Source organism: Pseudopipra pipra, chromosome Z (assembly GCF_036250125.1).
Source record: "Pseudopipra pipra isolate bDixPip1 chromosome Z, bDixPip1.hap1, whole genome shotgun sequence".
Taxonomy (NCBI): domain Eukaryota; kingdom Metazoa; phylum Chordata; class Aves; order Passeriformes; family Pipridae; genus Pseudopipra; species Pseudopipra pipra.
Window position 1 is genome coordinate 54,392,345 of NC_087581.1, and position 72,089 is coordinate 54,464,433.

Consider the following 72,089-nt stretch of genomic DNA (forward strand, 5'->3'; position numbering starts at 1 on the left):
GCTAGAAAATAATAGTATTTTATTTTCATCATGTTTTGTTCAGTTGAAACATGGGATTCATTCTTTACCAGTGTGAAATCTCAGTGGGAAAATACCTATAATCAGCATCCTTTTTGAAGCAACCATGCTGTTTTATGTAAGGAAAACTACTGAGAGCTTTGAACATCATTTTCTTAGAGTGGTTTTTAATTTTAATGGCATTCCCATGAAGTCACTGTAGCTTAATAATTTAGGATCTGAGAAGTTTTGTTCTCCAGTTTGTAGGACCCTTCTGCATGTAGATTGAGTAGCTGTTAGGCTAACTGTGTGGCTAAGTCCTTCCATCCATGGCCTTGCTGCTTCTCTTGTAAAGATGCATCTTGCTTTCAGACTACATATGAAGGAAATTTTCCCAAGTTCTTGACGAAGTGGAGTTTTATCAGGCACCTCTCCCAATACTAGGATTATGTTAGTCTTTATCATCAATCTGCTAGGATAATAGTCTTCCTTGGGCATGATGGTAATGTATTTTATAGTGCCTACAGATTAATTTAAGACCAAAATACTAGTTAATAAAAACCTGCCCAGTTCTGAAAATCTGTTGCTCCTAAGTTTTTTGGCATTGTAATAAGAGAACTGATCTGATAAAATTCATTTGAAGTAAATCTTATCAGGTCTTGAGCCAGAGGCTGGGAAGGGAAATGACCAAGGTGATGGAGAGGGGTACACAGAACCATGGAATGGATTGGGTTGGAAGGGGCTGTGTAAAGATCATCTAGTTCCAACTCCCCTGTTCCTGCGCCTCACTACTTGAAGTTAAGAATTTCTACCCAACATCTAATCTAATTCTCTCCTCTTGTAGTTAAAAAACATTTCCCCTTGTCCTGTCACTGTCTGCCCATGTATAAAGTATCTATCCCTCTGTTTTATAAGCCCTCTAAGGACTGGAGGGCTTCAATGAGGTCTTCCCAGAGCCTTCTCATCTCTGTGCTGAACAGCCCCAGCTCTCAGCCTGTCTTCACTGGAGAGGTGCTTCAGCCCCCTAATCATCTTTGTAGCCCTCCTCTGAACTTGCTCCAACAGTTTCACATCTTTCCTGTACTGTGGACCCCAGAGCTGGATGCACCACTCCAGGTGGGATCTGATGAGAGCAAACTACCACATGGACAGAATCCCCTCCCTCGACCTGCTGGCCACTCCTGTTATGATCCAGCCCAGGATGCAGTTGACCTTCTGGGCTGCCAGCACGTGTCCAGCTTTTCATCCACAAGAACCTGCAAGTCCTTCTCTGCAGGACTGCTGTCAGTGAGACACACTCTGTGTGTCCTCATGTCTGTGATTGCTGCAACCCAGGTGCAGCATCTTGCACTTGGACTTGTTTGAACTTCATGAAGTTCTTGTGGGCCCGGTTCGAAAGGTTATCCAGGTCTCCCTGAATGGCATCCCATCCTTCTGTTGTGTCAGCTGCACTGCTCAGCTTCATGTCATCTTCAGATGTGCTGAGGGTGCATGCGGTCCCACTGTCTGCATCATTGGCACTGGTCACAAGACAGAGCCCTGAGGGACACCACTCATCACCAGCCTCTGCCTGAACACAGAGGCATTGACCACACTGCTCTGGCCTCATCCATTCAGTCAATCCTTTGTCCACCACATAGTCTATCCTTCAAATCCCTTTTCCTCCAGTTTGGAGATAAGGATGAGGAAGTGCATGTGTGCCAACAGAATCTCTGGTAAAGTGAAAGAAACTGTTTTTGCAGTGAGGAGTTTGCTTCCTCTGAACACGGTTCCTGAGGAAGCAGATCTACAGGTACCAGTAACTACTGTTTTCGAACTTTCAGTATTTTGCTGCTACCCATTCCATGGTGATGATACAGAAATCATTTAGAGCAGTTTGATTAACACTGTGTGATTTCTGGCATGAAATGAGTTCAGTGTATTGAGGACTGGAATTGTACTTCCCCAGCTGGATTTGGCATCTATGTTAAACGAAGCCTTTTGTGAAAAACGATTGTAACAACAGTGGTTTAGTTTAAATGAGCTCCTGATGTCATGGCGAAACAACTACAATTTTCAATATTTTTCATCTAAGCTACAGGTTGATAAAAGAGGAGTTTCATTCTGAGCTTTAAGTAAGGGGCAGGGTAGGCAGCTTTGCTTCTGTCCTGGCCATTACTCAAAAGCACATTTATGAACATTTTACACTATAAAAATTAATCATCAGACTTAAATCTGCTGGTGTAAATGAACAGGAGAATCCTTTATGGGGAGCAATAACTGGACATCTTAATTTGGACTTACAGGGCTATGTCCCCTTGTCTTGGGACCTTTTAATGACCATTACTGCATATTGTGTACTGCTTTTCCTTCTTGAAAGACGTTTTAGTTCTGGAGGAAGGATTCTGTTCAGCAGCCTGTGCCACTGCAGTTTCTTATAATCACTTACATCTCTTCACAGTTTATAGTCTGCCAGTTATCAGTTATTTGATGCAAAGAAGAAAGTATACCTGTAGTAGTTGGTAACATTTTCCCCTAGATGGATTTGTTCTCAGTGTCTTTGCTTTGTGGTAGAGTGATCTACTAGTATGTTGCTTTGACTTGGTAGTTCCTGGGAAGTTGTTTCCATTTTTACTTCCTTGTTGACATGTTAGACAAATTGTTCCTCTTCTCATTTTTATCTTAGTGTATGTTCTGAGTGACTTTGTCACTTTATCACTGTTTATTTGACCCTTCTACTTTTTTTTTTTTGCATATGATTGAAACAGCATGCATACTCCCAGACCAGAAATTTTTAAGTTAATTCTGATGCAGATGAAGCTTTCCCCTAGCAAACTACACACTGAATTGCAAAGTGTGTGAGTGTTTCTGGTTCCTCCTTTTCATCTGTCATGGCTTACAATTAGCATTTCATTTTTAAACAAACTAGCAATAACAAATCTAAAAGGATTTGACCATGCTTTTTGGAAGGTGTTTAGTCTTTTTGTCATTTTAAGGCCATAGCTGATGGCTGTTAGCCAAGGTGCATAGTATCCAACAGCTATACTCTGTGATATTGCTGGTTGTTAACCCGGTTTTTGGTCACAGGCTCTCCGGTAGATAAACTGGTGCTGAATACTGCTTTTCTTAGGCTTTAAAGACAAGTTCAGGGTATCATATTTGTTCATCTAGAAAATGGTAATCAAGACGAAGTTGTTTTCTCAGGGGAAAAAATCAGCAGAAGTAACAATAGGAGTAATGATTGTAGTACTGGTACTGTGATATTTTTCTTATCCTTTGTACTTGGCAAAATAGCAGTAACACTGAACTTCCCAAATTTTTTATAAAAAAGATCCATGTGGTGTGACAAAAAAATCAAGGCAGAAAATGGCCTTGGTTGTTTGTTCATTAGGACTGTTGCTGTAATGTGTAAGTAAACTATAAGAAAATATTAGCAACGGCTTGTCTTACTGCATGAAATTTTTTGGTGATGAGCGCTGAAGATTCCCTGTTACTTCTCAGAGCTTGTCATGTTTAAATCTTGTTCTGATTATGCAGTTGTCTTGCCTGGAACCTTTCTTGTTGTACAATGAATTGTGAAGCTTTCTTTGTGTTAGTGGTAATAGTGAGCTGATTTTCACAATACTTATGAATGGTAATGCAAACACACTTTTAAAAAAAAAGTACTGATCCAAAAGAATCTCAACTAACAAACCATATTTGTCTATATAAAGTTAATTACAAATAAGTCCTTAAGGCTTATGTGCTCCATTTATTCTGGAATGCATTTTGTAGTTTACTCTGTTCCAGAACAGTAGATGTTATCAAATAGCTGGGAGTGGTCAGCAAACCTGTACCAGGAGCAGGTATTAAAGTTGTGTACAACTGCACCTTTCCCAGCTTTCCTTGGTTCCAGTTTAGATATAAAAAGGATATCAATAAAAAAAATTCTGTGAAAAAAATTACTCTTTTAAATAAAATGAACAGATTCACAGAAGGACACATTTTTATTCTTCAGAGAACTTCAGTAAAATTTGACTCAAGTTTGTTTAAAGATGTTCATAAAAGAGGCAATTGAGAAATTACTCATTTTGACTATACCTGCTTTGACAATAAAACTGGATAAAGAACAAAAATGCAGATATTCAATCAAACCTACACTTTGTTATTTAAGTGAGAGCTCTTTTGAACTGTGTGTTTTGTAGCTGCGTTCTGGATCTGTCACAGAATTAGTGGCTTGCTAGCTGCTGTCTTGATGAACTGTTTTAGATACCTGACTTCGCAGGAGTAGTGGCAGAGTAACCCAGTACTGTGGTAGTAACATATTACTGAATTTCATTTGTTTCTAAAGTATGTTAGTTATATTTTCTACAGGTATTCCTCTGTTCAGCAACTTTAGCTGTGACAATATTGTTGCTGTTTTAGATTGTTACTTGATCAGATGATTTATTTAAATATTAAATGTGTACATGTAATTTCTGGAAGGAATTATCAAGGCTGTATATGTGTAATGAATAAGTGCTATGTATTTTGTAGCTGGTGGAAGTGTTGGGAAAAGTCTGATTGTCTCAAGTAGAGCCAGAAGGGGTGAATAAAATACCTAAAAATCCCTATTTCTGATTGATATTTTTGTAGACTACTCTGTGTAAGTACTTTAGACAACAAACATCAGGGGCTTGGTGGGTGAATTAAATCTTTAATACGTGTATGCTACTGAATACCTAGTGAAGTCAAGAAAAGCAAATTTAACCCTGATTTCCTTTGCTTGCTTTAATAGTTGTTACTCAACCGAGCCCATCAGTTGCCCAGCCTAGTACTTCAGAGAGTGAAGAGAGAGCTGCTGAACTGCCGAAACCAAAGAAGAACAGATGTTTCATGTGCAGGAAGAAGGTTGGCCTTACAGGTATGAGAACACTTTGTCAATTTTGGACAAATCTGGATGATTAGTTACATCTTGCTAGATTAAACTTGATAAATTATGTGTTCTACTAAATTTATTTGCAGCCATTCATTTTTCTTGCTCTGTATGTCAATGTAGATGAACATACCCCCTTTGTGGTAACTATGCTTTTAATTAACAACTTTAACCTAATTAAAAGCAAATCTTCCTAGTGATGTTGCTTTTTTTTCTGTGTACAGGATTTGACTGCCGATGTGGAAACTTATTTTGTGGACTTCACCGTTATTCTGACAAGCATAACTGCCCATATGACTACAAAGCAGAAGCTGCAGCAAAAATCAGAAAAGAAAATCCAGTTGTCGTGGCTGAAAAAATTCAGAGAATATAAATTAACCTGCTTGTGAAAAGACTGACTGACTTTTTGTGGGGCTTTTTTTTTTCAATACATCCTAAAAAACATGAAAGAGCAGGTGCATGGCCATTTTCCTTTGTTCTTCAAAATTTTACTTCTAGTCCTGTCTGTCTAAATGATATTTCGAAACGTTTGGGTGTTTGTTACAGGCAGAATTGGATAGATACAGCCCTTGAAAATATACATGCCCTTCCCAGAATATAGTTGGATGATCAGAAAGCTGCACAGGAATACACATGCACAGAGGACAGACTCTAGTTCACGCGTGCCAAACAGATGTGTGCTGTCTGCATGTATGCAGCAGATCTGCCTTTTGAGATGTGCTTGAGGTATTTAATGTTTGGCTAATGTTACTGGCCTGTTTTGGAGAAGGATACATCAAAACGGTGGCAGTCTACTTCTATCATTTAAAATCTCATTCTACTTTTAGTTTCCACACTCCATTTTAGTTTTCCAGCAGAATGTGAGCTGTATAGAAGGGTCCACCATCCCAGAAAGATGAGTCTTGGTGCCATATTTAAGTCACTTAACAATTGCACTGAGAAAAATGGAAAAAATCGGATACATAGAAGAAGAAAATTGTTTTGGAAAAGATTACATCGACTTTGAAATCTTGAAAAGATGTTCCCAAATGAAATGTCCTGTTAAGAGCTTATGAACTAGCCTGCAACAGAGTTGTCTGCTTTTCCTTGCATAGCTAAAAATGTGTAGCACAGTATTGTAAGATTGGTTTACAGAATAAGGTTACATACGTTTCTAGACATACCACAGCAGCTCTATCAAGCAACACGGGTCTAAATAAGTTGCTGAAGTATTAGAGCAGTTTATTATTCATATACTACTTCTGTTCTGTGTGTTCCGAGTTCAAAAGAATATTAGGAGTTAATTTTTCTAGTTTTAAATGTAATAACAGTTGCACCATTCTGCATGGAAAACCATACCCAACATGGCTGCTGTAGTGGTAGCTGGAACCACTCTTGGAGGGCTGCTTTATCATTTTTAATTGTACTTGGGTATAGGACTGTAGTGTTCTTGGGTGTATTGCATGGGCTGCATTATCTATGGCATTGTACAATAACAACTCTAGAAAAGGCAGTATTCTTCACTGATGCTTGTCTGGTAATATATATCACTTCTGTGTTATAATGGAAGGGGGTTTTGTGATGTATGAAACTTGTGTTTTTATATAAACAAATACGGTTTTAGACTAGTGTTGTGGTAATGCCTGTTCCCATCTGTAAATAGTTACGTATGTACACAAGGCGCTACTCCTGACCTGATTTTTATTGCCAGTGTTCAGTCTTAGTTTTTACTTCACTATTAAAAGTGTCAGGTTTTTGCTTCTAACTTTGTTCTTCTGAGTTATTAGATATGCAAACATGTACAGATAGTTCTTATTTATGTATTGCACATAAGCTACCCAGCATCTATGCTATATTGTATTATGTAAATAATAAAAATAATGTACAGAAGGAAATACTTCCTTTTGTGATAGTTCATTGGTTTTAATTATTGCTGTAGTGAGGATATGACCTTGTAGAAGTTGAGGTGCAAAGTTTATACTGAGTTCTTACAGATGTTGTCTTTATGCTTTAGCCTGCCTACATCCTTATTTCTTATTTGGATTTACCAACTTCTTTTGAGACAGCTTTCATGAGCAACTGGAGTACAGGTAACTACTTGATGGCCTGACAAAAATGCCAGCGAACAACAGTGTGCTTAAAGGGAGCAAAGGACAGTACTAGCAATGAACTTCAGACTTATTTCCAGTGGATCTGTTATGATAGAGCCGGTACGCTGACTACATCATTCTGTCCACATCTCACCAGCAGACCTGGGCAGAGTTACTGTCAGTGTCAGCAGCCAAATACAAACGGTAAATATGCCCAATTTATCCTTCCCAATGGGGAAGAAAAAGGACATAGTACGCAGCATGTGTTGCCATGGAGGAAGACATCTTCACTGCTGGATGTTGCACAAAAATTGCTTGTATCAGAAATGGATAATGTGTATGCCACCAGTCAGCTGATAAGTCAACATAAGTTAATACTCCAGCCACTGTGTGTACCTCCAATAAGGAAACACAGGCGTGCTCTGGGACTTCATTTTCCTGGATGAATTTTAGGATGTCATCATGGAACTGCTTTAAAGCACTAAAGTTATTTTTCTACCTTTTGTATTAAAGCAATATCAGCAACTCCACTACAACATAGAATGTTTTTTCTCTTTTTTATCCTTTTTTATTCTTCCCTTCTGAACTTGAGAACTTCCTTCTGTAACTGGATATTTGAGGAGACCTGTGTATTTTGATACTGTCTTGGCTAGAGTGGTTTAGGACAGGCAATAGTACTGATATTGTTAGGTAATGATGATGATGGTCTCAATCTCATGGTCTGCATTCTTCTGTACAAATCTGTACTTGTGAACTCTTGTTTAAATATTTAATCTTGGTACATCTGTACAGGAAAGTATGAAATGAAAAATCCCTTTTTCTAAAATTGTGAATGGTATCATGTAAATTACACTTAAGAGGGGTATGAGCCTGTTTTCAAAACTAAGTCTGCAAGCTCCCTGGAGCTTTGTTCTTTTGATAGTGTATACAGTGTTTATAATCATTCAGGAACTCTAATTCTGTTGATGCTCACAGAACAAAGGAGGGGAAGATTGTTTAAAAGAGCTGGTGTTGACAAAGTGTGTGGAATGGGGCAGGGGGGATGTTTAAACTTACGTGGTGCATCTTCCAAGAGAGAAACATAATCACATATCATTGATCTCATTTAACATTTGGCTGTTAGACTGAGATCGTCTTAACTCATACGTAAACACACTGTTTTGGGAAGAGTCTTCCTCTGTTCCAAACAACTTTACCAGATGATCAGGACGATTTTACGTAAAAACAAATGAATAAGTGAAAACAGGTGATGAAAAATGAATAATCTTCAATCTGAAACACTGTGTTATGGCTGTGCAATACTGTGTTCCACAGGATTCTGAACAACTGTTACTGTTGACCTCAAATTTGGAATCTAAAGATGACCTTCTTGTGGTGGTTCCAACCTGTTGCTGCAGAGCTCATGAGCTCCCAGATGACCTGGTTGGTTGTGATGCTTAAGGATGCCATGGGGTCAAGAAGCCCTGACTAACTTCATGGTACTTAGCCCTTTGGAACCATGCTTCTGATCATTGTTTACTCTGTTTTGGAAGGTAATTGTTCACGGGTGTAAGGGAGTGTCTTAGGTGCTTGTATGTCATGTCTATCAGTCACTGAAAGGGTACTTCAAGGATTTTGACTCATGTCTGGTGTCTGTAATGAGTCAAAACACAAAACGCATGTCAGTTTCTGGGTGTTCCTAAGCTGTTCTACAATATCATCTGATGTGTATGCTTGAAGGAGGAAATGTACAGCAAAAAGCAAATTAGATTGTTTTAGGTACCTGGGTGTGTTAAGCAGCTATGATTCAGTCACAGAAGGAAATTTGTTTTCTATATAGCTGTGTGCTTTTTATGTGTGTTTCATTAGTTTCTCAGCCAGCCAGAAATAACAGTTTCTCACAAATGACCTATTACTGACTCCCTCAATCATTTTTTGTTGTTAAACACCTAGGATATTTGCTGGATTGCACTCTGATTTGGGAGGGTTCTGGCAGTACACGTGAAAGTACCTGGATGACATTGAAATTAATAAATGACAAACCTGAACAGTTAAAAAACTTGAGCTGGAAAAATAGTGAGAGTGGCTGTGTGTGGAAATATTAAAGCATAATCCAGGAGCAGAATCTGTAGTGAGAGTTAGTTATCACCACAGTTTTAAATGCCATTTTACAGACCTGAGTTATCCTTTAATCTACTGTAAACACTTAACAGAAAGTACTTCAGCCTTTAAATTGCCTATTTTAGAAGTAATTTAGTGATGGCCAAAGAAGCAAGGTTGGAGTTTGAGGGGTTTTTTTCACTGAAGGAAATACAGAGACCATTTCTGCTTGAAAAGTCTCATCAGCCTAATAACACAGAACCAAGGACGAGATTTCTGATGGTATGAAGAACTGAATTCTGTAGGATGCAAATCAGCAGAATATCAGGACGCTGTGATTTAAATTAAATTAAAATAAAGGTAAAGATGGCAACACTGAAATGCAAGAATCAACACCCAAAATGGTAACGAAAAACACTGCCTTGACTGTTAATTTATGTAGGTAAGATCTTTACCATTAAAAAAAAAAAGTTGATAATTGAAATTATTAGTGTCATAGCTTCCTGAAGAATCTGTGTCTCACTCACCTTTTTTACTAGATGGTAAGATGAAGATGACAAATTCTTTTTTCAATGCCAATTCATTTCAGTGTATGTTTCTCATGTCAGCTCATTGTAGCAATGTGGGAGGTTGGGTTTGTCAGGTGAGTCTTTCTTTGGCTCAAACCTGCTAAGTAAGATATCTATATCATTATTAACCCCCCTTGTAGTGCTAGCTCTTTTCTGCCTGTATCTACAACCAGCTCACAATGTTTATTCCCAAGCAGCACTAAGCCTGCTTATCACAATCTAAGGTTTATTAATTATGGAGAGAAAACAAAAAATAAATGGGATAAATATATCTGCTCTTGTACCTGAGTACAAGCATGCAGGGTTGGACTTTGATGATCATCGCAGGTCCCTTCCTGCTCAGAATATTCTGTGATTCTCTGATTCTCTATTGTGTCATGAGTCCTGGCTCAAGGCAGGTTAAGCCTGACCATGGGCTCCTGAGAGGGTTGTAGAGTGAAGTGCCTCCCTCTCTGTAGGCATTTTACAGATTACCCATAGCCTGAACCTTCCTGCTCCTCCTCCTTCCAGGTTGGCTGCCTGTAATGCTAAACAAATACCATTGCTGTGTGATACTATTTTTGACCCATACACAAGTGACAACATCTCTCAGCTATGTTACGATGACTGTAGAGCAAGTTCTTACTTTGTTTTGTTTTGCATAATGGTTATGTTGGGGTTTTTTTAATATATATAGGGGGTTGTATTGTATCAAGGAATTTTGTAGGTGAAATATAAAATGCCTTCATCTTTTTCATTTTTCTTCCTGGTTAACAGTGTGTAACCACAAAGGATTCAACTGAACACAAGGCTGATACATAGTATTTACGGTGATCTCTGTTTAAGACCAGCCCGAATATCAGTGTAACATTACTTTCTCTATTGAGACAGAGTCATGTTTGCTACATGAACCACAAAAGCTGGCATGCCTCATGAAAAATGTTGAAATCCAAGGAAAGAGTTAGAATCACAGACTGCATAATAGTGAAATGTATTTGCCTGATTGGACTCAAGACACCTTAGCTGCCCACTGAATCGTTTGCTAAGCTACTGCAAAATGTGTCTGCATCTGAATTGGTTTTACTACCAATCATACCCATAGCCAGCCATCCTCACCATGGTTTGAGTAGGGAAAAATCAACAGTTTTAAACTGCTTTGTTTGGGGCTTTTACCAGGATTTTGAGATCGTTTTGGTAGGGCTGTGAGCACTGTTGATGGTAAGGTATTTTTAGCCTTATCTTGATCTGTGTGTTTCTAGATTCTTCCTATAGCGCCTTCTGATGGTATATTAATGAAATCAATATAAATGGAGGCAACATGACCTAAGCAGGATAAACTGAAGTCATGATTCACTACAGGGCCCTGCTCACTGCAGAACTTTTATGGCAGCTTCATGTTTCCACTGTGATCACGTCTTAGAGCACAGTGCTAGTAACAACAAGGTCACAGGTTTGATTCCTGTGTGGGCCATTCTCTTAAGAGAAGGACTTGATGATCCTTGTGGGTCTCTTCCAACTCAGAATATTTTGTGATTCTGTAAAAAGCCTTATCAGTCCCTTTATCCAGTGTCTGATAGGTGCCATTAGATGCTAACTGGGCCCATTTAGAGATGTGTGTTTGGACTTCCCTTTATTAGTTGGTTTTATTTTCAGATTTCATTGATAGTGGTCTTGACATGTAGTTAATGTATTTCGGTGTCTGAAAAGCATTTTGGTGGTGATGTTTTTTCAGCTTGTTGGTGTACTCTTGTGAAAGAGGTATTAGAAGCACAAAGTGTTTGCCAAGGTACTGGGTAGCAAACATGTAGGTGAAGAAATGCTCCCTATAGTTCAGATCTTTCACCTTTGGAGACCTACAGTGCCTGCCTTTTTGCCTGATTAGTTTCCAATATAGGAAGGCAGAATAAAGTCCCACTGTGAGTCTTCACTTGGTATTATCATTGAGATTGTAGCACAGATCTGAGGAAAATAAAAGCAATTTAATTTGCTGTTCCTCATTCCTGTTTATGTACTCTTTACCATAGTGTACATTTTATGTTGTTTGAAACCCACCCAATCGATATCACTTCTTGATGAGCATTTTCCTTGAGCAGCCAGCATTTTTAGATTGGACTGAAGTTTCCTTTGGTAGGTTTGTGAGATGTTGGAGACATGGAGACTATACCCTGAGTTCCCAAGGAAACCTATGAAACAGTTTGTGCACGGGTCTGTTTGACTTGGATAATGCTTCTAGGAGACCAGGTCAGACTAGGTTTAAACAAGATTAGGCTAAAGTAGATTTTTCTTAGTTGTATTTTAAGTAGCATGGGATTTATGAGGGGAAAGTAGATTTATGACCCTGGAAAAGTCTTGATTCAGTCTGGTTTAATCTTCAAAGTGAGACTGAACTAGTTCCTTTGATTGCTATACTGGAGTCATCTGATGGATAATACCCATATGGATTTGTGTATTTCTACTAGAAGCTCAAGATCTGACAGGCCTTGTGTGACCAAAGTGTTGGATGTTTTGTTGCCAGTTCAGTCACCACAGCAGCTCGTGGAAAACCACCAGATTTAGTGCAAGGATGATGCACAGACAGGCAGGAGAGGTGAGACCACCACACATATATTTGCACACACTTCTAGGGAACTGCTGTTTCAGTCTCAGTGCTAAAACAATTTGGCTGGTAGCTTCAAGCTTGTAGCAGTGATGAAAAGGATAACATTTGCCATTGTGGCTTCAAGGTTTGCTAGCTGAATCTGAGCCAGTCACCTGCAGGTTGCAGAAATAGGTTTAGACTTGATGTAATGTGATGGCACTAGTAATTACATGTCAGTAAATGAAGGATCAACAGCGGTAATAGTTCACTGGCTAATACATAATACATTTGGAAAATGTATTATGTTAGGAAATGGCCTTGAGGTTCAAGTTTATTTACTCATCATTTCACGTAAGCAGAGGTAGTTGTGTTTGTCATCTGCTGAGGCTGAATCACAGTTCAGCATGGAGTCATTTCTTAGTGTTGACCAGCCTTCAGTAAATAGAGACATTTAACACTCAGTCTGCAAACAGCTGCTGGAGACCAAAGGTTATATCAATGAATAGCATTAGGACTTTTACAGCCTCTTCCTCTTTGTTTCCCAGAGCCCTTCGTGGTGGTGGGTAAGAGTTGCTGTCCCAATGCACAGAGGTGAGGATGTAGTGCAGAAGGGGTCAGTGAGGACAGACATGGTCCTGCAGTTCTGACTCCAGCTGTTTCACGTTAGCAGACTGCTGCCACTAGCTGCTTGACTGTCCTAGAGCCCTAGTTTTGGCCCCCTGCTCCACCCTAACACATGGAATTTCTTCCTGATTTGTTTTTGGTCCAGTGATCTGAGTTAAAAAAGCCACATTTTAGAGAGCAATGCCACAGATCTCAAAGAGGGTGAGCATTACCAGGAGCAGAGATACAACATCTGGGGATGCTCCAAGTGCAGACATCTGTCAGCAAGAGGAGCACAACGTCTGAGTTCTAAACTGTCCCCTGGCTGTGTAAAGCAGCAGTGCCAGGTTGTGGACCCAGCTCTCCCTGCTTCTACAGGAGTGTCTCTGCTACATACCTGCTTCCCCCAAGCTCTGAAGTGGCAACAGTTTCTCCCCTTTCAAAAGGAGGGCCAGGGGATGTTCAGCAGCCCCTTGGCCGGGGCCTGAACAGGCACTACCCGAGGCACAGCTCCACCATATCATGCTGGTGGACAAAACCAGATAAAGCCTAGAGTGACCATTTCTGTTTTTACTTTACAACAAACACTGCTCCAAAATATCTGTGAACTCCAGTATGCTTCTCTGTAGGCTAAAATCCACCCACCACCACACTTGGTTCTCATCAGGCTATTAAAATTCTTCAGTTGCTGACACTTCAGCACAGGAAACAACTGTGTCACACCCATGCCAAACAAGAAAAGCGGCAGTAGGCAAGAATACCTTTACACTACTGCTGCCAGACCTCAGGAACACCCTCTGTAACTTAAGTCCTGCAGAAACTTTGGTTGGCCTTTGCTTTTCTCTTTTATTTCATCCCCCTCTCGTGGTAGCATTTTAACAGTCTGAAACAAACTGATTTTGTTAAAGCAGTTCAAATAATTTGAAAAGCTGCTCTGTGTGTGTGTTGTTTTTCAACTAACTGTGGTAAAAGGTTATGCCAAGAGCATATCTTTGCAGACCTTATTAGTACTAAAGAAAGTACGTTAATATATGCACAGCCTGCAGTGTAAGTAGTATGCTATTTTGGGCTGCAAATCTAGAGCTAGTTTTAAAAAAGCTGGCACAAGAATCCCACTATTGACTGCAAGTCCTAAGCAAGTCCACTTTTCTTTCAGCTAGATACACCCTCTTATACCTTTTTTAGGGAATGTTTTACTAGCATCAGTTAGGTTACTGACTTGTGTTTATTTTTTTAACTAAGCACAATTTAGTTAGGTAAAGTACAGACACAGAGATCTTATGAAATCTCTGTTTTTTCCCAAGCCTGGTCACTGTGTTTTTTAAAAAGTCTGTAGTTCAAACATGCCTGTTTTCTGTTCTAGATGAGAGCTGGATCTGAAAATCCCTGCCCCTCACACTCCCATCTCAGTTGTCTGAGTGCTGCTTGCAGAGAAGCAAAGCCTTGTGTTCAGAGATCAGATACATACTTTTGAATTTCCAAACCTCTTGTGTGTGCAGGGTTACAGTCATGAGCACACTTTATAGCTTTTTTTCTTTCTACTTCAAGGAAAGAGCCATTCTCAGCCCACAAAGGTAGTAACAACCAGCTCAAGAGACTGATTCAGCTTGTATAACACTCTTCTCCGTGCCTCAGCTCCCTACTGACACGTCTGAAAGGGATTCACAAAAATCAGGTGTAGAGGAAGGATGGCCCCAACAGCCCAAGAGGATCTCATGCTGCGGGTTGAGCCCCGACAATGCCATGCCCATGCAAGCCATAGTACCACCTGCCATCCCTCTCAACAGTCCTGTTTGGGCAACCTGTGTCCCTCCAGCAACCCTGGGCTGGCTGGCAAGGCTGTGGGGGTTGTAGCCATTACATGCTGCAGTGCCAACCCCAGCCCATGCTGGCCCAGCAACACCTCCTCCAGCCATAGCAAACCTCTCCCTTTCAGTGACTCTAAATAACAGCTTTTTTTTCCTCCTTCCCAGGTATTTACAAGGAATTTCAATATAAATAAACTACATTTAGAAGAATATTACAATAAAATAAACTAACTGATGTGTTAAGGCTCCCCTTTCCCAAGGCTACAAATTAAGGACAAAACTACCCCATTTGTTCAGTTAAAAAAATTGTCAGACATTGGCTAGTCCCAGAATAAGACTTCAGGAACAAGTAAATATTTTGGGCAGGCATGTTTGTTTTATTTGTGCTGATAGTGCCAAACTGCAGCACCACAAAATTGGATCACTCTGGCCATATCCTGCTGAGCACGAGAGCTCAGAGGGACTTCCAGTAGCTCAAAAGGCTATCTGAAGGGCAGGGCATGGTGCCCCAGTGGCTGTCTATGCCACGCCACCACTGTGCTGCTGGATGTGGAGCTTCAGCAGTGTGTGGATGTGGTCAGCTGCCAGGCCTTGCCAAGTGCACCCTGAAGGGGGTGAGTATTTACGCCTGTCATATCGCCTGTGCTGGTCCCCAGGATGCTGAAACAAGTGACTATCAGATGGAGAAAATGTTTGAAGTCAGCAGGCAGAGCTGAGCCTGCAAGAGGACACGACAGCATCCCCTCCATCAGCACTGCTTCAGCATGAGCAGTCTCATACCCCCACACTTGCTGCAAGTGCCAGGGAAGACTGAATGTTACCAAGAGATGCTGACATTGCTTTTACTTGTGCTCAAAGGCAAGGCAAAAATGTGCCATCAAAGCTTCCACAAAGCCTTGCAAGCTGCCATGAAGACAGAATGTCTGCAATATGTGATCATTCTTTATAGGGCCTCCATGCAAATTTTTTCCATATTTGATCTGACTTGGGAGATTTTTACAGCAAAGATTTTCCTGGCTGCCCATTGAAACTGCAAGGAAAACACTACTAAAAAAATATTATTTCTTGTCAGCGTAGAGAGGGAGTACTTCTTTTCCCCTGTTTTATGATTTTATAGAGATTTGCAACCAGGAATTTTATGTCATGTTTAGGTGGTTTGACATGCAAACAGCAATAAATAGGAGTATTTGTTCTGTTTTTATGATGATATGATAAATTGTGAAAATAGGAGTCTCAAAGTCCAGTATACACTTTTTTTAACCTCCAGTGTCATGTTGAGGCCACTATTACTTCAAGATTCTCACCTTCTGCGCAGTGAATGGACCAAGGGAAATGCAGAGAGGAGTGTGGGAGCTATTTATGTCAGTGAAATCACTTTCATACTTAATTTTGTCTAATTATTAGTACAGATTTTTGTGAGCAGTGGAATAATCTACTTATCAAATACTACTTGGAAATACATTTTTTATGAAGGTAATGTTTAGAGATTTAGCAAACTGGATTAGTCACAATCTCAGTAAATGCAAAACACAGCTCAGTGCACTTAACACTAATACCACAGTTAACACTTCATAAGCCTGCCCAAATTATAAGAACACCTAAAGCAATTATTTAGATGACATTAGTAATCAAGGTGCAATATTGTTTGCTGAACAGGAAATCTCCTTTATAAAAATCATTGCAAGCTGTTGAGACTGGAAGCAGTTGGTTAAATTATGCCTGCAGAAAGGTTTAACTCTCCCAAAGCAGCAGGGCAGAAATATGATGCAATCTTTCACTGCCTATCAGAGCAAGATGCTTAGACCTTTGCAATCAGTCAGCATTGGCTTCCTTTGCTCCAGAGAGGGACAGAGCTGACAGGTGAATCCTTGAGGCCAAGGGAGATACGCATTGTTGTACCCCCTATCTTATCAGGGAAGCAACAGTGTCCAGCTGGTCTCTCCTGGGCTCTGCCAAAGACATAAAAAGCAGTGGGGCCATTCTGTTAGCCTTGCCCTCTGGAGTAAAAGCTTGAGTAAGTCTTGCCAAAAGACTGTTGTGGTTATTATGAAGTAACTCTTGGTAATGTCTAATACCTTGGTTTTATGCCACAAAAGAAGGGCAAATGAAATTTTCATGGTCTTTGCATCTATGAGAATATTCAGGTTGCATGGGTTTATCTTGAGGTTAGAAAACAAGTTCCAAGTGCTTTACCTTGCTGTTAGTAATATTGTGCAGTTCATTCCATCCACCCCACATTTGTCACCAAAGTATCTGGATGTTTATTGGGAAAATTTAGAAAACAAAATATAATTTTGCTGACTGTTCATGTGAATAACAGGAGTATGAATAGTGATCCAAAGGGATATTTTGCACTTTGTGCATCCATTTGCAGTCAAGCTACTTTAAATTTGCTGAAGTTAGAGCTCAAGTATGTCTGTGGTTTGCTGCAGATTTTTAAACTTCTCCCAGAACATAAAGTTCTGGTAGCGCTTACAGAACGCACACCGGCAGGAACTCAAAAAACATCTCTGAAAGGAGCTCTGAAAGGTGATACTGCTGCCGGTTCCTCTCACGTCCCTATTAGGAGGGTAAAATACCATGTCTTATTGTATTCATTTTCTTTCAGAAAGGATCTATTTTTGAGGTTTTACATACATAAGGGCAAGTGGGTTGAAATGAAACACACTTCTCTTTCTTCTCTCCCCTCTTTCTGTGCCCTGTCATAGAGTTATTGCTCTCCTCTTCATAGTTGCTCTCAAGGCACACACCACAGTTGTACAGGAAGGAAGAAAAGGTGGACACTTGATGCGGTAAATCAGTCTTGGATCAAGAGAAGGGTGTCAGCTGCATGGTATGTCTTCTAAAGTCTGACCAACCCTGAATTTGACACCGTCCTTCAGCAATGCCCAGCTCAGCATGTCTATCAACCTTGGTATGGAGAAACAGGATATATTCATGGCTGCAGGCAAATGCAAAGCTATTTGGCACTTGAAAAATTTTCTGCTGCTTCAGGTCTATGAAACCATGTGTTTTGGGGACAGGCAGGGCTGGCTGTTCTTCCTGTGAAACCAGCCCAGTCTGCTTCACATGTAATTTGCCATTCAACTCTAATCTTTCTCTGTTGAACCAAATTACAAAATAAATACATGAAAATACCCATTTCATAAGTCTAAACCAAAAATATGAGAGGCATAAAACATCCTTACTCTTCCTTGAAACCAATTTTTAAGGATAGTGATGCTAATGGAAAAGGTGACATTATACTGTTCACTACAGCTTGCCATCTGGGAAGCAGGTATGTGTTTAGGCAGCCAGCAAAACAAACAGAGGAAATGACTTTGCCAACCAATACAAAATGAACAGGTAGGACTCAGTCACTGGATGTTACAGAGAGAAAAAATGTTAATGTAGCAGAAAGGAATTGGACAAACTAAGGAGCTAAACCAAACTTCTCTGCTGCAGCGTTGCCCTTAAACTTATTTGACTTGTTGGCTGAAAGCAGGAGAGTCTACAAGGGAAGGTTTGTGCTGTGCCCTGCTGTCCTCCTGCACATCCTTATTCATCAGCCTTACTAGAAACAGGACAGTTTTGTTCCATAGACCTTTGGTCTGACTCAGGTCTGTCCCTTTCACATCCTTGCATAATGAAGATGGGAGTGATCCCTGCAGGAGGACACAGAGTAGGCAATGGGTGGTGCACCATTGAGCACATACCTGCTTCAAGAAGGACAATTGCCTGGCTCTCCTTGTAGGGGAAAGCTGATCTGAAGTTACTGACTATGAGGAAGAATGATTTTGCATCTTTGCTGTTTACATTTAGGGTAACCAGAGTAGGGGGACACATGTTTGGTGGGAAATGGATCAATTTTTGCGGTGCCCTTTCCCCAGAGGGCACTCGCTCTGCAAATCCCCTCCATCATTTCAGGTGACCCCAAGCCCAAGTGCCAAGGCAAGAAACAGGAAGGCTACCTTGGACCCCAGTGTCCCAGTGGTTTACAGGCTGCTTCCATGGCCTCCATACTCCCCAGTTTATGAGGTGACATGATAATGAGGTAGTCATTAATTTTTCTGTATTTCACAAAGTTTCGATTTTTATTGTACCAATAGTGCCTCTCTCTCTTTCTGCACAGTCAGTGGTGCCTGAATACTTGTATCTCCCTTTGCAGTTTAACATCTGGATAGAAACAAAAGCCATCCCTGACAGCATTAACAACAGGTGCTCTTTACTTAAGCAGGGATTAAAAATGCTCCTAAAAGAATATATAAAATAAATTCTGTGGTGATCCATTCTTCTGATTGGGGTTAAAACAGAGCAAAAATGCAGGAACATTAATACAAAAGTAGACTGTCTTGGAAATCACAGTTGTACTGAATAAAAGGACTAAAAGAAATGGCTGACCTTTCCTCCCCCAAGGAAAACCTGCATTTTTCTTGGTTTTCTTCTCCAAGCTCCCCTTTTCTGATGGGGAAAGCCTCCTATTCCTCAAAGTGGGCACACTACGGTTACGAGGGCAGGGACAACCCTGTCATGCCCTCCTGAGAGCCCTTAAGGGGCCAGTGCACAGGAGTCTAATTCTCACTCAGAATTATAATTGACTCCTGTGCTTATAGTGAGTTCTATTCAATCATAGAATCATAGAATCAGCCGGGTTGAAAGGGACCTCCGAGATCATCAAGTCCAGACCTTGGTCCACTACCACCGGGGTTGCTAGACCGTAGCACTAAGTGCCACATCCAGTCTCATCTTAAAAACCTCCAGGGACGGACAATTCAACACCTCCCTGAGCAGCCCATTCCAATGCCTGATTACCCTCTCTGTAAAGAATTTCTTCCTAATGTCCAACTTAAACCTCCCCTGGCAGAGCTTAAGACCATGGCCTCTTGTCTTACTGATAGTTGCTTGGGAGAAGAGACCAACCCCCACCTGGCTACAACCTCCTTTCAGGGAGTTGTAGAGAGTGATGAGGTCTCCCCTGAGCCTCCTCTTCTCCAGGCTGAACAACCCCAGCTCCCTCAGCCTCTCCTCATTGGACTTGTGTTTGAGTCTCTTCCCCAGCCTTGTTGCTCTTCTCTGGACCCGCTCAAGCACCTCAATATCCTTCCTGAACTGAGGGGCCCAGAACTGGACACAGTACTTGAGGTATGGCCTCCCCAGTGCTGAGTTAAATTTTGTTAGTGTTAAATTAATCAATGATTAAGGGCTCTTAAACCTTTAAATATAGACCATTAATCAAGTCTGAGGCTGAGTCTGGACACAGCTGCATCCAGGAGTTTAGAAAGTGAGGGGGTCCTTACCAAGCAAGTTCCAGGCACTTTTCTTTAAATTACATTTTGCAAGAAAGACCTAAAAAATACTGAAGAGGATTAGCTCCAAGCACAAGCACACACAAGTCTACAGCTTCACGTCCTGTATGGGGACTTCCATGAGGTCTGGCACAGATCCTGCAGCCACACACATATGATGGTGCTGTTGACTCAAACACTCATGTAGGACTGAGACAAAATGAGGCAGTGTGAGTTGGGACATGCCATGATCAACCTTCGTTTTATGCTTACAGGCTGTAGCCCTCAGCATTGCAGCCTGTGCAGCATATATTCTTCAGACAATAATCATATATTCTTCAGACAATAATCATATATTCTTCAGACAATAATCACCTGGCAACTCCACAGATCCTGGACAGTCTACGTTATTGGGGGTTTTTTGTTACTGTTGTAGTGGTTTTATAAATGCAATTTGCATGACCTAAACACCAAGGAATCAAGTGTTTCTTTGGGCAGGTTGTGTCATCTTCTCCAGTGCAGATTTCAATACCACAAGAAGGCTGGAGGACTGTTCAAAGAAGTAGCACAACTGTCAGACAGTGTAGCATCCACAACTCTAATCCCTTTGCCTACCCTGGATTTCAGCTATTACTCAACTATCTGTACGGGTCAGACATTTTTAATGGAAGATTTATATGTCATTGGAGGCAAAAGTATGAAATGGCAGTAGGCATGTAGGGCAATGGCTGCATATTGCAGGCAAGCAGTTGCTTCTCTAGGTGATGCACTGTACTTTGAAGGTCTGAGAGGCTCGCACAATGTGATGCAACATGATACTATGACAGTATTATGAGGGCTGTGGTGTACCAAGAGTTTAAGATTACTGTAGATGTCCTGCCAGCCAGCCTTGAGAAGACATGCTCCAGGAGAGGAGCAGAAGGCCCATGCAGGGATAGGAGAGAGCAGCATAGGCAAGTACCATCCTCCATTCACAGTCTGTCCCCCTCCACCCAGATCCCTGGGCTGCTCCCACTGGTATGAAGTACCTCCATAAGATACAGTCTTGGAAACCCAGTAGGAAAAAACAGGAGGCCTTTTCCCCTCCCATTTTTTCCCATCCTTCTCTTCTTTTTATTATTTCTTTCATGCTTCCTGACTTTTTTCACTTATTTTCATTCTTTTCCTTTCCCTGTTAACTCCTTGAAGGATTTTAGAAAGGAGAGGTAGTACTGGCAACCACTGTTTCTTTTAAAGAGTTAAAACTGAAGTACAAGAGTTTATGAAGGTTGTTCGTGGCAGACGCCACTTCATGATGCCTCAACCTTGTCTCAGTTCCACATTACCACCTAGAGCCAGAAGTGGCAGCTGCTACAGGGCAGCAGCAGCTAACAAACCAGGCAGAGGTGCAGCTGAGAGCTGTTAGTGCACCCGAACTGCTTTGAGATGGCTTTTGTATCAGAAGTGCAAATGCAGCAATTTGAACTTAATTTTATTCTTGACAGTTTGAGATGTCATTGAAGTGAAGATGCCCCAGTGATGGGAGTTCCCTGCTCTCCAACAGGCCTCCAGTGAGAGTTTAGGCCGCTTGTGTAGGTTGGCTGAGCAACACAGTGTTCAAGCAACCTCCTAGACTGTTAGCACATTCTTCACTTAAGGGAACAAAGCCCATAATAAGTCAAGACAGTGACTGTTTAGCATGTGCATGCCGCTCTTTATGTTCAGTACCTGAAACAACTCTAGTCCTGGTCACTCAAACTCACACTGTGTGTGTTTCATCGAGACATTCAGCCTCAAAGGTGGGGCTGAAGACATGAGACATGGCTTCATGGGATGCCTCAGCCACCCCTTTCTGACCTGGAAAGGTCAGAGCAGAGGATTGCAACTGTTCACTTCTGTATAGGTTTAGGCTTAAAAATCTGTAAATCTCTGTTTCTGTAACAGCATCTTCTGCACACAGTTCGAACTCTTTTCACTCAGTTATCCCTTGGAGAATATGAATTTTTTATAACAATGGTGGAAATGCCCCCAACAGATACAGCCCCTCATCTGGGTAGGGAGGATTACTCAGTACTGGCTTCTGTGTAGTCCAAGACAGCACACTGATCTTGTTTGGCACATCTGTTTGCTATTTCACAAGCCATAAAAATACAACAATTGGGAATCCTCCTAAAAAATAAAAGCCCAGGGAATAATTTTTAGAGTACCAAGAGAATACAATGAGCATTAGTGCAGTACACAGCTAGCTGGAATTGATTTTGTGGCATTTATGGCCATACATTTAGAGGTAATTCCTAAAGGACATATTTACTCAGAATTAATGCAAGAATGCAGTCACAAACTTGTTGCTTTGGAAGGAAGGCAGCTAATTAAAGAGTACAAGCATAGGGCAAGGAACCTTCCTTTTGCATTTTAACTATGATCTCATGCCATGAACTATAAACCCATTCAGCTCAGCTGTAAGTGATCCACTGTCTGATCACAAAACAAGAAGGGTCTTTGTATTCTTCTTAATAGCCACAGGAGAAGACTAATGAAAATTACACTGGTAAAGTGTGCAGCATTATCCAATGGCTTTTTTTTTTTTAAGATTGCAAACCAAACTCTGTGTTGCCACTGCAATATGTGTCTATATCAACTCATTGTAGAGAAACAGGTAATTGTAGCCTGAGATTTACTGAGCACATACCCAAAGGCTCTCAGATTTTCAAATTGACTCACAAACCCTCTACACCATAAGAACTGTGCTTTCATCTGGGTTTTATACTGCTTTAAATAGGTAAGTCTCAATTTAGTACTCCAGTGAAATATTGCAAAAGCATTTATTACTGCTATTTTTCAAAATAAAGTGTTAAGTGGCACAACTCCTATGCTGAAAGCCTAAATGGGCCCTTCTATTAAGAACATTAGTATATAAAGAAGTGTTCTTTCACTTGTCTTTCTCGGTAGTTTGCACGACCTGTGTTGATAAACTGATTGATGAAAATACAGACCAGCTTTATTTCTTGTGTACACAATTTTGAGGAAGTTGATAACAGCTGCACATAATTCTCAAAATTTCAGTATACAATTCCTCAGTGTGTAATTAGTGGTCCTCCTATGGTAGCTCTTAAGAAAATCCACTTCTGCAGAGTTTCAGAGCTGCATAGACTGGAGACATTTTTATGCTTAAGCTTTGAAAAGTAAGAAAGTGAAGAAACACACATCAAAGGAGATGTGACTCTGTATGCTTGTGACTCTGTATGCTTGCTGCCAAGCACAAGAAGCAAGCATTTCAGGACAGTATACTTCAACACAAAAAATAAAATTTAAAATTTAAAATAAATAAATAAAAAATTAAAAGGTTACTGAAGCACTGGCTTTGACTTATGAAGCCAACAAGTCTGGTAAAAAGATACATCAAAAGCTGTAAGATTTCTGGATCTGGAAAAGGATCCCCTAAAATGATGCTGTACATACTATGCAGACTTTGCAAACTCCTGTGATGAGGGGTTGCCCAAGTTTCCCAGAGAACAGTGTATTTTGCTGAGTATTTTGGTCTTCATTCTTCATTAGTCAGCTCGCCAGCTTTCTCTCCCTCCTCAAAAGTCAAACACAGAAGGAGATGAGGGTTGGTGTAAACACAAGGCCTCTTTATTTTGTTTCAACATTACTTCCCATTTAGCATGACCAAAACCAAGCAGAACAGTGGAAATCACATACACCATTTTTCTTAACACATTGCTCTTCCTTGAAACTGCATGAGTACAACAGGAAGGATAAATTCAACAATATTAATTCCAGTTAGGCATTTTCACATGTGAAAGTACCAGAGCTTATATACAACAGGTCACAAGCAGACAAATCAAAGACCAGTATCAGGAAAACCTACTCCAGTGAGATGTGAACTCTCCTTTGGGGAAAGAGTTTGTCTTGAAGCAAGGGATGCAAACCTCCTTAGCTAAGGAGTATGTGTAAATGTTTTTTAAAAGCTTTATCAGTAAAATTTGTTAAAAGGGGTACACAACCCAGCTTCAAAGCTGCAAGGCCAGACAGGGTGCAGTTTAAAGCCTTCAGTTGTCACTAACGCTAGCCCCATCTCCTAAAGGCTTATCTCCAGGGAATTTTTTTACCTAACTGTGCCTAGGAGCCCTTGGCTAAGGAAAGCCATTGGTGATTTAAGTGCAAATCATAGTAAAACATTTTTAAGTTTTTGTCAGCTGCTTATGCTTTATGTCTTGGTCTTGGTTGAGTCTAATTGTTACCAGTTGACTCAAGTCATTAAGAGCCAAATCACTGAGTCTAAGAGCTGTGCAAATGCAATAACACCTACCCGGAGGGACAAATATTTTGACTGAAACATTAGGCAGTCAGTGTAAGTAAGATTGCCTTTCAACCTTATCCTTCTCCCCGCTTCACTTCTTCAGCATAATTATTTCCAAACCAAAACCAAGCGTATGAGAAACCATAAACCAAAGCCAGAATTAAAGCTAATACACACTTCTGAGTCATGACAGTGTAAAGAAGTGTGAATCTACACATGACAATTGCATTCAGTTCTACAGAAGTGACTGCCTCTGCAAAAGCCACAGGGAACCTCCTTGGTTGGAGCACAACTCTGATTCTGGGCATTTTGTAAGAAAGAATTTCCACTCAACTTTCCAGGAAACTGCCCTCCAAAAATATTTCTTAGCCTTTCGACAAAAACTAGCAGTTCTATTAACCTTAAACAGCAGATTGTTTTTAATGTTGCTAATGTCCTTTTGGCTTCCCAGGAATTGTTTCTGTTGTTTTTGTTACTCTTTTTTGTACAGAGAGCCTTGCAAATGTAATTTGCTAGTTTCTTGTTGAGAGAAGCACAAGTTGCTGCACATATTGCGCGAAGGCTTAAAAGCCCCACAGCTTTAAGCCAAAGCTCCTAGAACTTAAAAGTTCAGTATTAGATACGTGATTGTGCAATTTAAAATGTGCTGTGGTCTCTGCAATATGCTTAACTTCAAAACAATCTGATTCTTAAAACAGCTTGTATTTAGTCACTTCAGTCACACCAGAGGTTTAGCCCGTGTTGGACTCAGTCAACAGTTACATGACACGGGATGGTGTCTGGGGCATACAGGAACAGAGATTCTTCCCTGGGATCAAACTAATTCTGCTTCTGTCCTGATCAGTGCCAAACACTTCGTTGGACAATTGTAGATAAAACAAAATGTGCCCTTGAATTGCCTTTCTTCTGGAGCTCTTACAGGTAATTCTGATTTAAATCTTGAAGCAGAGGTTGAGAGGTTTTAAACTGTTATATAACTGCACTGTGAGCAGGTACAACTATTTGAGCTTGTATTATTAAGCATGTAAGCAACTCCTTTGGAAATCTGCCCAGTTTTTGGACCTCAATGACTTTCTGAAGGAATGAAGTCCATGAGTTAACAAAACATTGTCTGAGAAGGTATCTTCTTTAATGAGTGTTTCCCACCTAAAACTTCACTGACGTCATCTTCTTTTTATGAGTTCCTCTAATCTATCTCATTTCTGCTTTGCAATATTTTGTATTCTGCTACCACTCTTTTCAAATCTCTTCTGCAATTAATTTTTGCCCTGTCCTTTCTCCAATTTTCAAAATCCCTTGGCTTTTCTTCTTTTCTACACCATAACTTTCCAGATGAATTGACCCCTGCAGATAAGGGCTGCAGATAAGGCAACACCATTTATTCATACAAATATAGAATTTTAAAAGCCATCCACCATTTGTTATGGATTGTTCCTGGAAATGTTTAAAAGAATATTTTTAAACAGCTTGTCTGAGCTTTTTTCTTTTAAAATTTGAATATTCTTTGAAAGAATTTGGGCCTTTTGTTTCTGAAGACTTATGTATTCTTTTAAAATTAATAATCCAGAGCAGTTATGTTCACCTTTGCTCAGTAAAGCCATAGATATTTAGCAAGAATTTTTATTACTTTTTGCTAACTTGCATTGCATGATCACAATTAAAATATAAAAAAATTCTATTTATCTGAAAATATTTTTAATTAAAATGTTTCTCTTCAAGTTCATAAAATCATTATAATTTTTCCATTTATGAGTGAATAATCAGGCACACACTTTTAAACAGGGTCATTTTAAAGTTCCTTTTTCCAACAGTAAGTACACTTACCAAAACTTTCAGTACAGTGAACAAATACACATTTTTTCCCCTACAAAACCATAGGATTGCACAAAAAATACAGAATAAATATAAACATTAGGCCAAGGCAACATTTTAAAGTGCAGAACTCCACTTGCCACACATGAATAATTCAAATAATGCTGCATAATGCATAGGCAATTCTTACTAGTATTTCAAAACCTGAAGTGACACGATGAGATCAACATATAACAGTAATTCAAATACATTCTATTTATAATAAATAAGAGCTTATCTGACCATAGAACAGAATAAGCATATTGTCCCAACAAGCAAGCTCTTCACAAATATTCTTTTTTTCATTTGTCTGAATGGTGTGCTACCACTGAACATAAAGACAAATTAAGAAACAAAGATCTCATCCACCATCTGGTAAGAGAACTCATGGGGAGAGACATCTGGAATCTGTTGATGGTATATTTTTCCAGAGGTTTCATCTCAAATCAGTCAATTTATACTGTCATATATCTGTCAATTTATATAAATTGAAAATTATCTCTTAATTTTCTTCCACATATTCATATTCATATCCCCTTAATGTTTAGTTGTCTTGGTTTAACTTTTTTCTCTTTTTTTTTTTTCTTTTTTTTTCCCTTTTTTTTTTGTTTTTTTTTGGTGTGAGGAAAATGGAGGAAAGGGGAAGAGAGTTGCTTCACTTTGTATTCAGCTACTAAGTTCTGTGACAGTAAGGATGGAGGGAGAACATTCAAAGTCCTAGTCTCCATTAGCATTTTGCTTTGAGACAATAATGCTGTTCTGAAGTGAATTCCCAATCATCGCCCCTTACTGAACCTTGGTTCAGTTTGCAGGGTGATTTTCGTGCACAAGAATTAAGCTTATTTTGGAGGAAACTACGGTGGAGGCTCAGCTGCCTTTCACATACACTCCAGTCTCTAAAAGAGAGACTAAGAATCTGAACCCATTATTTGGCCTGCTTCAAACTGCATACACAGTTGAGGCATTTGTCCAAGGAAACATAATATATGTAGTCTTGAGTTGCATATAGTGTAGATGTACAAGTCTCAGCAGTAACTGCTTTCATCTACTGATCCTCCCCAACTGTAATAAGTATCTTGGCAATGCACACAGGTAGAGAGTCCCAAGGACCAAAACTTCTCCGTGGGATCCTCAGTGACTTTCCCAAAATTACTTCAGAGAAGTGTGACTACTAAATACTTCTCTGTATGACCTAAAACCTTAAAATTTCTGTGCATAAGCCATTTTCCACTGAACAAGCTTTTGGGACTGCCTCAGATGACTCCATTTAATTGGGTTTTTTTTGGCATACATTATTTTTCCATTCAATTCTAATTAAAATGTTGCTGTCAAAAGACCCTCACAATTTATTTGTTATCTGAAGCCACCACTGGCTTTCTCAAATATCAAAGTCAGAATTCTTTTCTTTACCCCTAAGCACCTCAGCATAATCTTGGTCCCCGCTCCTCCTTGTCTTGGGCATTGCAGGGTGGTGTGGGCAGCCCATGGCACTACCTGCAGGCAGAGCTCCTCCTCCAGCTGAGATTCTTAAAAAGTTAATTTTCCACTTCTAAGTCTGGGTAAAGTCTGGATACTAGACACTAGTAAAGCTATAGGTAGCTATATAAAGGTAGGCTGAATTCCTATCTTGTTCCTGAATTTAACAAGTATCAAACTGCTCATGACACAGCGAATAGTCAGATACAAAGCTCATTGGAGCAGTTATCCTAGGGAGTCTCTTTGTAACTGGGTCAGCAGTGTAGTCTTGAACTTGTCAAAGTTCTTCTGTATTCCCAGTCTGCAAACAAGCAAGCTCTCCACACCCACGTATTTTAAAAAGAAATCCTGAATCTCTTTCTTAACAACACCACAAAATAATGGAAAAACAATTAAGTCAGAGACAGTTAAAACTACCACTAAAATAAAAGCACTGATTTAATTCATAGCTCTGGAGGCATAGCAGTAGAGCACTAGCAAACATTGTATACAAGGCTGTGTGATCTTTCTTCACAACAGAAAATATTCTTGCAGAAAAGACAAAGTTGGAAACCATGTAACTGCCTAAAAATAGTTTCAGACAGTAACTGGGAGGATTAAAACGTGTCTCACACATCTTTGGTTTTGGAAAGTGAAATCTGGTCAATTAAATTCATGTCAAAATTCATGAGAAAAAGTGCTCCCTGAATCAGGAAACCAAGTTAAAAAGCTGAAGATTGTATTTGCCAAATGACTGTGCTACTGTGTAGGTGATTGGGACACATGAAAAACAAAATGGTTGAGAAAACACCCCGATGGAATGTGGAAATCTGAATCCTTACATCTTTACTCCTAAAGCCTCAGGAATGATTGAACTCAATGGGTAGGGAGGCTGTATCTCAGCCAAGCAGCAGCTCAATGCAGCAGCCTGGGAAAACACCTGAGTGAACTCTCAGTGAGCCATGCAGCTGCAGGACTGCAGGACTGTTCCCTGCTGTTTAGTAGGGCCCCTCAGCTTCAGCAAAAAAACCACACTGGGCAGACTGTACTGCTTTAAGTGCCCAAATTAGCTGTTACATTTCCCCTTGATGCTATGCTGTCTCGTGTAGATATAATCATAATGATACAAAGGCTCTGAAAATGCTTTCAAAATCAGAACATTATGAGTGATGTTGGGCCAAGCACTCTCTCTGAAGTAGACATGAAGTGAAACTTTGGTGCAGTGACCTCCCTTGTTTTGTGAACAGAGAGAAGTCCTATATCCCCAGGCAGTGAGATAAAAGTGCAAAACAAACTTTAGTGAAATCGAAGAAGTTTGAAGCAGGCCTGAAAACCATATTCAACCCATATTTATAGTATCTAGACACAATATTGTCTCTAATGACACTGAAATTAAAGCTTACATCCTTTGTGTTGCAAAAACATAACAGAGAAACAAGAAGCAATTCCCTCCTCAAAAAAATCTTATTTAAAAAAAAAGGCTCTGATAAAAAGTAGGGAAATACGTTTTTTTCAGGAAAGGAAGTCACACAGATTTCTAAAACCAAAAGGGCATATTTTATACCCAGAATTGTACAGAGCTGGAAGTATGACTGCCATGTTGAAAGACACAAAGAGCACAGCAGAGCTGAGCTGCTTTTTTCCAGTGACAGTCTTTGTCTCAAGTCAAAGGTGTTAATGGCCAGAAAGAGCCCATTTCTCTTGGATATTTTTTAAATGCACTCACTTCCCTTACAGAAAGGAGAAGGGGCATCATATCATCCCATCTGAACAGCCAGGAGGAAATGAGTCTGGGAAGATTTTGCAGGAGGTTGAACTAGATGGAGCACTCCCTCTAGTCCAGAACACTCTCTTAATTTGTTGACCATTGTGTAGCCTGCATAGATATCTTAATCCCTGCTTCTAATTTAGCAGAAGTTTGATTCAGCTGTCGCTCACATGAAGGTAATTCAATGAAGTGTCTGACTACAAATGGCAATTCTAAACTCTATGATAAGGACCCTGAATTATTTATAAACACACACTTCTTACTTAATTCCTCTTAAAAAATAACGTTTTAAATTAAATAATTACTTTTTTCTTTTTTTTTTTTTTAAAAAAAGTTCCTAAGAAAAACTGGAAACGGTTCTAAATTCCCCAGTTTTTTTCCATACCTGGTGATAATACTATGGAAATTGCCTTCTTTCATTCATTAGCTGCAAAATCTATTTACTAGAAGTGTTTTTATTTTAATTTATATGCATTATAGTCAACAAGTATCTCATTGTTCCATATAATGCTTCCTATACTATTATTAAACAGAACAGCAGGTGTCCTCTTTAATTAAGGTATTTATCAAATCCCCTATCAATGCAAAAATGTTATTTTTGCAGTGAAATTTAAATAGAACTCTAGAACTATGACAATTTTGGTAAAGTAACTCTGGAAAGGTCTAACAAAATCTTGAATGTTTGCAAATTTTATAACATAACATTAAACAAAAATGAGATGTCATTCCTGATGATCAGGCACTGTGTTTAATCAATCTTTTCCAAATCAGATGGAGAATGATCAGCAGAGTATTTTGCATATGGCAAATGGATTTATACAGAGCTTGAGAAAGGAACCACTTGCTTTCCAGCCACATACACTTCAGAAATATTCCGATCATCACCTGAAATAACATAGTCAAAACAGAGATTTGCACATAAATATATACACTGATTTAATTAATGAGAATTACGCAGTCCACTAAATCAGTTTTGGAATACATAATTTGCAATGACCTTCTCCTAGGACTAAGAAAGTTCATTTGGAGAGAAACAGACAGAGCTACCACAAAGACCAAAAAATGTTTAAACTACCCATGCTTTTTTTAAGAAAGAAACATAGCATTCAGCTGTTGAAATGGTGTAATGGATTTTATGTATATTCAGTAGATTCAAACCATGAAAATATTATATATCTGTACAGAAAATGCATTTTTGCACAGTATCTCAACTGGCTCAGCAGTAAAGATGATTTGCCCCAGCCGGCTTCTCAAAAAGGCAAAAATCTAGTTAGAGGGTGACACAACTGTGGCCAGAGCTAACACCAGTTACCTCAACATAACAACACAGCAGGCAGTGCAGCTCTGGTCCAGACAGTGCCCTGTAAAGCATACCTGCTCCCTTAGGGGTGGGATTGTTTGGATTGGCTTTTGTTCGTTTTAAAGGCCATCATTTCTGTTTGAAAGTAGAAAAACCACAATGACAACTGGTCTACAGAAGTCCTTCTGAACTGAACTGGTCCTGAACTAGTGACTAGCATGTCAGTGTTACTTTATTGAGAAATACAATTTAGCTCGTGCTGTAGATAAAGATAAATGTGGCGCAACTGATCATATGAAACTGACTATTTAACTATGTCTCAAAGATCAAAAGTTAAACCACTCAATTCTTACTCAGTATTTTAAAATATATATTAATAAATACAAGTCGATTTTTATTTATTAATGTAAAACATTAACAGTAATTATCAGGGACATGTTAATGTCAATAAGAGTTGAATAAATATACTTAGTTACTGTAAACAATTGTATATTTAATTATGTATAAATTTATTATTAATCTCTAAATTAATTTAGACAATGCTTGATGTAGGAAATGAGAATTTTATGTGGATTGAAAATCAGATCATACCTAGATACAGGAACTTCTGGAGAATGTCCTATAAAAAAATGGGAGAAAACCAAATTCAGAAAGCAGTATCTGGTGTCCCAGATCATAATTATTCAAAGCTTGAAAGAACTGATAAAAATTGTTTTCCCAAATATTCTTAGTAATAGTGAAATCAAAACTTAACATGCACGTCATAATTAACTTTCAGAGGAAGAAAACACTGCACAAGTTTGATGGCATAAACAAGTATGTGCCCTTTCCCTTATTTAGAGTTCTCAAATTCACTTACTCATTGAAAAATAAGAGAACACCTAAACATTTTTAGGGTCCTAACAACTGCTAACTTAGCTAAAAAGGTTTAGACTTAAACAGAAAAATAATTCTTTTACAGCATTGGAATTGTTTCCAGACAGTCTGGCCACATCAATAAATTCAAGTAACTGCTGTTAACTATCTTTCTTGGTCAGAAAAGGTTTTTATATGAGAAGGTGTGTCCATTGCATTAGGCCAACACTGCTTTAACAGAAAAACTGTCCTTTTAACTCAAATTAGCTGTCTTGAGTTCTTGCTTAGTTTTATAACAGCAGTGCAGCAAAGGCAGCCTAATTTTTCTCTGGGAACAGGTTGCCATTCCTCAGTTTGAACTCGAAGTGTTGACTAAAACTCAGTTGCTTTTCCTTGGCTGCCATTTGTCAGTGCAAATAGCTAACTCTAATTGTCATCTTGGGCTAATAAATATGCATTAAAAGTATGACCTGCATTTTTGCTCATGGGGTTATGGGACTGTCACTGAGGACAGCAAGATTCTGAAGAAAAAGAAACGCTGAACCTCTAAGGCTGAAGCACAGATAGCAGTGGTACAGTACATCTGATTCCCGTCACCAGAATAACTCTCAAGAGACTTATTCTGTCTGTATCATGGACCTTCCCCATAACATTTCCATTAATTTTTTTTGTCATTAATCCTGTTCTGATTACCTCAAAATTATCAGCAGAGAACAAGTCAAAAGGGCTATCTGAAGCCTTCGTGTTGATTAGCAGAGCATCAAATTCTTTGCCCACCTCGAAGTTTCCAATCACATCATCTAGTCCTAGAGCTGAGGAAGAAAATAAGCTCACAAACACATCTTCAGCACCAGCCTCTTTCCACCATGTAGAAGCACCTGGCAACTTACTTGAGATATTCATAAGAAAAACAAGAATTGAGATGATTTTCAGGAAAAACACAAAAGAAAATTCAACAGTGAGTTTGTCAGTATCTGAATTCCTAAGAAACCTAAGAACTTAAGAAACAATTTGTTACATTGCAAAAACATTAAAACTCCAAAAGAGGCAATGAAATTAAGTCAGAGAAACAGTAAAGTATATAATAACACTCACCTTGGTATGGTAGCATTACATTTAATTTTTTACCAAGTTTAAGCAACTTTGACGGGTTGTATAGACCTATTAGAGTAGTAACATATGATAATAAAAGAGGTGCACAGTGAGGATAACTAATTCTAATTAGCAGGAACAAAGAACAATGTGGTGTGGAAAAAAAATCATAGCCAGATCTGAAGGTCTCATACTCACCTGTAAGGCTTGTCTTGTAGTATATTATTTATTTGTATTTTCAAAGCTTCCTTACAACCTCTGGCTCTCAAGTCCTCATACACTGAAAACCTACATATTCATCTTCAGTGACTGGATGCTTGAAAGTGCTTAAAATACTTAGAGGCCTTTGTGTCTCTTTGAAACAAACTAGGATAGTTTTAAGTTGTAGAAAGTACCAGTGAATTAAATCAACTTTTCCAATACTCTGAAACTAAGTTATCGAAGAGGATAATATCGGCAAATAACTTGTTCACTTCTTTTCAGATTGCTGTGACAAAGGAACTTCAGCCTTCAGTGAAGTTTGAGTGTGGCAGGAATACCACAATACCTTAAAGATGTTTAAAATCCTACAAATGGTGAAATATTTTGACTACCTACTAGTTTCAACTAAAATGATCTCGCATTTCTCCAGGTTTTTGAGCATAATGCAATTTTTAGATTAAACACAAGAGGGTGACAAGTGTTCAGGACTCTCAACAAAGCAAATTATTCCAATGAAGAATCACTCATTTAAATTTCTGCTACCGGAATTTCTACTTCCAGTGTCCAGGCTAGTGGAAGGTCATACAAGTAATTTATATTCTACCCTTGAATATGATTCAGTAAGGATAAAACAGCTCAAAATCAATATATAAAATCACCACTTTACTACGTAAACCTAAGAGAGAAAAAACATAAGAGTAGTTGGGAAGGGAAATCATATATGAGTTTGGGATTTTTAGAAGTTTTCCTTTCTATGTCTCAGCTGATTTATTCTCACACTTTATGGAACAATATATACTGGGGGAAAAAGATCCCTTTTTTTCCCTGCCCATCTTCTCTCTTCTCTATTTCCATTACACTCTCCAGGAATTCAAATATAGTCCTTAGAAGACCTGTTTGATGACATTTTCACTACATCTTTCAAACTGCCAATAATAGTTCCCAATCATGCTTTCTGACATCTACAAAAATGTTACACTGAAAGACCAGTTCTTTAGCAGGTAGTGACTTCATTTCTGCTAACTGAAATACTAATACGTTTTTACTTACGTGTGGATTTGGTCTTCACTAAATCATACCAGTTCCACTAACATTTTAAAATTGTATATATTAGTAGGTGCACACTGATCATGACAAAACTTGCCAGTGAACCAGGATAACCCATATACTATATGACTATTCTGCAGATACAACTGTGTCATAAACAACCATGGTGGGTATCATTTAAATTTTGTGCTTTTCTCTGAGTGAGGAGTGTCACGCGATGTTTTGATTTGAGATAAACTGCCTCACTGACAGCTCAAAAACCAGAAACAAAATTAGAAATTGATGACAAACAGGATACATGATCCTACAGTAATTGCACAGTTTTTCCTCTGATGGTTGCTGAGAAAAAAAAATTCCAGTTGGTGAGATAAACATACAAGCACTTACAACCTTATGACTAAGAAGTCTGAGGATCTTTGCAAAGCAAATGTACAACCCTGAAAAGCCATTAAGATTGCATTATTAAACTCTCCACATCAATGTGAGTACTCTTCCGTAAGAAGCGTAGTATGAGTATGAGAGACTGAAGGATATCTCTGCCCACCAGATACCATTTTAAACTTCACTCCAGCACCAGGAAATCTGTGAATCTCCCATGAAGGCAGGGAGACATAACATGAAAAGCAGCTGTAGTGCTCTGTGTACCCACCAAAGAATTTTCTTCTTACCTTGGCTTCCTCCCAGAGTGGCAAGTTGAAAAGCTTCTTCAAGAGTTAGTCCTGTTTCATTGACTTTATTGATCTGAAGGCTATTAGATGCCATCATTGCTTTCCTGATAGCATCAAGCATAGAAGCTGAATATCCACCAGCAACATCTAGAAGGGATCAGACTCTTAGAAACAAGCTTTGGGCATAATTCTCTATGTTAAATTTCTATTGAAAGTTACAAAGAGACAGATGTGGTAAACACAGCAAGTTTTACCACTAAGCACTGCCTCTGAATACATAATTCCCAATAAAGGTGTTCTCACATGCAATCAGGTGAAGAGAACACAACACAAAATCAGAAACCTGAGAAGTTGTTGTTCAAGCCCTATTTACTCTCAAAACAGGAATAAAACCCTTTGTTAATTTTTTTTCTTTTGGAACACTTTTGGAGCAGCCCTAGATTTCAATACTATACACTTCCTTACTCTAGAATTAGTGGGGGAAATAAAAGCAGGACTACAAGTTGGAGACAGGCTGACTTCTAATATGAAGGGGTGGGCATGTTTTTGTATCTCCCAATGGTTTCCAAAATAAACCGTTTTTACAGCAAATTACTAACCTGTGCCAAGACCAAGCTTCACATTGTGTTCCAGGACCTTTCGCACATTTAAGACACCACTGCGCAACCTGGATTTAAGAAGAAATATGTTCAAGAAGAGCGGGGCCACAGAGCCATTTTATGACAAAGGCTCTCAGAATGTGTGCAATAGAATTGATTTATTATTTATTCTGGCTGGATACTGTTATTTCTGCTTAATAGAAAGAAGACTATATAGTCCAGTTCCCAAAACACAAGCATAGTTTGGGGGGAAGGGAGATGGCCTGAATCTGCCATTGATAGAACAGTCAAAAATATTTTTTTCCCAAATAAATATTCATATAGATATAAATATAAATATAGATATAGCGACTAGACTGAAATATCACAAGACAGGCCAGAGCACACTACACAGAAGAGGATCACAATGGTCATGTTCAGTCCAATAGGTCATTTATGGTGAAGTGGGATATCACATTAATAGCATTTCAGTGGTAGTGTGGACTCAGAGCACTACATAAACAACAGTTTTATTTGATTATACACCATTCTTTTTTAATTTTTTTTTTTAACTTACGAAAAGTTAGAATTGGGGCAATGTGAAATTGCAGCTCCACGAAGACTAAAAAGTTTCAACTCTTCTTCAGAAAGATAACAGGCATGAGCCATCACTGTCTAAAGAAAAAGAAAATCACCAATTTACTCATTATTGCATTTACTTAAGTGGCTGTACGTTTTGCTGCACTGCTTTCAATAGCCAAAAGGATACGTTACCATCAAGTGAAATTAAGGTACTTCTTGAATGAAGCTCTTAAAATTCACAAGTGTAAATTGGTATTTACCTTCAATATGCCTGAGATGTTCCCTCAGCTTTTTTTCATTTATTAATGTAAGAAGATAGGGTGCTGACTGTTGCAGTGACTCCTGTGACCTAAGAGCTTCAAGGAGCAAAAGCAAGAATTCCCCAGTTGTCCTAGCACTGTAGTAACCTTGTGATTTATATTTTGTAGCTAACACAGAGATTAAGTAGGGGTTATCAGATACAATGGAGCAGGTATGTACTCTTAGCATGTTTCTCATTGGCTCTCTAAAGGTTTGCACCAGGTGGAGATAGATACATATATATATACGTATATGAAATAATCTTTAAGTAAAATAATGAAATTTGTTGTGTAGCTTTTAATTCTTAGCCTACATAGCTGACTTTAAAAATAAGTTCACTAGCAGTATATACAAAACATAGTATAGGATAGTATAATTTAATAGTACATAAACCAATTATTCCCAGACAAATCTAATTCGCATTACCTCATATACCAAATGCCCACTGAAAGAGAAGAGCAAGAGCTCTGTCATATCTTGCAATCTGCTGATAAAAATGAGAATGGCACAGAGACTGTTTCCACTCAGTATCTCCTAATAGCACTGTAACCTTGCCATCTCTACTCATCAAGCTCAGTGCAGCTGAAAATGTAAGGACAGCCACGTCTTCAGTTGAGGAGATACATAGGTTGTTGCTGAAGCATCTGTGCTGATCTGTACTGTTCTTTAAAAAGAAGGAAATATTTCGGCAACAGCTTCAAAAAAAACATGCTTTTAAAACACTTTAAAAATTGATTTGATGCCTTAGTTTTGGTGGCTGGACAGCAGAGGATGTCGGAGATTCTGTTATGCTTGTGTTTAATAGAATGGTTTTCCAAACAACCAGAAGCCTGACTCAAGAATGCACCAGTAACCGTGATTTTTAGTTACCATTTTCACTTCCGTGTATATAAAAGTCTGACAGAATTAAGAACCATGTTTTCCCAGCACTAATATTCGCTTTAGTACACTCACTGACACATCAAATCAGCATGCATAGGACTGTGCTAGAAAACAAAGGTTAATACTGTGTACCTACTTCAGTAGTCCATATTGATTTCTCAAGTAAAAAAGGACAGTAAACAAGTAATTTATTGGGATACAGTTTCAAACACAAAAATGGCAGTTCAATACCTAATTCCTGGGGAGTTTCCAGCTGCCCTTTATGCCTCTGGAAATTCTCTCCTAAACTTTTAAATCAATTGACTGATATTTATGCATTCTGACTGTAGTTGAGCTGTTCATATTCACTTTTGCATGGGTTCTCCACTCTCTAATAAGGTGTGTCCTGGGACTCCAACCTGTAATTACTGTGGGTTGGTATCAGATCTGGTTACATTTATCTCACCAGCATAAAGCTTTAATGAATTTCAACTCTTCAGACCACTGTGTCTTTCAATGCTGGGCAAAGTCAGGTAATGAGATGAGAATGCTTTTGGATAACGAAGCAGTAAGGTGTACTTGTCTGCATGTGAGGTTGAGACTCTGAACACAACAGGGTAGGATGCTTTCCCTTAGGAAATTGACAAAAAAATGAAGTTGGTCCTACCATAACACCATAGAAGAAATCTTCAGGCAAACCAGTGTGCAAAGATATTGTAATATAAGGATAAGTGAGTACTTCCCAAGAATTACCAGCTCCTACAATAACAGCTCCTTCTAATCCCACTGCCCTAATTTTCTTTGGAGCCCTTGGAAAATGGATCAGGGACCATAAAATATGTTTATTGTTCATCTCCCCTAAAATGTTTAGGAAAACTGTGGGCTCGTCTAAAGTTCCAATACCTCAACAGAGAACATAAAACAAATCCATACTTCACCCCAAATGTCTCTGAGCTTGACAAAACAATATAAACTTCTCAGGTAAATGCAGTAAACCATCATTTTCTCTATATGGATTATTCTAAGCTATATTGTTGAAGTTTTTATGCAGCTACCTTGCTGGTTAGCAGCTTGTTTTTATCATACAAATCAGTGTAATTCTTGTAGGCAGGAAACATGTTCTCCACAAGTTTGACTTCTTCTTCATTCTCACTTATGTGACTCTGAAATAAGAAAATACATAGCAGGGAAAGCTTTAAATAACATTGAACCTCACACTACAACCTTCTGAGCAATCTACTGGTGCTAAACATACAATGATAGAAACCAGTATCTGTAAAACTACAGTTAGATCTAGTCCTTAGGTTTCTCTTTTCATCAGAGAGATCCCTGGGACGCAAAGGAGTAGCTCCATTTGTTCCTTTAAAAGTGATATGAGATGGTATGCATGTCCATCCCAGTAGTGTGGTGACATAATGGTCAATTTAGGGTTTGGAAAATGTCAAAATAATAGATAAAATAAAACATGATATGCCTGTGAGGTAAAAGAGAGAACCAGCCTACAACAGAATGGACCCTGAGATCAGGGTAGCTGATAGGCAGCTCCTCCATGTATCTGCAGATGGGCTGATTGATTACTGGCCTCAAATAAAAATATGACCTTTCTGTACTCCCACTGGGGCATATATTTTCAAAATGTCCACTTTGCAATGAAAAAAAACTACATGTAGCATAGCTTTAAAACAGTATATGCTTAGAACTGTGTAACAAAAAAAAAATAATTTATTTCAACACACCTGCAAGCTTTAAAATATCGCTTTTTTAAACACAGAAACTTTATCAACTAGAAATCCTACAGCTATATTAAGAATGTTATGTAAGATACGAAGATGATTAATACTTTTATATACTGAAATCTGTTCTGCAGAGAAACAATGGAAGGCAGGGGGACAGAATTGACTAGAGAGAGCAATCCAAGGGTTGCTCTACCCTTTGGTACAAGGTGCCAGTCTTCCTGTGTGACCATGCACCAGGGCTTCCTGAATTGTGCATCCAGCTATGAGCCTTCTCAATTCCTGTACAAGTTACAGTGTTCTTACAGAGTATCTTTTGTAATTTCAGAGGAATTAAAAAGAGACTCCAAAGTGGAGAGGCTTAAGTGTTTTCCTGCAATCATGAAAACTCCTTGGTCGGTATGCTGTCTGTCCAAACTATTGAAATTGTATATAGAGCTCTCAGAGCTTACCTGCACATGGAGATCACGAGCCTGTGCTAAATCTCCAAGTGCACACAGCAAGTCCTCTGAGCAGGAAGGGCCAAAGCGGGGGGTTATTACAGGTTGTACTCTTGGATACTGAAAATATTAAAAAGACAGGCTTTGTATTCTACACGCACGTGCGCACGCATGCATGTGTGTGTATATATATATGTATACATTTACGTGGCAATTACATTTTGTTTTCATTGCTTATTGCATACTGCATCCTCACCAACTCAAATTAAGCTGTATAGTTATTTCCTTACTTTTATTAGACATTTCATCACAGAAATAGAGAATCAAAGTGTGTGTGTGTGTGGGGGGGTGTTTAAAACAATTTTAATGAACTTTATTAAAGAATTTATTTTAATTAGAAGTCTCTCATTGAGTCACTGAGATTTTACCAGTCTTCAGGAGCACTGGATACTTTTTCATCCTTGCCAACAGTCCTATATGCATTACCAGAAATAAATCAGATGAATGACCAGACATTTTCTGAGTTCCCCTTCTGTGGCAATCAAAGACGTAATGATGCAAAACTGTAAGCTTCTGTAAAACCAAACCCATTTTCTTGTTTAATCTTTTCTACTCATAATAGCAACAAACTATCCCCATACTATCTAGATAGGAAGAATAGTGGTAGAATCAGATATGCTACACAGCAGGAAACAGGGGAGAAAACACCAAGAGCAGAGCTACAGAGGTTTACACCTTGCACATCTAAATTAAAATTTTTATAAAAAATAGACAACAGCATTACAATTCTGCTTTCAGTCACAGGAGAGACTTGTGCAGAAGTCAGCATATGATATTTTGGATTGCAGTTTCCTGTATCATCTCCCAGATATAAGATGCTCAGGACTTTGCAGATTAGCCAACTTACTCTGCTAATAGATATCATTTAGGGGTCAAACTCAAGGCATCTGCCCTCGAATATTTTGAGATACAATGTCAAAAAAGCCACTGAAAACTAAAGGCTGATAGGAAAATACCTCCACTTGTAATATTGGAGTGTAAACATCTATGTTTACCTCAGGAGTGTGAACCTGAATTTCTTTTGAAACACAGTGTAAGATATGTGTTGACTAAAATTACTAATTTTATAATGGATTACTAACCTGTACTGAAAAAACACCAATTTCTGCTGGTGAGAATTTCTTTAGTTAGTCTACTTATATACCGCAGACGATCAAGTGAATTCCCCCTTTCTTTAACAGAAAATTATCCTTTCCAGGAAGCCAGATATTTTAAAGTCAATAGAGAAACACACAGAACATTACTCTGCTTTGCTCTGACCACAGAAAACTGATTTTACACTGTTACAAGTCCATTTTTCAACAACATGGCTAGCAGAACATTTTTCAGACTGATGGCATCTCTCGTACAAAGAAAGAGGTTTATTTTATTGATTTTTCATTAAGACAACAGCTTTGGACAGCATGATTAATGATTTCATATATTCACAAAATGTCTTCTGAATACAGAAGTGGATGCAAAGGAGAACTCTACTTACTTTCTTTTCCAGCAGTTCTTTAACAAACCTGAAAAAAGGTAAAAATAAGGTTGCTATAAATCTGTGATCTATGTCATAAATTATGAAAAATATAGAAAATATATACTTGGATACCCTGTTAAACACTCCAGACATAGATCAATTTTTCACAAAAAAGCTGAACCAGATTTTCAGATGAAATAAAAACAGACAACACAATACAGTCAGAATAGTTACACCAAATTATGCTAGTTTTGGATTTGACCCCAAATATGCAGATTATTTTTTTCATTTGCAATAATTACCATTAGACAAGTGGTAATTATTCTGTGTTCTCCCTGAAAACCAAACACATGCTACATTAAATGAATTGAAAGCATAATTATAAGGTACAGATGCAACATTAGAGATAGAAAAACCAAACCATCTTAAATTTGTCTGTCCATGATTTTAAGCTGCAGTGTTAAATAAATTCTTTTAAAATCCAGTTTTTAAAAGATGCAGCAATATTTTATACCTCACTTACATTAGTTGCAAATGTCTTTGTTCACTTAAAGAACCTTGATTTTCTGGAAATTATTATATTAATGTTAGTGTACAGATTATCTACCTTATGGAAAATACAGATTTACTTACTCTGTTAAATAAAAGGAGTTACCTCAGATCTCTACAAGAAACCCCAAGCAGTCAATATGAATAATGCAGATGAGCAAATAAAACTTCCTCTGATTTTGGAGGGAGGAAGTTCTTTGAAAGCTCATTATGTTCAGTGTCTGTAATTTCCAAAAGCCAGATTGAGACGGTTTCTGGACAGGAACTCTGTGAATTTTTATGTCATAGTTTATATTCAGAAAACTTTGCGATTTTAATTACAATAAACATTGAATCAAATTTATCAAATATCTTCAGATGGAAAAGAAAATAATGCTGGAGGATAGATTCACAGCACTGGAGCTGGTGCTGGATCACCAGCGGGAGGTAAAATACCCTAGTTCAACTTCTGCAATGACCAAAGGAGTTTGAGCCCACCCTTGTCTACCTTGGAGAGCCAAAATGCAATGTGAATTCAATATCATCTGCCTGCCTCTCCCCTTACTGATTAACCTGATATAATAAAAGATTCACTTGAGCTGAAACTGTAACAGAAGTATAACGCTCAGATGATAAGCCAAAACTTCAGTATGGCTGTTTTTATTCTTTTTCACATTCTTTGACAGTGTGAACATTGTTTCAAAATTGAAATACCTTTACCAAGTATACCTTATACTTTGTTGGCTTATGTACTTCACTGTGAGAAAGGAAGCTCAGCTTCAAATCACTGTCTTCTGTAGCAGAAGAACAGACTTGAACATACATACTCCTCTTTCCAAGTGATTATAACTATTAGTAGCATATATTGTATTCTGGATTTCCATTTCCTACCTTTTCATTAAATCCCCTTTGACAGAAAATAGTACATTCAAATTTTTTCTTGAATTTAGATTTAATATATGAAGCACTTGGAATTGTATCTTATTTCCATGCATACAATATAAACAGTTCTGCTGGTAACTGCAAAGAACTAAAATAAGTGTAGTCCATTTTCTGAGAATGTGGCAGATCACATTTCCTTGGGAAAAAAAACCAAATAACAAAAACATCCACTAAAACATTGCCCTCTTAAAGAGAGAACTTTTTCATCTTTCTGCAATTGTATGGCTGTGATTCAGTAAGTACTCCAGATCCATGCTGAGAAGCACACATCCCTCTTCTCTAGTCAGTTCTGGACTACTTGTGGCACACTCTCACTCAAAGCTCAGAGTTGGAGGTACAAGATAGATATTTAAAAGAAAGCTACTTAGATCATTCTGAAGCTTTTAAAAATATCAGAACTGGGAGTTCTGCTGCTTTCAGGCCCATTCAGCAGGATTTGTGCTGTATTATGAAAACTGGGAATTTGTAAGAGGGAAAACAAATGTTAGTAGAGTGAAAATTATTAATACTACACATTTTAAAGATGTCTTTAAATATAAACACTGTTAGAAACTCCTGACCATTTTTGACTTTTCTGTCATGCCTCTAGCGTGATTTGCAAAAATAGCATAGCAACTTCACACAAGTGCCATAAGATGTTTATATTCCTCTTGGGTATTGATATTTGAAACCTTCATACAAGTAAACAAACAGTCCCATGAGAAGAGCTGTATGTCTGCTTCTGAGCAAGGGTGCAAAAGACACAAGAAACGTTAAGACAGCAGGATGCTGTACTCCAGTCTTGGGTCTCCTCTACAATGGGCATTGCCTTTGTTTGATTCTCCTTCATTCACTCAGCTGCCTATTAGAATAGTTTGACTGATGCTGTGATGGAGAAGAGAAGAACCACAGCATGTTTAAAATGGGGTATATGAAAGCTAACTTCCACAAGGAAGGAAATAGCTCAGATGATAATGGTGGCAAAGGAAGTGGCTGCCACCCTACCATCCCATGTCAGGTCACATCACTCTACACACATCTGTGAAGGGAAAAGAGGAGGCAGAAACCACATATATTCTCTCAAACCCTTAAAGGCTTCTCCCTTTCTTTGCAAAAGCCAGAGAGATGCTACTCAGGCTGTGCAGCAACTGGGTATGCAGAAATTGCCAGAACTGTAGGGGACAATACTGCTGGAAGAAAAAAACCTGTTCCTAATAAATTCACACCTGTAAGTTCTTAGTCAGATTCACATTCACTATTCATATGTATGAAAAATTTTATTTTAAAAGGTTAGGCCATCAATTTAATCATTTTACCTTTCTGTCTCTTGGACAGAGTCAGCAGTAATCTCTTTGTACTGTGGCACACTGTCATTCATATCCATGCAGACTTTTCCAACAAATGCTCGTTGACCAAATTTATCTGTTGGGATGCATTAGAATACAAATCTCAGAATCACTGGTTCTCAAAAACCACTATCAACGCTTATACCGAAATATGAAAGTCCACCCCACCTAGTTTAATTTATGACGAACAGAATTCATGCTCTTGTCTTATCTCTAAGTTGGGACTATACATGTGACTTTTAAGGATAAAAAAGAAAAAGGAAAAAAGCAAACAAACTATATTTAAATAGGAGTTCTCTTCTTGCACATTAGTACCCAACTCTATAATTGTTATTACTGAAGACTAGATTACTGTAGTTTAACTACAACCAGAATTCATAATGGTACTATATGAAGAATGGCTGTGAAATAGAGGATGAGAAACACAAGCACCAAAGCACAGTAGCTGTAGTAGATGACTACCCTGAGATGAGAAAAAGCACAAAGATCTCAGCAAACCATCTCTCCTTAAAAGAAAGGAATGAGGTTGTTAACATGCCTCCCACACACAGTTAGAGGGAGAAAATTTTCGGAGCTATTCTAGCATCTTTCTTAAGATTTATCCATGCTAGATGAATAAATCAGAATTCATGTGCAAGACATGCATATAATATTCAATTCTAAGCTGTCAAATGTGTTTCTAAATTAAATTTCTTTGTCCACTTTTACTGTTTGAGTTGCTGAATGCAATGGCTTCCAAATTTTCCTACCAAATCAGAAGGACTAGGTAATTTTTGAATAAAATTTATTACATTTACACTTATTACATTTTTTTGCTTTGGGAGCTGTCTGAGCCTTGAGAAATCCTGCAAGAACCACAACATTTTCAAACAGGAGACATTTGCTACTGTGAACAGAAGGGAAAGATCCTGATGCAGCTTTCATTTTTCTAAATTCAGAGGGTGTGTGAAGATTTTTTACATTGATTATCCGCTACAACTTGGGAGTATTAGGACATTAATGTGCCGACATTTAGCCTTTTAAATCTCAAATAACAATAGGCTAGAAAGAGTAGAGAGCTGCAGCTGGAGAACAACTCCAGCAGACCTAATTCAAGCTCAGTCAGCAGCTGATTCAGGAGTGAACAGACAAGCAGAAACAACAGCAGGACAGAGGCAGTGAAGTGAATAAGTGTAATCAAGGTGGGTTTTGGGGACAGAGGTACAACAAATTAAAAACAAATTAGAGACAGCCAGACCCCTAGCAAGTCTGAAACTCCTAAACTCTTCTTCCTTCAACTAATATGATACATGTGGCATCCTTCAAAACTCACTGTTAGTCTTACCTATAATTTCAGCAAGAAGAAGAGAAGTATCCGTGTGAATTGTTGCAAAGTAGCAAGCTGTAGTCGTGCCATTCTTTAGAGTTCGTCTCTATAAAAAGAAATCAGTTTCAGCTGTCTGAAAAAAAAAAACAGTAAAGCTGCCAAAAAGCAGAACAGGCAGACTCATTTCAAATTGTGAGGACATTTAGTTATTGTGAAATTGTGCAGTGAAGTGGGAAGGTAAAATATAGATTTTTAATTTCATAATAGCTCTTTTAAGTCTGTGTGTTAATAAATACAAAAAGTCCTCACAGAATTTTTGCAATGACTAAGCCCATAGAAACCACTCTATATTTCTTCCGTCAAACAGGAAATACTCCAACTTATATTTAGATATACAAACAACTAGTCATTTTTGTTATTTCCTGGTTTTGAAAAGCTCTCCAATTTTCACAGTGAAGCACTGTTTATCTGGTGTTAACAAATCAAGGCTTTTGGGAAAAGCAGTGGTTTTCTTTTGGCCATCTGATGTGGCTGGAAAAACTAATCAAGAATTTCTGTATCGAAACCATTTCCTATTGCCAAATACAAAGTAACAAACTTAAAAGTAAAAGTAAACTAAGCACAACTGCTCAGACAATAAATCTAATTATTTAATTATACCATTTGAAAGGAGATGGTGGTTGACACCTGTTCATATTACCTTTGGAGAGCATAACAGCAAATGAAGTGCAATTTTAGTTACATTAATTCATGATGAAATTTATAGCTTCCACTGATCTTGGGACTGATGAGTACTCATTCAACATAAGGGTTTAAATTACATATTTGGATTCTTGCTACCAAGTAATTTAAGAATTTTCTTCTATTTTTTTTAGTGAGATAGAAGGTGAGACATCCAACACAATACTGAGAACGGCTAGAGCTAATTATCTGACAAACACGAAGCCAAGCTGTCTTTTCTTTACAATATTCAAATGAAAGTCTTTAAGGGTTCCCAAAATGAGTCTCAAAAATAACAATGTCATTATTGAGATAAACTACTTTTGTTGTTTTAGCCTTTAAAATCCAGAATTCCCTACTTCTGGAATTCTAACAACATTGTTAAATTAAATCCAAAACCATTCTGTTTCCAAATTATCAGCACAAAGAATTGACTTTCCTAAAATTGAAGGGACCAGAGAAGGTTCCAGCTGAAAGCTGGCAAATTTCACCTAAATTATTTCTTTTGCTGAGTATAGAAAGTGTTTACTGGAAATATGATTTTGGGTTGAAAAAAATTCACTGTGTTTTCATTACAACTCCAAAACTACAATGATACATATGAAAAAATATCTGCTCCCTGTAAGTTTATTCCTGTTTCTAACAGCTGAAGGTTATTGTCAGCCTCAATGAATACTGCAAAGTGACTGGTATTCTGTAGCTTTTGTGGGTGAAGGCATTTTCCTGACCTTGTCCTTTTCGATACACATGGGGAGAGCCTTACCATTGTGTTGAAGCTCCTACAATTAACTTGCATCTCTCACTGGCAGTCTCTTTCCAGATGATACTGTTAAACACCCTGCACAGTGAGTACTTTGAGGTCACTGAATGTGAACTGTAACAGAGTGTTGAGGCACAAGCTGGGAGATGAAATCACCTATATGCTTTAAGCAGCTGAACGCATGGTGTCTGTCACTAGAACTTATGACCAAGCTGCTCCTACATGTTTTTATTATGGCAGATGGCAGAAAGTAATTTCTTTTAAAATTTGTGTGGCAAGGACAATATAACTAATTATTTCAGATTTGTTATATTACTATTTTGACAAAATATGTTGTCATAGTAATAGAAAACTGGAAAGCAAATTATGCTGGCCAATTAATTTAATATATTGAAGATATTTCAGTCCACATATTACAGGATAAATTTCAGTCATAGGACAAAACTATTACTTTGCAATGTGACCTAGCTGCTTATTGTCCAGTAGACCTTAAAGCCTTCATATTGTTCAGAACCCATCTAGCTCTAACAAGGTCTCTCTTTGTGCCACAATACCATTGACTGACTCCATCTAAAGCCTCTGCAGCTAAATGCCCCTGCATTCCTGCTGAGAGGACCTCAGCAGTAGATATGTCTTCCTTAACTACTCTAAGACACCTCTGATTTGTTGCCTTTTCTCTTTGACGTAGTCTTTGCAGAAGATAATTTCATAATAAAGGATTTTTATGCAGAAAAGGAAATATCTCTTGAATTTTTTTTTTTTTACTAAGTTTGGTTATTTCTGCATTGAAGTTGTCTGCACCTTCTGGCTATACTAACTCTGAGAGTAGTCATAAGTGTTGGTCATTGTACTGAGAAAGGATGATAAACAGGTTCATCATTAGCCTTGTGATTAAATGAACTTTCTTGTCAACAGAACAAGACTGGAGCTAGTAAGGGTCGGCAATTAGAACAGGGGCCATCTGTTGGTTTTTTCTGGTTTCCACGACATTAAACATGCTCTACTCTTTCTGCTGACCTTCTGAAAACATATCTATATTTCACAAACATGAACGTCGTCAAGTAGGTAAATGTTGTTTGCAGGACTTACAACAACTCTGGTGTATGCTTCTTCTGCAAAACCACTGTCTTGGTATTTGGCTTCTGTTGGGAACGTGTAGGTAGTCAACCACTGCAAAAGAGGCAGGTCTACTCTTGTACCAGTAAATAAATACTGAGGGGCGTGAATGTGTGTATCAACCAATCCTGGCATGAAGAATTCACTAGGGAAGGAAAATAAAGTTATAATAGTCCAAAATGTCTCAAAATGTTCCACGGTAAGTAGCTTTGTTTTAAACAAATCCACCACAGCAAAATCCACCAGAGTAAATGGCAAGTACAGATTACCCTGCCTCTTTCAGCATCAGCCTATCAACTCATACTGTAACTCTACCCATATCCCTTTTTCAGTATGAAGTAGTTGAATAATAACATTTACACAGAAACACATATATAAACAGCTATTTGTGAGAAAAACAATATAAGAGCATGATGAATCCAATTATCTCTAATATTGATCCAGTTTAAATATCAACAAATGCAAACTGACTTCACAGTAATTAAAATTACTCCACTGTAAAATCCACCTGAAATGGAGATGATTTGGTCACAGTCCTGCTTTCTAGTATGGATATATTTAGAATGCCTCTGACTTCCTGACCATTGTATTTACAAAAATATCCCAGTTTTACTCTCTCTATCTCTCTATCCTCCCTCTCTCTATATATATATATACATATAAAACTAATGAATTTTCAGGTTTAATGGAAGAACAGCCACTGTGTCTACAAATGCAGACATGGACATCAGTTAAAAAAATCTCTCCTCAGTATCTTGACAGGAAAGGTATATTTATAATGGAACTGTAAAACTATTTGTTGTCATGTAATGTTCAGGGATGAATATATTCATACAGGGATGAATATATCAACATTACTAGGAAGTTGCTATAATTGTTTTGGTTTGGCCTGAAACTCCATACTGTAAATTTCTCTCATGTCTCTCCCCTTCTCCCTGACTATTGAATGAACAGTGATTTCATCTCTTTGTAGTTCCCCTTCTTTCTGTTTTTCCTCTATTCTATAAATACCGAAAGATCTTCCTCAACCTAATCCATATTCTCAGCACCTTCCACTTTCCTCAGGCTATTTCAAGTTAAGAAAACATCTGATGACTCATATATACTATATGACTAGCCTTTCAACAAAGCATACAGATTTTTTAACAACTGATTACTAAAAGGATGCTGCAGCTAAGCCACAAGACATTTACAGTGCTGCTACAGACAAAGCATAGTCATCATGGCTGGGCTTCGCGAACAAAGATTTGGGAAAGGCTCTATCCACATTTGTTACAGGCACGCTGGTGGCTTATGAGGCCAATACGAGATAGACATATCCAATTGCAAAAGGCACAGCAGAAAGACTCCTTAGGTGGTATATTCTGCAAGACACGATTCTTTCTGCGTTGTCTTTTCTCCTCGAGAGTCATCCTGTGTGCTTTCTCAAAGGAGACAGCTGCGTTATAGATGGTGTGTCTCCAGGCGTCCCGATTGGAGGCCAGAGTAGACCAGTTATGTTGATCAATACAGCCAAGGCTGAGATGTTGTTTCAGGGAGTCCTTGTATCTTTTCTTCGGGGCTCCTCTCTTGCAGCAGCCGGTGGCAAGTTCACCATAAAGCAAGATCTTAGGGAGGTGGTGGTCCTTCATCCTGGAGATGTGCCCTGCCCAACGCAGCTGTGTTCTCATCAACATGGCCTCTATACTTGTGACTGCTGCTTGTTCAAGAACAGATGTATTGGTCACATAATCTGATCAGTGGATGTTTAGGATTGTACGGAGGCAGCGTTGATGGAACCGTTCTAGGAGACGCAGGTGGTGGCGGTAGATGACCCATGATTCAGAACCATACAAGAGAGTAGACAGCACAATGGCTCTGTAAACACTGATCTTAATACTTTTCTTCAAGTGTTTGTTACGCCATACTCTTTTGTGGGGTTTTCCAAAAGCTCTATATGCCTTTGTTAACCTGTTGTCTATCTCCCCGTCAATCTTACCATCTGAGGAGATGATGCTACCTAGGTAATTAAACTGCTGGACTGATTTGAGCTCTGATTCGCCAATGGTGATGTGGGGATGATGGGGGACTTCCTGAGGTGCAGGTTGATGGAGAACTTCTGTCTTCTTTAAGCTGACTTCCAGCTCAAAGAGCTCAGCAGCATCTGCAAAGCAGGATGTTAAACGCTGCAGAGCTATTCTGTGTGGGCGACAAGGGCGGCGTCATCAGCATAAAGCAGCTCCCGGACAAGATGATTTAAGGTCCTGGTGTGAGCCTTCAGTCGCCTGAGATTGAATAGACTTACATCAGTACTACATTGAATGTAGATACCATCCTGATCTTCGAGGTCTGCCGTGGCCCTTTGGAGCATCATGCTAAAAAAGATTGTGAATAGGGTAGGAGCGAGAACGCAGCCTTGTTTCACACCATTCTTAATTAAAAAGGAGACAAAGCATAGTAAGCGCACCCAAAACTATTTCACTTCACCAGAAAGCTAGGAGACTTCACTGGCTGAAGTACTCTAGGTACAGTACAGTGAGAAATCCAAGGCTCTGTGTTTAGAAGGTTTAAATCTTCTAATTGTATTAACTTTTACTATGAAGTGTGTCAAAGTCCAAGGCAATGAGTTTTATATCTGCAACGTCGGTGTTACCTACATTTACTAAGTCTAGAGTTCCACTTTAGTTAAACACAGCTCACTACTAACAGAATGGATATAAAATGTAATCTCAAGAAAAAACAGCATTTACATCTGTGACTACAGAAGTGGTTATGTGTGAAAATTAAATACGGCATTTGGTTCTGCGCAGTGTACATCAGCCAGCAAAAGTCAGCCATGTCTGCAGTCCCAAACTAAGGAATGCAAAAAGCACATGGACTGTCCACCCTCTGAGTCCCACCTGGGACACAGGCAGCTTTGAGTAAAGAGCTCTCATGGAGCTGAAACGAAGTTTTGCCCATTGAATTGGATTTTATGTGTTCCCTGTGAAATTGTATTCACAGAGACTCACTCTACTTCCTTCAAAGAATAAACTGCATTTGCTGAAATTAATCTAAACAGAACACATACTGTTTACTCAGTTGTCTTATGTCAGATGCTTTGAAACCCCACTTCTCAGACAGTTGCTCTTGCTGATCACTTTGTTCCAAAAACACAATCTGAAAGAAAGAAAACACAGTTAGGTACTTTAAGCCTGTATCCCACATCAGCTTCATGTAAAGGCAAAACAAGTTATATCTTAAAGCAGATTTTACGCACTTACTACAAAGGTGATAGGTTTGCATTGAAATACTTGTTCTTCCTGACTATCAAGCATGATTTTGAAATTCCTTTTCACAATCCAGTGAATAACCGCACCCATCTTGTAACTTGAAATAAAACAATTAATTCACTTTCAGGTAATACCCAGGCACATCTGCAGAGATTTCAGTGTCCACCGGCATTCCTGCACTGTAACGTCACGCCAGCAGTAGTCACTTGGTGTGGAGGTGTGCAACAGCCTTATGGGAATACAATTATAGTATTCACAACCAAAGGGGGCAAATAATTTGCTTTGCCTAGCAGTAATTGACATAAAGCTAAGTATTTTCTAATTTTCTGTTTGCGTCATTAATGTTAGGGTTCTTTTTATTTCTTCAGTGCCTAGCATGACAAAAGAAATTGAGGGGGAAAATGCAGATAACATTTTCATTTTACAGAACAGGCTAAAAGGAGGCTAAGATCTTCATTTATTTCAAAACAAAACCCTACAATCTGGAATCAAACTAAAACCCATTTGACTCCTGGAGAACACTGACTGTACTGATGATCGTCACTGTTGCCAAGTCATAATTTTAGAACATTTTCTATTTCTTTTTAAATTCCATGGTATTTTAATCTACACATGACTCTTGGCAACTGAATTCTCAACTCTTTGATTTTCTAGTCTATCAATAATAGGCATGACAACTCTCCAAGAAACAAAGGTTGTGGAGCCTAGGCACTGCACTACAGTCTCCATGTGGGATCCAGGTTTCCTCAACACTCGACAGAGTAGAGAACCCTGACACCTCCCTTGGCCAAAGACTGCCTAAACTGGGCTTTTAAGAATTCTTGCTATCGTGATTTGACCCTGGTCAGATGCCAGGGGCCTATTAAAACCACTCCACTACCCTCCCTCCTCCCCTCTGCATCAGTGCAGAGGAGAGAGGAAGAAAAAAACAGCAAAGGAATTTCATGAGTAGAGATAAGGATTGAGAGAAGGCAGTATAACAGGCAAAACAAACTCAGAGTGAGGATAAAACTTATTACTAACAGAATAAGAGCTAAAGAGTGAGAAATAAAACAGTCTTAAACACACTTTCCAACTACCTCTCCTTCCTTCCATCTCTCCATCCATCCCCCTGCATCTGTGCAGAAAGAGAAGTCTACCCATAGTGCAACAGTTCTTCCAAGTCTGCTGCACCTGTGGGTCACCCTTCCATGGGCTGCAGGGAGCAACCTGCTCCACCATGGTCTTCACCACGGACTACAGGGGGGCTAAAGCTCCGAGTCCTTTCCCTGTCCCATGGGGTCCTTCCCACGGGAGACAGTCCTTGATGAATCTCTCCAGTGGGAGCCCATCCATCCCTCCGGCAACAGTTTCAACCTGTTGCCCCGTGGACGACTTCCCCAAGCAGGTGCAGTTCTTCATGGGTTGAGCTGTAGCGATGTGGTCTCCCACGGGGATCACAAGTCCTACCCGGAAAAACTGCTCCACTGTGGGCTTCCCCCTCCGCGAGCCACAGGTCTTCAGCAGGACTTTGATCCATTTTGGGCCTCCCACAGGGGGTCAGAGCCTCCTTCATGTATCTTCCTGCTCCAGCATGGACTCCTCCATAGGCTGCAGGAGGGTTTCTGCACTCCAGTGGTTCTTTATGGGAAGGTCCCCCCCCTCCCCTCCCTCCCTCCAGCTGCACTGGCCTTGGTGACTGCTTGTTCTCCCGGATTGGAATTTCTTCTGCGCAACAACCTTCTCTTCCCCTGTTCTTAAATATTTTATCACAGAAGTGCATCTCATTGGCTCAGCCTTGGGCAGCAGCAGGAAATCCCTTCTGGAACTGACTACCATAGGCTTTTCATAGGACAGTGAAAGCTTCTAGTAGCTTCTAACAGAAGCCACCCTATAGCCCCTCCCTGCTACTAAAACCCAGCTACAGGTTAAACCCATGACACTTACCTAACCACAGCTTCTGCCAGAAACCAATTCATGGTCTTCTAACTCCCTTGGTATAAGAGCTCATTCCTCTAAATTCAAGGGAATATCTTACTGCTACCAGTATCCTTCTGCTCCTGAGAAGGTGTCCATGCTGAGGGCCTGTATCACCCTTATAATAGGAGTTTCTAAGGCAGCAGTTAAAAAAATTTTCTAATTTTTCCATAGAGGAAAATAAGCAAAGGCAGATAAACAAGAAGTTTTTAGCTGACTAGTCTTTTAAACAAACATATGGCTTATATGCTGAAGATCAGATGTTTTACATTTTTATTTAGAAAAACATATTAAAATCACACCTTATAAATAAATACCACACTAGCAAAAATTGCAAGATTATAGTACTCCATTAATAATTCACTTGAAGCAGTATCTCTCCCCTTACAAAGAGGAATACAGCCAACTTAATGAACTGTATAGCTGTAGAATGCTTGGAATAAAGACCTACTGAAATTACTGATGGGCAAAAACGAAAATGTCATTCAGATACTGAAATCAAAATGGATGCAGAATGAGTGAGGTTAGATCTGCTGGGGGAAGAAGGGGAAAGAAGGAGAAAAAAAAAGATAGAGAGAAACATGAAACACCAGATGACAAATTCTGGAAATAGGCGTTGCCATGGAAAAGCAGTGGCTGTTATGTACTCTTAGGGTGCAGATAAATAAAATACTTACATCATGAAAAAAATTAAGAAAATATGATCACAAGAAATCAATTCTAAACCTGACAACTTGTCCATTATGGTCAAATGAGACTATGGGTATATCAGCAAGACATCTATACTCCCTTCAAACAAACTTGTTAATGGAACTCCTTACTCAAGATGTTCCCCATTGCTTTACGATGAATTTGCTCTGGACAGCTTTCTAAAACTGAATTCTTTAAGGTCTTTGAGGTCCTACACTTGGACATTTGCTCCAGTATTTGCTTGTGCACTCAAAGTAACCAACCTGGTGGACAGTTCTTTAAATTAGTTCTGGACCTTAATACTGTAGAAGCAAGAAAAAATTCTACAGCAGTGTCACTACACAGTCAAGAAGTAAGTGCACAGGCACTTCAGCTTGTCAAGAAGGAAGCCGAGGAGAATAATAGGCACTTTGGGAAAGGTATATTCATAAAAAACAGCATCAACAGCTGCAAAAATGATTCCTCAAACACTTCTATAAGTTCTCGTATGCCACTCATGTGATGCGGCTAAAGGATCCAAAGTTGAGGAGCTGAGACCTCCCTAACTCAGGCCTTTTTTATTCCAAGTGATGCCCAAAGCTCCTCCATAAAGCATAGGTGGTCAACTAAACTGTGCATCAAAGCTGATGCAGAAAACTTTGAGTGCCTCCAAGTACCACAGTGCAAATAACTTTGCTAACAAGAGAATGGAAAGTGAACGATACTGGCTGAAGGAACACAGTTTTTTTTGATCCAACAGTGCCTGCGTTTCTTTATTTCTGGCTATGACATTCACAGATGAACATGGGAAGGGGTCCATCCCTTTTTTCCCCACCCACATGCTCTCTTCCCTCCCTGCTTCTACAGTCATTAAATGACTTTTGCATTAGAGAGTTGAGGCCTATTGCTTACCTAGTTCCCAAAACTGGAATTTGAGGCTTAATGAGAGACAAGAACACTTATTAGACTCAGTTGCTAAGGGAACCACACAACCTGCTGAAAAATGTTAAGCAATGAACTCCATATGGATGTTGGTACCTTGGTACCTTCCTCCTTGTACAGCTAACACACATCCTCTTGCTGTCCCAATCGCTTAAAAAAAAACACTTAAAAATATTAACTCTTATTCCACAACTAGCAAGAGTTTTCATGACTTCATCAGGAGCTTTTAGCTTAATACTTTTTCTGTTTACTTAATACTCTACTCAGCTAAGTTAATTACTCCAACGTTTCAATGATAACTCACATTTTGCACCTGTGTCTGTTTTCTTTAGCCTAAGGAAGGCTGCTCTTTCTACTTGCTGTTCCTCAAGAATGACACTACACTGCTCTGCAAATCACTCAGTTAAACACAGTCCCTACTTTGCTAACTTGAAGATAGTTTGGGTTTTCATACCTAACAGCAGTGTTTTCCTTGCTAAACCTTCCTTTTCATCTACAGGCAAAGCAGAGAGAGCTGACATTTTATGTCCCTTGAAGGACAGGCAGGATCTCACACTGCAGTATGGGACCCAGCTGTTCACAAAAGCTGATCTGTTCACAGCGTCAGAGACCGCGCAAGATTTTTCTACGATGGAGTTAGCGACATGAGGCAGAAGAACAATATCTGTTTAGTTAAATTTACTTCTTTGGGAGTAACACTGAAGCAGGTTTGGTGTAAATTTGAATAATAAAGATAAGTAATTTTCTAACCACTATGCCCTTCTTGAAAAGCCAACTCTTTTGTGATTCCAGTGGTTGTTCTGAAAGAGATTACATTTCATGTAATAGGGAGGGAAGTGAGCATATGGGGGGGATGCCAAAACTCACTGAAATAGTAAAATCCCAAGAACTTTTAAAAAAAAAGAGAATAAAATAAAAGCGATTGTTACCATACTCGGGTGGGTATTTCATTTTTGGGCAACACTGTTTTAATGGAAAATATTTGAAAGAAAAAAAAAAACACTTTCTGCCAGTTTATGCAAGGAAAACAGTATACTGTGAATCCTTGTTCCCTAGGAGAAGAGAAGAGAGTGAGAGCACAGATCCCTACACATAGCTTCCTAAGGTATCTGTTTTTCAAGAAAATCACTTAAAAGTCTTGATTTCCTATGGATGCTGTGTAGAGACACTTTAATGGAAATTGCCATTAGAGAGAGTGGGATGGGGTATGACTTTCTGTCTTCTGCACCTGAGTTACACCAACTAAATCCTTTTTTCATTCAACTCTATTGTTTTTAGTGGACAGCCATATATAATTACGTAATTCCCCTCCTGTACATCAAAACACAGATTCTCACAGACTTTGATACACCTTGCATCAGGTATCTATAAAAGATGATCCTCAACATCTATAAAAGATGCCTGGAAACAGGTCCTCACAGACATGTGTGAATAGAGAAAATAAACACTGTTAGGTCTTAAAATGTGCTTTGCACAGATTTCAAATGTTACTGAAGCCTGACACAGTGAAGCCTGTTATTTAGCCACAAGAAAGAAAATTTTACATATGGTGCCCATATATGTTATGGAGTCTATAAGAAATCACTAATCTACCTACACGATCTGCACTGTGAAACTGAGTTTCAAGTGAGATGCTGTTAAGGGAATGACACAGCTTCCCTGCCAGACTCGATCTTGCATTATCAGTAAGTGCAATGCTTTTTTAAAGCTTGGCTTGTACCACTAATATCCCTAACTCTTTATGGGTATATGCCATGGGATTTTTTGCCAAGAAAATAAAAAAGCTCCACTCGGAAGGCTGTGCAGGGGGCACACTGCAATTACCCACAATCACTGTTTAGACACTTTGAGAATGAAAAACCTGCTTCTGAAACTGAAAGAAAACACAGAATCTGAAAGCATGTCCAGACGAGGCGCGCTGCTTTACTGGGAACACGCAGCACACCTTAAAAACTGATTTCGGCTAACTGCAGACTCGTGCTGAGGGGACGCTCCATCTCGGTTACCTCCGGCTCCTGCAAGCGCGAAATCACTTCTCCGCGGCGCTTTCCCCGACGGACATGAGTGCGAAAATTTTCCGCTTTCTCACCACAGACCGGCGGAGCCACCCCTGCCCCTCGCCACCCCCGGACTTGGACTCAGGGTTGCAAGGGGTTATTTCCACCGCCCCTCGCGGACCCTTGGGGAGCGCAGGGCTCCCAAGGACCAGCGCACCGACGGAGCGAAGCGGGGCAGCCCCGAGGGGTTCACCGGGCACCCCCCGCGCCCCCCGCCGCCCGCACTGCACCGGCGGCACCCGCCCGAGCCCCCACTCACAGTCCCGTCATCGTCCACCCCCAGAAGGTGTCCGTGGAGGATCTCCATGGGTACGGAGGCGCTGGAGTGCACGAAGGTCCCCTTGAAGACGTGGGCGAGCGGCGGGCGCTGCGGGGAGCCCATGGCGGCGGGCTGGGCGGGCGGCGCTGCGAGCTGCCACCAGCGGGCTGCCGCCCCTCCGTGTCTCCCGGTGCCGCCGGCGGCTTCCTGGAGCTGTCACCATTTCCCCACCCCCTGGTGACTTTCTCTTCGGGGAGTGGTTTCGACGAAGGGAGGGCGGGAGGTGCCCGCGGGCAGTGCGAGGGGTGCCCCGAACCCGGAACCCTCCGCCTCCCCGACGCTGATCCCCTCTCCAAGGGATGGGTCCTTCCCCGAGCAAGGGTCGCGCAAGCCCGGAACAATGCCCGGCGTGTTTTGGGGTCCCAGTTACTCCCTGGGAAGCGGTGGGTAAGCCGACAAGGTGTCTGTTAATTCTTTACTAGTGTCTGGCAACTCACTTTTGCAAACAACATGAAGGTTGTAACCACTTGCAAAAGTTTCATTTACAGTAGGTTGGGTTTGTAGGTTGGAAAAGACCTTTAAGATCTTCAAGTCTCAGGCAGATTCCTCGGTCCTCGGCCTCTGTGCGAGGCACGTTTGTAGGGTATAGGAGTAGAAAACAGACGCCAGCTGAAGTACCAGAACTACCAGAAATAGGCAGCCTCATTCAGTGAAGATGATCTACAGAAAAAAAGAGAGCAACTTCAGGAAAATGAAAGACAGGGACAAACTAATTTTGTTAACTCAGAGAACTGTGTTCCCAGAACCATATTCCCTCCAGCAACCTAAGTCAAAGTATATCATGAACACATGCTAAGAGGATCACTATTGAAAATATTGGGATAAAACTTCAGAGACAGAATTATGTATACCAAGGATAACACCATGAATGTCCTCTGAATTCCTGTTTGAAGACACCTTTGTTCATCAGCTTGTCAAGTTATGAATGAACTTGGCACCAAGGGCACTGACACTATTCCTCTCAAGGCTGCATTGCAAAGTTTGTCATTACATGGTTTATCATTAAAAGACCTTTGCACTTCCCACTGTGCTGACACTATACAAATGCATAGCAGATTATCTTTCCGACAAACTCTTCAGATTAGTGCTGGTAGGAGAGAGAAACACACTGGGAAATCACAGAATAAATTTAATTTTGATCTGCTATGGACAAGTCACCAGCCTTTAACTTGCCTCCCTTCTATAAGAATATGTTAGGTTGCTGAGAATGAAGTTAAAAAAAATTGTATTTACTGATATCAATGGAATGTCCTTACCTGGATTTTGAGATTAGCTTAATCGGGCAATAAAGGGTGTTCAGAATAAAACAAACATGTGAAAGTGACTTTTACATACTTATATTGGCAATTGTTGTAATAGGTCTTGAAGTTTAGGAAGACTTTAAAAATAATATCCCAAGATAAAATTGAGTGTTTTAAGACACAAGGCAGTTTTTTGTTGTATTTCTATCTTCTTTGACATGAGAATCTAGCACACAAAAAAAATCATAAATTGGTTTTACAGGTTAATCTAGTTTGGAGAAGAAGCAGGCGTAAGAATCTTTCATGCAGTTTAGTTTGCTAACAGTAATCCGGCTTCCTTGAAGAACAGAATAATAAATAATAATAAAAATAGAACCAAAAGTCTTCTAAATTAGCACTTGCAAAATCCCTCTTCCAAAGTTGTTTCTCAGGGTGATGCTATTGTGTTTCTTAAGGCTGCAGCTGAAATGAGCTGTATTCCAAGCTGTTAGTCCAGGTGAGGAAAACTGGATTTTGCTGTAGGAAGGATAAATAGTGAGAGAGAGGCTGTTTTTGCTATTGAATAATAAAGGTAGAGGGGGTGAAGATGAGAAATAGGGTGAAGGGACCAAGCCCTGCAGAGGTAAATTCACTTGCTCTTTCTGTGAAGAGAGGAGTGAAAACAACTTTCCCCAGAAATAGCTGCAGCTCCATACAGCTTGCCTTTGCCCTGTTGGCAGCAACTAGTTTGATTTTCCTCTCCAGTGTGCTGCCCTAGGACAGCTGTGTGCTTCACTTAACGCAAATCATGCTACACACAGCTTTTGGTTCAGAATCCCAAGCTCTTGTGCTGGCTGCTACCCAGACTCACGTACACTGCTGTCCAAAATAATATTCAGCAGAGCTCACAGTTCCCAAGAAACCTTTTGGTTGTGTTCAGTAGGGAAGTGGGCTGCTCTCGAGAATCTCATGCTCCTTCATCTCTGGTTTGCCATTGAAAGCCTCAGAGATTCCCTCCAGCTTCCTTACAAAAAGAATGATAGTCCAGTGATTTCAGTGAGATATAATCCAGAGAGTATTTATTCAAGAGAAGAAAATAAAAAAACATTTACAGTTTCTTCCTTCAGCGCTTTTGGTGGAGAAATGTCAATAACAAATATTGTTAATGATAATTTGTTACTGGGTTCCAAACACTCTGAAGTTGTATAATTTCACTGTCAAAAGAACTAGAGGTCTCTTCTGCTTTTTCCAGCTGTCACATGGGAGAGCATGGAAGTCGTGGAAGAGTGCTAACACCCTTCTCTCCTCCCAGAATTTTTTTGGTTTTTAGTTTGCAACAGTTACACATGCATGCCCTAGATACTTGCATGACTCAGGGTGAGACCTTGGCCAAGTATGAAAAACTGAGTCATTTTTCCAGAATATTGTAAGAATCTTACACTGATGTATGTTTAGTTTTGCTGGGATATGCTGGGCCAGGCACTTAACCTTTTGGGATAGAAATGTAATGCTCAGTTGTGACTGTTACATAGTAATTAACTTAACGAATGAGTGAAATACCATGCTTTTTCTTTTTTTTTTTTTTTAATTGGTTAAGAGTCTGAAGAGAGAGATTTACCTTCTTTAAAATTATGCTTTTTTAAATCGCATTCAAAATAAATCTTAACTTTCAAAACTCTTTGAAATTATCATGTATATGTTAAGACATTCAATAATTAAGAATGTGTAATTTGCTCTAATGCTGTTTTTAAAAAAAACCTGCCTCACTATTCACTAGCTTATCAGACTCTCTGTGTCTTCTAAATTTTTGACTTCTGAGCAATTATAGAAATGACTCCTTAGTTGAGTCCTGAAGCCAAATGTATTTCAGATCAGAAGAATAATCAGTCAATATACTTCCAGGAGGACAGGGAAGATTTTAACAGGATTAGAGTGCCTTCATTCTCCTTAACACTTCCAGTTTCTGATCTTTTTCTCATTTGTCACACTAAACAAATGAATAATTCAATTACTTGTTTCAAAGTTTCAGGGCACCTAAGCTGATCCTCCAACATCTGAGAAATAAAAAGAAGAAGAAACCTGTTTCTCTCCACTGCTTTCAAAAAGTAGTTGATGGGGTATTTGCCACCAGCCAAAAACACCTGTTGTCAAGAGTCTGTTGAGGCCAGTGCCTGTGGAGCCTGAGCACCAGATCACAAAAATTATTATTATTCTGATCTAGCAATGAATGTTATTATAGCATTTATTATGAAAAATGTACCTTGTCTATAATTTGTAACATAGCAACTAGGTAAATGGATTGAAAAAACACAGTTTACTTATCTGCTATTAAGTGATTTTTTTTTTTCTGTATAAGAAAGAGCGGATTATGTGGCTAATACTTGGGATTACTCAGAAAAAAAAATTAAGCATGATTTAAATATCTCTTCTCAAGTCTGAAATTAAGTTGAGAGCTAGGTATTAATCCAGCATAGGCTGCTTCAGACACCTCATTTTCCCACAAACATTTATATAATCAGAATCTGTTTATATTACTTAATTTTTCCAACTCCATCTAAAACTGAAAATTGACCCACCCAAAAAAAGTAAGAAGCAATGACCACACACACAACTCCATGTCATTTACCACCATGGGTATTCACTCTGCAGGTCCCAGATAGAGCTTTCAGCCTTTGATATCCAATTCTAGAAAGGCTTGGGAAGCCAAGCCTCAAACACTGTAAGGGGAAGCTGGAGTTACCTTCTGATGCTTCTACCTCCAAAAGGGGCCATAGTACTGTCATAAAATATCCCATAATTAGAATTTAGAGATGGTGTGTCCTACTTATTCATTGATACATAATTAACTGAAACACAGATTGGCCAATGTTAGTTCTAACACTTCTGAAATTTTTCTCTTTTACTGCCAAGGCTTGTTCATAACAGGAATTGTAGTAACTAATCTAGTAAAGTTCTTTAGAATAGCCAGGAAATATACAAATATCAGTAAAAGTCATCTCTCACTAGAAGCACTAGCATGAATGGGTGAAATATGTCAAAAGATTTTGATGGCAAACTTTCTGTTTTGCACAAGACACCCAGGATCAATCAACACAGTTGCTAGACTTAACCTCTGATCATGTTAAAAGAAACCAGAATGGAATTTGGGTGTCTGCTCTTGTTAACAGGGGCTTATGGAAAACAAATTGGACATGCCTTCCTGTTCCCTGAGACCTTTCACTGACAAAACTTGATCTGTGGAATTACATTGCATGGTGAATGCAACACACTCAATATAATGAGATCAGCCGATCTCTGGTCATTGCAACATTATAAACCATTCTACGTAACTGCTCAAAAGTCACTCTCTTGCTAGTCTCATTTTCATGCTTAAAACCAATAAAAATAATATTCTTTATATACTTTTAAGTGACTGGTGATTTACCTAACTTTGCAATGCTAACAGAACATAAAACACTTCAGACATGTAAACATAAATAAATTGTCATAAGGAATTCAAGTGAGCAGTTACTATTGATTTCCCATTTATTGCTGTCCACAAGTGAACACTTTTCCTGCTTTATTTAGGAGCAAATTCCAGTAATACTGGAATTATTTTCTTCTTAAGTGATTTGTGAACTCTGAACCATGATGACTAATCTAATTTAAAAATTTAATTAATAACAGAGGCATCCAAACACACTTCTGTAAAATCACTTAATAATTGCAATGTATCAACCAGCAATTGCATTTCTAAGATGTTCAAAGGATCTCTTCATGTGTGCCAGTGTTCAGTATAGTAGTAAAATTGTCATGAAAGGTTTCATGATCATGTTGGAGACAGTCTACTAGAAATATAAAATTAATAACACAGTATTATTATTTCATCACTTTATTCCAGAAGGTAATAAAACATAAATGTATAAACTGTGAGAATTAAAAAACAAATTAAAAATTAAAAATCAGACACTTATTGAATTCCAGTGGTACTAGCGATGTGTTTAAACTGAATTAACTAACTTACTTATTCACAGGCACAGAGTTTCATTGAATCTCCAGCAGAGGAAAGATAAGGACCTGCCAGTGTGGGTCCACATGAGGACCACAAAGAGGAGGAGGGGGCTGAAGCACCTCTCCTATAAAGACAGGCTTAGAAACTTGGAATTGTTTAGCCTGGGGAAGAGAAGACTAAAACTGAGATTTTATTTTGTCCTTTCAATATATATTTTTATTACATATATCTTATATAATTATTTCTTTTAAGAAAGACTTTCACCAGGGCTTTTAGTGATAGCACAAGGGGTCACATTTTTAAACAGAAAGACAGTTGATTGAGGTTGTACATAAGAGAGAGATTCTGTACTATAATGGTGGCAAGACACTGGAGCAGATTCCCAGAGAAGCTGCGGATGCCACATCCCTGGAAGTGTTCAATGCCAGGTTCGATGGGGCTTCAAATAACCTGGACTATTGAAAATTATCCCTGCTCATGGCTTGAGACTTGGTCTAGATGAGCTTTAAAGGTTCAAAAACACTCAAACCACTCTGTGATTCTAAGTATCTGCCTTCTTCTGAAGATACCAGTCTTTTTCCTTTTTTCTCCCCCCCCCCCCAAAAGTAATATCAGTGTTCACAATTTTACGGTGTGCTTTTCCTCTTGAATCTCAAGTTTACATCAGGGAAACACAGTCACACATCCCATGCTGGTTTTGATGACTCCAGAAGAGAACCCTGACAGAATTCACAAAAAGTTCAAATGCTTCTGCCAAAAATAATGCCAAGGCAAAATTGTTCTGCTGGAAAGGCATCTGCAAAAGTTGTGGAGAAGCTTTATTGCCTGGAGCATTATAAACACATACACAGACAGCATGCTGCCACAAAGCAGAACATGAAGACATAGAGAAGTGTTGCAGAGGCTACAGAGGAGTGTTAAGAAGCATTGGATCACTTGCCCTGTTTAGCCAAGTGTTGTCCAAGAACATCATTTCATCATGCTTGTCATCTTTTACTTCTCTCAAGTTATTGATTAGATGGTAGCTAACAGCACTTTTTCAGTTTTGTTTTAATGTGATTCCTGTTTATGCTGTATTTTTCTTGCTGTTAATCACACACACAGAACCATTGCAGTTGGAAAAGGCCCCTAAGATCATTGAGTTCAACCTTTGACCTATCACCACCTTGTCAACTAGATCATGGCACTAAGTGCCACGTCCAGTTGTTTCACACACACAGAATAGTCTGAGATGGAAGGGACCCACGAAGATCAAGTTCAGCTCCTAAGTGAATGGCCTCTTTTTTCCAGGCTGAATACCCCCATGTCTCTCAGCCACACTGATCAGACTTTTGCTCCAGTGCCTTCACCAACTTCATTGCCCTTCTCTGGACATGCTCCAGCGCCTCAATATCTGCCTTATAGTGAGTGGCCCAAAACTGAACACATGACTCAAGATGTATTCCATGGCCGTTCCCTTTGACCATAGATGCAACTAAATTTTATATAAAAAAGAAGGGACAACTGTGATCCTGTAGTGTGATCACCTATGTAATATGCAGAGTTGACAACACCTGAGGTTATGTGTGTTTACTCTTGTTTACTCAAACATCTCTAGGAAGACCTTGATAAATAATTTGCCAGTAATAGAGATTCATTATGGCTTTCAATAAGATGTGCCAACTTATTTTCATTGATAATTACCTTTCCTGGAAAAAAACAAACAAACAAACAAAAACAAATCAGGAAAAAACCACTTTATTTATAATTTGAATTTGTTCACCTTGGGTTTCCAGACAAACACTATGCTTATATTGAGTAGAAAAACTCTTTATGAAAGCTGTGATTTTGTTGAGATCAAGCAGATCCCTTCACCTTGACAAGCTAAATAGATCATGTTTTTTTGTCTTTCAAGATACAGCCTATTTTCCCAGCTTAAATGTTCCTTATGTCACTTTTCTGATTTCAGTTTCTGTTGTGGACATTGAGAACTGAATGCCATATGCCAGAAACAATCATGCTAAAGGCAAATGCAGGGGTTATGTAATGTCCCTATTTATACATCTGAAACTGGCATATTTGCCATTTTGCTTGTGCTACTGCACTGACAAGTCATTTTGTCTTACTTATCAATCACAATCAATCCTATGGAACAGTTGGCTACAGAATAAATGCAACCTACATTCCTCCCTCATGAGGATATACCTTACACTGGTTTTTGTTGAAGTGTGTACTATTTGCTTGAGATAGGGCAATCAAGATCACAGAACTGGACTGTATTATTTGCTACTCTTCCTATCTCTGTGTCTTTTGCAAATTCTACCAATGACAATTTGGTTTTTTGGGGTTTTTTTTCGAGTGACTAGTAAAAAGAGTGTAGAGTCAAACAGCAATATCTTCACAATTCTAGTAGAGACACCCATAATGTACTTCTACTTGTATAGTATGGCTAGAGATCTGTCTTTGTTCTCATGAGCTGGTGGAGTGGTGAACAGCAGACTGTGTATGGTACCCCATCTTGTGTTTTATCTGATACAACAGACTGGCTAAACATTCAGATGTTGTGAGAGCAGTGGGACCTTCACTCCAAAGCAACTACGTGCATCAACTTGCAGCTCTGAAATTCTTTCAAAATTGTTAAATTATAAAGCATATGAAGCAACCTATCAAGGTTTCCCAAATGAGGCAGATTGAATGACAGCTCATCAAGGATCTGGGGATTGTTTAAGACCCGTGCACTTACATCTTCGCTTCCTCAGCATTAAGCTCCAAGCTGTCGGCCTCTGTCTATAGCACAGAGCTCACTACTGATGCAGCACTATCAGGTGGAAAGTCCTCCTGCTGTGCCACCTCTCTTGTGCAGTTACCTCTCTTGTTTGTTGCTGGCTAGGGATGCTTGGCATTCCCTCGTGCTCATGTGTACTCAGCTCTCTGATCTCCAGAATCTTCCCTTGTATGAGGAAAGTTGCCTTCAGCCAGGATCTTCACCTGCTCTTTTCCAGGCTCCAGCTTTCCCGCCTGAGTAGTCTGTACACAGAAGCAGATTGTGTGATCAGTCTCTTAAATGGTGTCTCATGTCCCTTCATGAATTGGAGGATTCAGGACTTGCCATCTGTATTTAGACCAGGTGTTATCAATATTTACAGTTGTACCCCATGACTCTTGCAAGTAGAGAAGTAGCAGGCTGCTTCTTGGGAATGTAGAAGTTCTGCCTTGGACGTCTACTCGCATACACGCAGGCATTCAATTATCTGCTGCCTGCTAGCATTCACAGTGAAGCTATTTTTTCATCCATGGCACAAGCAAGACTTTCTGTGATTCAGAAGTACTTTCATGACTCACAGGCCCTTTTGATATGCAAGTATGACTCTTTAAATAGTACACTGTGACAGAAAGACAAGACGGAACAGGCAAAGTGAATTGTCTCCTTCCAGAATGTTGGTCCCTGGTAAGTAACACTCATTCACACACTTTAAGTATTAAACCACTGTATTTTTGTATTTTTTTCTGTTAGATACAACAGCAGAAAAAAATCCAACAAACTAAGCCTTTGTAAAAGGCAGTTAATTTATGCAAATCGAATGGGCTCCTCTTTCTCAATCCTCCACACAGAGCTGCAGAAAAACAGCTAAGGCACTTACCACAGATTCTCAGTGAGAGCTTCAGTGTCTGAGGGAAAAGTAGTTTTATGCTACTGTCCTGTCAATGAGAAAAAAATTAAGGTCTGGAAAATCAGGCAAGTACCAGCCAAAAGTATTGTTTCTGCTCTAGCTGTGGCACTGGAGAAAGAGAACTTCTACACTGTGACTCTACAGCCACACTAGTTTTGATGTGTTCCAACCCTATTGCTCCCAAGGCAGATGCAGGCAGAAGCATCTGCTGGGCTGAGGGAGAAGAACAGATACTCCCGTACATACCCAGGAGAAGTTCTGTAAGTCTCACAGTACCAGCACCGATTTCAAATTTTGTTCTCAAAATAGATGCTATAGAAAATGCATCACTCTATGTTTTGCTTTTTAAATGGTTTTTTTTCCAAGAGATTTTGGTAAAGCATTGCCTACCTGCCTAAAACGTGACAGTTAGATGAGAAGCTTGTATCTGTTCTTGCAACAGTTACACACCTCCCAAACCTGAAAGATTAGGGGGTCAAATATATGTATCATTCTTCAATGAAGGGTCTGGATAGATGGATTCCAATATAAAGTCAGAGAGATTTTGAAACTGTAATGTAACTGGTCTCCAGTATTGCAGCAATGGTTAATGAGAAGGAAGGCCATCTTCATCACGCAGAAGGGGATTGCCAATATTCAGGGAGAATTCCATCTAGTTATGGTATGGGATCAAGAGATGTGTGGAAGCTCCTGGTTTCTAGGAAACACATGGTATGATTCAGAGGCATTTGCACAGCTGGGGTAGTGCTGGAAGACACAGAGACCAATGAAGTTAGATGTGTGGGCTATTTCAGAGCCATGTGCTAGCGAAATCTAGAGCACTTTAGACAATAACTGTTTCAGTGATGCGAGGTCTGGCGTGCCACACCAGAGGAATCATGCAAAATGTAAAATATGCAAGAAAGTTTCTGAGTGAAAAGTGTTATGAGCATCTCAGCTACCCTTATTGATCACTTGCTATGAGTGGCGATCCTCCCCAAACACTGCCCTAAAAGTATGCTCTGTTTTTACAGCAAAACTTAAGTCCCATGTATGTTTGAGAATCTTGAATCATGCTGGAACTAGCTAAACTGAAAAAATGGGTAGTGATTTTGAAATGGTTGCTGTCAGACTTCCTGATTTTACTTCACTTTTGTAACCACAAAGTATCAAATTATAAGCAAACCTGATCTGCACAGGGAGCCCTATTTGCATTATTGACTCTACAGATGAACAGTTAAGTTTGAACTGAAAAAGCCAGGCTAATTTGACACAGGCAAATTACAGATGAAAAAGTGGTCAATTGAGGGTGTTTTTCATTCACAACTTGAAACTAAGGTTTACACTTTTCTATACTTTGGGCAGTAAAATACAGTAGAAATACAAGATTTTGTGTGTATTAAATCTTTCTTTTATTACTGATAGGGACCACTTATTTCTCCAGGCTGAAGATTGATAAGGAATGTTTACATTGTGAAACAACTTTTTAGAGTGAAGGAGTTAATCCGAAAAGCCAATTTGTAGCATTTTCTAGGCAACTAAAATGAACTGATTTTGAGACTGAGCAGATGCCTCTTCTAATACCTTGTAACAGTTAAAACTAAGCAACTCATTAGTTGAAGATCCTATGAACACTAGCAGCAACTCAGTCCATGTGCCTTAAAGAAAGATCACAACACCCACCCGTTTTCGTTAACTCCTCACTGCCGAATACTTTCATTCACTTCCCACATGCAACCACCCACTTTGTCGATAACTCATTCCTTTAAATCATGCTCAGATGCACCTGCTTAAATGTAATCTTGAGTTTTTTAAAGAGTGATAACATTACATACTTTCGCAGTGAAAGTGTGCCTGCTAAGACAATATCTATTTCACAGGGGGTGTAGATAAGCTGGTACATGCAAACCTAATCAGTACTTTTGGGCCTGCTTTTTTCCCCCTATTTTCTGATTTAAGGTTCTGAAATTGTATGTTTCACTTAGCAGCAATTCTTTTTGTTGTGACTGTCCAATTATCATTGAGTACTTGCTCTCATAACCAAAAAAGAAAGAGTTTTAATAGCTTTCTGCTTAGCAGATCGTCAACTGAGGTATAAAAAGTTTCAGGGAGGCGGTTTCAATGTGGAGGATGTGAAACAGCTTACTATACTAGCCTTGAGACTCCTGCCCCCAAAGTTTTTTGTTAAAGGACTTATGAGGTTTCTATTTAAAAATTTAAAAGTTCAGTTTTACCTCAGGAAGAGAGTTCAAGGACTATGCAGAGAGAAATAACTGAGTTCACCCAGCCTCTTATAATGAGGTGGCCTACAAAAGTAGTTGTTCTTTCAGGTTGTTCTTTCAGCTAATAAGTTGTTCTTCCACAATCATAATGGCTACAGCTATTTCTGTCATGTCAAGGTCTGACTTCAGGTCATATACCTGTTCCCTAAATCATTTGGAGGTCCTAGTTACAACAGATCATGACTGGATGAACTTTAGATGGAGCATCTGAGATTTCGGTAACTGGAGGACAAGAAGAGAGAAGAGAGAAAGCCATAAACCTATTTTACCTCTGTCCTGGTTCTGGCCAGGACAGGGTTAATTTTTGCAGTATCCAGGAGGGGGCATGGCCAGAACCTGGAGGTTATTCTATACCACCTCATGTCATTGTGGGGAAACTAATCTCTTTCGAGGAGAAGGATTCTCTTCTGGCTGAGGTGACATGCCTGCGGTCAGGTCAGGCTCCGTGGTGAACATTTTGCATGTGAATCACTCTCTATGTTTCATATACTTCTGTTATTAATATTGTTGCTGTCACTGGTTGTTTTCTTATCTCATTGCTGTTTTCAGTAAATTGTTCTTATCTCAACACATGATCTTCGCCTTTTGTGCCTCCAGTTGTCCTCTCCAGCCTGCCACAAGGAAGGAGGGAGGGGGAGGGGGAAACAGGTGGCACAGGCTTTTACTGGGAGCATTAAATTGGAGAATACCATTCCTAAACGATGATACATCAAACTAAATGCTTTATTTCCAGCTAAGAGTTCCATAAGAGGAGGCCGTAATGCAAGTCTCACCTGCTATGACCCAATTATACATCCCTGCAGCTGCAACAGTAAGAGGTGATTAAGACTACATATGTAAGATTTGTGACAAATACTGTGAATAGCATAATAAAGAAGGACAAAATTAAACAAGCTGATCATTTTATTATGGAAATAATCAATCCAGTGTCCTTGAAGAAAGGGAATGGAATTTTGCCTTTGTATAATTCCCTTCTTTCTGTCTTGTTACACTACATAAAACTGCTTCTTCATTATTTCCCATCTTACTTCTACAGATGCAAAGATATTTGAGCAACTGGCTGGTTTTGTATGCGAAAGTCAGGGCTTGAAAAATTATTGACTGCTTTCTGCATAAGGAAATAATGTAGAATTACTAAATGTCTCATGTGTTTCCAGACCACTCTTCTTCACAGTAACATATTTTTTCATATGTTTTTATATTTAGCTAACTATTTGGGAAGTGTGATTAAATTTTCATTTCAGTTCTTAATAATGGGGAAGTCCTTATCTCATAAAAGTCCTTATCAGCACATAAAAAGAGATAATTTTCATGGCTACACTGTATTTCCCTTCCAAAGTTTTTCAGTGTTGTATTTATACTCAACCTGACACTCACAGGCCACCTTGCTTCATACATCAGTCCTTAATGGAGCTGATCTGACTCCCACTAGCTGAAAATGAGGCTTTGTATTTCCAATCAATCATCCTGAAGACTCAGTGAACACTAAAGGATGAACATATACTCAAAAATCTAAAATATTGTTACAGATCTTTCCTTTTGGGTCTTTGTCTTCCTTGAAAAAGTGTATATTTTGAATCATGTATTTTCAGCTCTTGTTCAGTAAGAGAAATAATGGGAAAGCACTTTGCATTTTACTGTCTTAACTACTGAGAAATTAGTGTGACTAGTGCTGCTACTAAGATGGTACATATTGACTATCCTACAAAATGATCGTTCATTGTATCCAGGGAGACTTGACAGAAAGCAGGAAAAGAGGTATTCTGCATAGGATGAAGCCTAAGCATTTGTACATTACATAACTATTTCAGCAGCCCACATATCACAGCCTGCATAAAAAACAATAAAATGCAGCACAAGTAAAAGATCATAGAATCATAGAATCATAGAATAGATTGGGTTGGAAAAGACCTCCAAGATCATCAAGTCCAACCCCTGATCCAACTCCAATTACTATATCATGGCACTAAGGGCCACGTCCAATCTCTTTTTAAAAACCCCCAGGGATGGTGAATCCACCACCTCTCTGGGTAGGCCGTTCCAATGCCTGATAACCCTCTCTGTAAAGAATTTCTTCCTAACATCCAAACATCTGTTGAATAAAAACAAAATTGGGTGATCTTCTATCTAGTCTTGGGAGTAACAAGAATTTGGCATTGGCTCACACTTTCCAATCACCCAACCTCTGACAAAAGAGTAAGCGTTTCACAGCAGAAATAAATATCATATAGCTCAATTTGTGTTTACTTCAGTTGAATGCCTCATTTATTTTTGCACAATGTAAATTGTTTGGATTAAGAGTTTTACTAAGAATCTTTCTCCTGCAGCAACCAGGAGAGAGGCTATGAGGCAATAAAAGCATTCGGCGATGGCATGAAATCATCCCAGTCCAGAGCTTACTGGTGCTCAGGCAGTGGGCATTTCAGTGGAGTCATGGCTAGTTAATACCAATGGATCACTCTTCTCTCCTTCCCATTTTTAATAGCATTGCTTGCTTCAATCAAAGAACACAACTCAAGAAAGACTCCATAAATTTTTCCTTTCATTAGTTCAGCTCCGTTGGGGCTTGTAGGCAGAAGAGCTCCAGCACCCTTTCTGCAAAGAAGGCACAAAATAGGGGTGAACACTGATACCTCACCTAATCAAGGGCTTCCTTTCTTGCATCAGAGCCCATATGAATCAACCTGTTCTACACCACTGTTTTTGAGCTACTCACCTGCTGAACTACTTTGAAAAGCAGAACTGACTCTGCTGTGTGTTTGTAGGGCTGGTTTGGACATGTGTTGGTAACTGTTAAGCCAACAGCACTTCATATATGAAAGTTTTGACCCTTTCAATCACTGCTCCCACGAAGGCACGTTTCAATTTTGCACTGTGTTTGAAGAAACACAAATCATGTCATTGTTAAGAAACAGATGGAGGGATTAGCTCATAAAGTTAGGAACCTTGCCATACTGCGGAGTCAATGAAAAATCTCAGTTAAGTGCTTAAAAACAGATACTTTCCATTGTCTGTTACATCTGAAAGCAGCTTTGTATTTATTTTAAACTAGAAACAATAAGCTTCTTCCGAATTCATCTACAGTTAATGTAATCCCAGATTGAATTCTATTATTATTTAAAGATTAATTATACTTGTATTAATATAGCAGCAGGAAGGACCTCCTCAGTCTCTGAGATCAGCCATCTGATGCGATCTCATGAAGTCCTACAAAGCCATGCAATATCCATTTCCATCTTAAAGCTAGATAGGATTTTTGTCCTGACTCTTGTGAGGTGGCACATTCTAGATCCTCATTTGCCTAATGGAAAGGATTTCTCTTCTAATTTCTAGACTAAACGTATTCATGGACATTTCGTATAATAGATGAGCAAGGTCTCTTAGTCTATGGATGAAGTAAAATACAGATACATTCTTTCCATCCACCAGTGGGTTTGAAATCAGAGAGATTCCTGTTAGTGATTCATTGCAAATTATCTATCTTGGTTTTTACTTTTTATTCATACAACACTAAAACTGTATTAATGTTTCCCAATTGATATTATTTCTTGCTCCAAATAAAATTTTTTCTATCAAAACTCTTACATTTTCTATTTGCTTTAATTTTTATGAAGGGAACAGAAATGGAGACCATAACTGTTCAGAAACATGACATCAGGATACAAATGCTCTGTAATTCTAAGCTGTTATAGCATGTATTACTGAAGGAAGCATAGGGTAAAGTAGGAAGGGATTTTTAGCCTCAGTACTTCTTCCAGCACTTCTGCGTGCTTCTACATTGTTACGACCCGCCCCAGGAAACGGGGAGGGGGGGTAACTCAGGTTTTTATCAATCATTCCCTTGGGGTGGATTAAAGTGAAACGACACTAAATAATCGGTGTCTGAAAACAAAGTTTATTTTAACAATTTTGTATCAACAAGTATGCTAGTGTTTTGGGTGTTGTCATACAACAATGCAACATAGAGATAACCTTTGGGGGGGGGAGAAACTGCTTAGGGGAGAGAAAAAACAGGATGAGAGTAAGGGAAAAGAGAAACTGAGAGTGCAAAAGAAATGGATAGTCACTGCCCACTGGATCCAGCAATGCTTGAGAGCGATGGTCTTGATTCGCAGGCGGTGGGGGAGAAGGAGAACCCAAAATCCCAAAGTCACCAGTCAGTTTATATACCCTCAGCATGCTTTTGCACCTCCCTGGGACGAGAAGTTGTTTGCCTTTTTAGGGCTTAGCACTGGAGGGAGGGATGGGCCCAACTGCTCATCTGAGGTATAATGCAAAAGTCAAAAGCTTGCAAACTCCTGGAATGCATAAATCATTAACCATTTCAGTCTCTGACATGCATGCTAGAAAAAAAAATATTTCAGTGGGTTTTTTTCAAAGTTTGTTTTTTACTAAAGCACTAAGAGGCTAGATGAAAGCAGACCAGGCTTTTAAGCATGAAAAGGGCATAATTTCAGATGGTGCATTTAGACACTGCGTTAAGTCTGTTATATGCTGCTGCCCTCAGAGGCACAGTGCAGATGTTCGATGGGCTTTCCATCTGTGTTATCCTTCTGGCTTGCTCATGGGCCAAAGGCACATAACCAGGCCCTCCTTTTCTTTAACAGACAGAAGGACAAATAGTTGTAAATGCTAACATAATAAACAAACAGAGAAGCAGGATGGCCTTGTAGGCATTTTGTTTGACCAGCAGTATGTGTCTCCATGACAATGATAACTAGTTAG

At 39.1% G+C, this 72,089-nt stretch overlaps 2 protein-coding genes across 5 annotated transcripts in view; one reads left to right on the top strand and one right to left on the bottom strand.

The window, feature by feature from the left end:
- ZFAND5 (zinc finger AN1-type containing 5) overlaps positions 1-5,265 on the top strand; it is a 17,207-nt gene extending 11,942 nt beyond the window's left edge. For all 3 annotated transcript variants that reach the window (XM_064642643.1, XM_064642644.1, XM_064642645.1), the window contains exons 5-6: positions 4,733-4,858; positions 5,095-5,265. In XM_064642643.1, the coding sequence (XP_064498713.1) occupies positions 4,733-4,858; positions 5,095-5,243 (275 nt within the window). In that variant the 3' untranslated portion in view covers positions 5,244-5,265. The remainder of the gene's footprint in view (positions 1-4,732; positions 4,859-5,094) is intronic.
- Positions 5,266-23,409: 18,144 nt separating this feature from the next.
- Positions 23,410-56,578, bottom strand: GDA (guanine deaminase). Of its 2 annotated transcripts, XM_064643206.1 has the most exons (14): positions 56,183-56,532; positions 50,098-50,186; positions 47,022-47,193; positions 44,471-44,558; positions 43,117-43,222; positions 40,370-40,397; positions 38,845-38,952; positions 37,715-37,822; positions 35,494-35,591; positions 34,938-35,005; positions 34,339-34,485; positions 32,024-32,142; positions 31,067-31,094; positions 23,410-30,060 (listed from the first exon to the last, which is right to left on the bottom strand). In XM_064643206.1, the coding sequence occupies exons 1-14, from the start codon at positions 56,303-56,305 to the stop codon at positions 29,990-29,992; spliced, it is 1,353 nt and encodes a 450-aa protein (XP_064499276.1). In that variant the 5' UTR covers positions 56,306-56,532; the 3' UTR covers positions 23,410-29,989. The 2 variants fall into 2 exon arrangements, with proteins under 2 accessions (XP_064499276.1, XP_064499277.1); XM_064643207.1 differs by lacking the exon at positions 38,845-38,952 and having other exon boundaries at positions 56,183-56,578.
- Positions 56,579-72,089: the final 15,511 nt, after the last annotated feature.

Bases quoted from the DNA above. Each gene is read 5' to 3' on its own strand.
- GDA (XM_064643206.1), bottom strand. From the start codon at position 56,305: ATGGGCTCCCCGCAGCGCCCGCCGCTCGCCCACGTCTTCAAGGGGACC. The intron at 37,823-38,844 runs GTAAGCTCTGAG...TTCTTATTTCAG, and splicing joins CTCGTGATCTCCATGTGCAG to AGTCACATAAGTGAGAATGA. The intron at 35,592-37,714 runs GTAGCTGCATAA...CTTTTTCTTTAG, and splicing joins ACAAGCTGCTAACCAGCAAG to ACAGTGATGGCTCATGCCTG.